General features: G+C 35.3%; 3 protein-coding genes across 3 annotated transcripts; all 3 read left to right on the plus strand.

The window, feature by feature from the left end:
• The first annotated feature begins 2,095 nt into the window (after positions 1–2,095).
• Positions 2,096–4,061, plus strand: LOC145123657 (tropinone reductase-like 3). The gene is made up of 6 exons (XM_079058861.1): positions 2,096–2,321; positions 2,803–2,919; positions 3,069–3,203; positions 3,348–3,473; positions 3,561–3,662; positions 3,795–4,061. Exons 1-6 carry the CDS (start codon positions 2,184–2,186, stop codon positions 3,942–3,944), a joined length of 768 nt encoding a protein of 255 aa, XP_078914987.1. The 5' UTR covers positions 2,096–2,183; the 3' UTR covers positions 3,945–4,061.
• A 12,485-nt stretch (positions 4,062–16,546) lies between these two features.
• On the plus strand, positions 16,547–28,536 carry LOC145126484 (protein FAR1-RELATED SEQUENCE 5-like). Its single transcript, XM_079061846.1, has 7 exons — positions 16,547–16,685; positions 17,342–17,434; positions 17,632–18,070; positions 18,145–18,406; positions 27,250–27,618; positions 27,700–27,819; positions 27,922–28,536. Exons 1-7 carry the CDS (start codon positions 16,547–16,549, stop codon positions 28,534–28,536), a joined length of 2,037 nt encoding a protein of 678 aa, XP_078917972.1.
• Positions 28,537–51,911: 23,375 nt separating this feature from the next.
• On the plus strand, positions 51,912–53,050 carry LOC145126485 (uncharacterized). Its single transcript, XM_079061847.1, has 3 exons — positions 51,912–51,935; positions 52,021–52,301; positions 52,492–53,050. Exons 1-3 carry the CDS (start codon positions 51,912–51,914, stop codon positions 53,048–53,050), a joined length of 864 nt encoding a protein of 287 aa, XP_078917973.1.
• The last annotated feature ends 19,039 nt before the right edge of the window (positions 53,051–72,089 follow it).

The following is a 72,089-nucleotide window of genomic DNA, read 5'->3' on the forward strand; positions in this document are numbered from 1 at the left end:
GGTCTTCCTACTATACACAAACATAATGGGCCGACATTGTGGCCGTAGACCCATGCACACAGTGTGGAGACTCACCTTGCACTGCTAAAGACCTGTTGATACTCCTCTGGCTGCTAACTGACAATTCCCTGAACTGCTGCTCCTTCGGCTCCCCGAGCTATCAATAACAAAATGACACTTAGCCCAAAATGTCCTCAAAGTCAACGGTAAAGCCAACGCTCCGAGTTGACCCAACTCGCCGAGTTGCTCCACCAACTCGCCGAGTCCCATAAATCAGAATTCTAAAATCGCGATTCAACTCGTCGAGTCACCCTTTGACTCACCGAGTTCCCTGGCTACTCATGGTCGCGATTTATCGAATCAACTCGTCGAGTCAGCCCTCAGACTCGCCGAATTCTAGCATGAACAGAAACGAGACAACTCACTGTGACTCGTCGAATCCCTCCCTGGACTCGTCGAGTCCCTCAGTCTGTTTGGGCCATCTTAACAGATTAAGCCCCTACACTTCAGATCCAAACCCCAAACTTTGTCAACATGCTGGAAATGACCTCATGAGGGTAAAGTTTCCAACTTTACCCACTCCTAATCCTTCTTAATGGGTTTAGCTAAAACCCTAGCTCCTTAAGACATAAATCTATGTCCCAAAACCCTTATTTCTCTAATCCAAAGCAGGGGAACCAAGATCTAGGCCCTAGTCTCCCAATAACCACGTAAAGTCTCTACCTTTTCATCTATGCATGGCCTTTTGAGGCTTAAAAGACCATAACAACTCCTTAAAGCTTGCATGGGGGTTTCTAATGTCATAAAGCTTGCACCTTTATGCCTTAACCACTCTTAGGGGTTCTAGATCTGAAAGGATCTTTGCTTGGGACGTCCTTGTCCCATATATCAAGCTCCATGGACCAAAAATCTCATAAAATGGACATAAAGAGATCTAAGAAACTATAAGTCAAGATGAAGACTTGATTACCAGAAAATGATGGAAATGAGATGGTGTTGCTGGATCTACAAACTTCTTCTTGAACCTTCAAGCCCCTTCTTCTTCTTCTAGTCTCCAAGAACACATAAAACACTCTAGGATGGCTCACACACTCTCAAAAGGCTCTAGGATTTCGTGGGTTAAATTCTGGACAATGGGGGCTGGGAATGGAACCAAGAGGAAGAGAATAAGATGCTTAAATAGGGTACCAAGTCCCGAATTTAGGGTTTCCTAAACCCTGACCAATTTGCCGAGTTGGTCCCCCAACTCGTCGAGTAGGTCACTTAACCCACGACCCAAAATATGCTCCTACTCGTTGAGTCATCCCACCTACTCGACGAGTTGCCTTCTGATTTGAGGTTTTCCTTTCCTTTCTAGGTCTTCTGAATTCGGAGTGTTACACCTAGGAAATCCTTTATTTTTAATGAAGTGTTTGAAATGTATTTCTTTTGGGTTTCCAATAGGTGTAATAAAGCTAAGATATTGTGGACTTCTTGGCTTCATAACCTGACTTTTGCTTATAAATTGTTGTAATGTTTTTTTCTAGCTTCTTGCTAGTTTTTTAATAAAATTTTCCGCCATTCAAAAAAAAATTAATATAATTAAAATAGTAAAATACCATTAAAAATGATTAAATTACTAATTTCTATAAAACATTGGGTAAGTCGGATATACCATGATTGTCAAAATCGCGATCCTGATCGTAGGATCTTACGATCCTACGTTCTTAGGTATGAAAAACGATCCGGATCGTAAACGGATCGTATTTGGTGTAGGATCGTAAGATCGTAGGATCGGGATCCGATCCGATCCTACCTTTCCTTGATTTTTTTTTTTTTTTTTTTTTGCAAATGAAATCATTTTACCACTTTATGTCTTTTACCCGTTTACCAAGTTACCGTTTATCATTTTATGTTGTGACTTATGACTAATATTTTGAAGTTTTTATAATTTTTTAACAAAAAATTGAATGTTTAAAATATTTTTCATGTATTAAAATTATAAATTAAAATTATGTTTCATTTTATAGGATCTTGATCCGGATCTTGTAAACAAAAAACGATTCTATGTAGGATCCGATCTTGGTTTGATTTCTCAATTTCTCAACGATTTAAAAAATATTAAATGTCTAAAACTGAAAGCGACAAAGAAGAAAGAAAAGAGAGATGCCAAACTAGAAAGAAGCAAAGCATCAACAACAACAATGGAGAAATCGAAGATCGGGAGAAGATTTGAAGGGAAAGTTGCCATAGTTACAGCTTCAACTCAAGGCATAGGCTTCAGTATTGCTGAACGACTCGGCCTTGAAGGAGCCTCTGTCGTCATCTCATCTCGGAGACAGGTTCGTCTCCACCTACTTCATACATCTTTCGCCCTAGTTTCGTTTCATGATTTTTTTGGCTCAAGTTTGCAGTCCTTTTAACTTTCATTTTTGATTTAGGTATATGTTCGACCTTATCCTATAAATTTTCAACATTTTGTTGATGATCTCGTTTTGGTTGCTTGAGAAAAAATACCCATGATAATTCGGGGTTTTCCATTGTGTTACTAATTTTGTTATTTCAATTTCTATGTGACGAAGTGAGTAGTTTCAAGTTTCAACCATATGAGTTACTAACTGGGCATGAAAATGATCAGGATTTCTTGATCTTATTCAATCTAATCGACTTTCATACACATATTCGAGTCAAAATTAAGCTTTTTTCAAGGTTTTTGAGCATTTTTCTACTTAAAAACACCAATCTCGTATTTTCAGACTTGTTTGATTTTGTTCATTTCACTGAGGGCTGAATTTGAGTTCAAAACTGATAATCAATTTTCAGAGAAACGTTGATGAGGCAGTAAAAAAGCTCAAAACACAAGGAATTGAAGCGCTGGGATTGGTATGCCATGTTTCTAATCCTCAACAAAGAAAGAATCTTATTCAACAGACACTTGAGGTGAGAACTGAGACTGATTATCTTTAACCAAGATCTCATTGAGATAATCATGTAAATCTAATTGTATATGATTGTTGCTACCATTTTCCTGTTACTTTCTCAAATATTTTTCAAGCATAAATTTATCTGACTTTAGTTTATTGACACAGAAATACGGGAAAATAGATGTAATCGTGTCGAATGCTGCTGCAAATCCATCCGTTGATGCCATTCTTGACACCCAAGAATCAACCCTTGACAAGCTTTGGGAAATCAATGTTAAAACCTCCATATTGCTTCTTCAGGTATAGTCCCTATTATATATATATATATATATATATATATATATATATATATATATATATATATATATATATATATATATAAAGAAAGAATTTATGTTATGACTCATAAGTCTTTCCTTTTATATCTTTCTCATGTTTTTACAGGATGCAGCCCCCCACTTAACAAAAAATTCTTCAATTGTTTTCATTTCTTCTATAAGTGCTTTTCAACCTCCATCTTCCATGGCTATGTATGGTGTCACAAAGACTGCGCTTCTTGGTCTTACCAAGGTATTATTAAACTACATATACATATTTCAGTATTCGTATTTTCTTTAAAAATATTTAATTTTTTTATTAATTGTTATTGTTGTGTAGGCGCTTGCAAGTGAGATGGCCCCACATACTCGTGTGAACTGTGTTGCACCGGGGACTGTGCCTACACACTTTGCTAGTTTCATCACCGATAATGATACCATTGTAATCCTCTTCTTCTTCTTTTTCTTCAAATATAATTATATCTGACATATAAAGATTAAAAAAGATGCATGCATTTTGAAGCTTAATTCATGTGTTTTGATGAAACTGATTTAAATTTGTTTGTGTTGTTAGAGAGACACCATTATGGAGAAGACACCACTCAAGAGGCTAGGGACGGTGGAAGACATGGCGGCAGCCACCGCTTTCTTGGCATCTGATGATGCTTTGTATATTACTGGTGAGACGATTGTGGTTGCAGGAGGAATGTCTTCAAGATTGTAATCCTCTTTTATTAAATAAATAGGTTTCTTTTTTCTAACTTTAAGTGTTTATGTTTTTTTTTTATTGTATGTTGTTAATTTGAAAAGTAAAGATATGATGCAGTCCCGACTTAGAACATATTTTGCTCTTGGCAATACTGAGATACTTGGCTAAATACCTTAGGTCAAAATAAGTGAGGAGTATCTACCAAATAAAGCTGGTCAATCCTTTGGAAGCATGGTTTGTTGTTATTTATGTCTGGGAAATCCCATGGATAGATTTTGTGATGCACTTCAAAAGAACAAACTTCACATTAGGCATACATTTTTCTTGTACAACCTATCACAACCATAAGGAAAGGCACCCTTCCAGTGTTACAAGAGATTTTCCCATGAATAGAACTAGGGATGAGCATATGGACCGGGGGACCGGCCGGAACCGGTACCGGAACCGGTCGTGCCAGGACCGGGACGATATTCTTGTGGATTTTTGGAACCCTGAACCGGTAGAACCGGCAAAAACCGGAACTGTATTTTGCTATTTCTCGAGGACCGGTTCCTACATTGAAGACACGACAAGAACCGGTAGAATCGGCGGTCCGGTGTGGTTCTAATTTTCCACCAAGTTCGGTTCCCGGGCCGGTTCTAGCCGGGTCGGTTCCTTTGCTCATCTCTAAATAGAACCATCTCATTAAACCATTATATCTACAAATACAAAACTAGGAGACCGAGAATTACATGGGCCGTATACATAATAACATAAAATTAATACGTTGGTCTATAAATAACAAATACACATTTAAATTAACATTCCTTTCGCATTTTGAACATCGGGTTGTACTTAGGACGTTCAAATTGGAAAGGAAACCAATAAATAAAGGAGAGAGAAACCATTTGGTGAAGATGTCTACAAACCGATGAGAAAATGAGACATGGAAAAGTCGTATCTAACCCATTTTTACCTTGTCCTGAACCAAATCTATATTGATCTCGATATGCTTGGTTTGGTGGTGTTGACCTGAATTGGAAGAAAGTACACAACACTGACATTATAACAATAAATAATGGTGGCATGACATGTAGGTTATTGAAGTTTCACAAAGCACATTTTGAATCCAAGATGTTTCTGCGATTGCATTTGCAACTTTGTGTATTTGACTTCAACACTCGATCAGGAAATGGTTCCTTATCTTTTAAGAGGTTATGTTCGAGAAAGACACAATTTTTGGAGGTAGAGCATTTTATGGTGGGGCAACTAACTCATCAATATCTGAATATGCGGTAAGACATGTGGCTAGCTGCTCAAACAACCGAAGACGTTATCAATATCCATGTATATAACTGAACATTCACTTGAGAGCCATCGGATGAGGTTCTCGAGGATAGTGCATAAACATACATATTTGTTGAACTTCATATGTGAGATTTGGTCAAGTAAAAGATAGGTATTGTAATCTGCCATTAAGATAGGTATTGTAATGCGCCATTAAGGCTTCAGTAAAGAATTGAATCAATAGTAAAGAATTGAATCAACAACTCGGGGGCTTAGCCATTAAGTTTGGCTAACATGTTTGCAGCGGTCCAAGCAGGCTTGTACTTCAACATTGTTGTTCGATCTAAATATATATAGCATACTTTTGTTAGGAGATAAACATGCATATTTGATATTTTATGACGATAATGTCAAGAAAGTAGTTCTGATCGCCTACATCGCCTACATCGGGGAAAATTGGTGGCGAAAATACCAATAACCGATCTAATAACCGGTCTTATAGGACTATCTAATGAAGCCTTCAGAACAATGTTGTCAATATACAAGATAAGATATGCAATATGAGCACCCTATCTGTATATGAAAAGTGAAGAATCACATCTGTTGTTAGAAAAATCAAGACAAGATTATTGGTGATTTGATATCATCAATATTATTTAAGTGTAATAGGATTAAATTTGTTGACCAAAAGTGATCTTGACAAATATTGAACAAGTTAGGATAGTGCTGAGTGCACACTTGTTTAAGTTTTCAAGATTCAAAGTACATTGTTATTTAGGGGCGAAGCCCCTGAATGAATGGGGGTCCGGGGACAGCGCCCCTTGAAGCGGGGTCCAAGGGGCGGCAGCCCCTCGCGGGGTCCAAGGGGGCAGAGCCTCTGGCTCGGGTCGAGCATCAGCAATCCTATTTTTAGAAAAGATGACTCATTTTGACCCTTATCCAAAAACTCATTTTTATGACAGTTTGGTGACAGTTGAAACAGTCTTCTGACAGTTTTCAGACAATGATCTTATACCTGTTTTTTGGTCATTTCTAGTACATCTTCAAGAACATTTTCACCCACATTCTCTTAATTCAAAAATCTTTGAATTTTATCCATATGAGTATTCGATCTGTACCATCGAAATACTTCAATTTGAAAGTGTTTCACGACTTTCAGAGAATCCAAGCAATTCATTTACCAACAAAGATAAATGAGCAAAACAATGAAACCATGCTCGAAGGCCATTTGAGGCCGTATAAAGATCGATGTAGAAGACTAATATGATAATGCACAAAGGGATCTTAAAACCCGAGAGGTTGCCATATATAGACGGTCTCTTAAAGACGACTGTGAAGAAATGCATAATTCACATTCTGCAGATGAATTGACCAATTGTTGAGATAACAAGACGAAGAATAATCTGCATAGCAACATGTTTTACCACCAGGCTAAATGTCTCATCACAATCAATAGGGATGAGCATGAGTCGGTTTGGGTCGGTTTTTGGCTAAAACAAACCAAACCGTAGAAAGTCGATTTTTCGATTTTTAAACCCATATAGGTTCGGTTTTCGCATGGTTCAGTTTTTTGGTTTTCCGGGTTGGGTTTATGGGTTTTCGGTTTTAAACTGTGGGTTTATGAACTCCTGTTTTTTTTTTCTAGTTTTTGGGTTCAAACCCAATGAAAATAGTATTGTATCTACTTTAAATATACTAAAATAAAGAATACGGATTCTAGTATTCTAAAAACATAAAAGTGTTCAAAAGATCAAAGTTTAACACCATTAAGAGTTTGTTGAAAAATAACCATAAAGTACTAAAGGGATAAAGTCTAAAGTCTAAAACTAAAAGTTTAAAATATAATCAATAATATATATATATATATATATATATATATATATATATATATATATATATATATATATATATATATATATATATATGGGTCGGTTCGGTTTTTATGGGCGGTTTTATACGTCAAAACCGAACCAAACGTTATTTTTCGGTTTTTGTAAAATTCAAACCTAAACCGTCGGTTATTTCTTTGGTTTCGGTTATTTCGGTTTTTTTTTTCGATTTTTTGGTTTTCTATTCAGTTTTTGCTCATCCCTAACAATCAATTCCAGATCTTTGACTGCGACCATTTTCCATGAGTCATGCTTTATATTGAGCTAAAGAACCACCACATTATATTTTGTTTTTAAATAACCACGTGCAATTTATCACATTTGCATATGTGTGCCTAGTCATAAGAATCCATTTTTGATTGGCCATAAGAACTTTATATTCCTTTTTCATGACATTTAACTAGTTAGGATCGTGGAATGCCTGTAAGTAGTTACAATGTGTCATATACTTAGAATCAACGAGAGGAGATTTAGTTTTTGTATATCCGTTTTAAAATTCCACCATGAGATCTAGTGGTCATGGAATAGAAGAAGAGATGTGAGGATTTTGAGACGCTAGCGAAGGGATTTGGACAGCCGAGTGATTTAATGGTGTCGTTGTTGACACAGTAGCAAGCATTATCGACCTGACATCAGAAGTTGAGGGAGTGACAATTGAGGAGTGAGGTAGTAGCTGAAGGAATTTCTGATATGACAAGAAAGCAGGGCGGACTGGGTGCCGAAGTGGTGCTAGCCGAGATGGGTGACGTAACAAAGGACATGGCATTTAGAGAAACCTCTATTGATGAGACATTAGATGTTGATATGGTTTTATGGAAGCAGATACGAGTGAATTTTATGGAGGACGATGAAGAAAACAGTTTGCAAATGAGTTTGAGTCATCGATTGTTTCAAGAAAATTGTAGGAGGGTGGATTGTTTGGTGTGATGGAACCAAATGTGAAAGTTGTTTCATCAAATATGATATGTTATGAGATGATTATTTTGTTGGTGGCTAGGTCGAGTCATTTATATCCTCGATGGTTGGAGGGATATCTAAGAAAGTTACATGGTGTAGTTCTTGGAGTAAGTTTATGAGAAGTGATAGTGTGTGGGTAACATAGACATCCAAACACACCTAAGTGAGTTGTTTTTGAAAGATTTTATGGTAAGGAGTGTCGTTTTGAAGAGCGGAAAAGGGTAGTATATGAGAAGATGGCCTAACATATGTAGTGCTTCGACCAAATGTGTGTGTGATGAGGGGGGGGGGGGGGGGGGGAGGGGTAAATGAGCCTGAAAAAGAAGAGGTCAAACTGTATTATTGATAGTATCGAATTTCCCATTTTGTTAGGAGGCCCGAGGACATGAGAATCAGATGTAAATGTCATTAGATACACAAAGTTGATGGAATTGGGCATTGTTGAATTCCCTACCGTTCCCGGCTGGTGCATTTGTTTTTCACTCATTGTATGATGATAATTAATTTATTTCTATATATAATAAAAAAATTAATTTTTGACATATCCTTTAAAGTGGAGAAATTTAGAAAAGTCGTTTAATTTCATACACAATGGATATACCAAATGATATGGTAAAAATGATCAAGAAAAATCACATAGTATTTCGTATGCAGTGAATATACCCAAAGGAATTATTGGGTAGCTCGGTAAACACAATTTTCAGCCACTACTTCTAACAAATAAAATAATGCCTAAGGGCTAACCCTCAACCATGCGAAAAAAATGTTGAGCAGACATCCTATTACCCATAACACTAGAAGGTCAATCAAGAAAAAAGACCAAAATCGTTAGCACCAAGTTTTTCATCGTCCAAGCACCATTACATTACACCATAATTCTGGAATGTTCTGATACACCAGCTCTCTCAACTCTCTCTGGGCCGTTACATTTACCTCCCATGGCATTATGAAATTTACTACACAAACTGGAGTAACATAGAACCACCAGGCATCCTAACACAGTTTCCAACAAACAAGAACCAAAGTGACATACCAAAAAGTACCCAAACCATATATATGTACACACGTCAAATGTAGTTGACAAGTTGTTGCCGGTAGTTGGACTAAAACAACAATATTTCTTTTTATGTACCAAAAAGATATTCATAATTAAAGTTTTTTTTATTTTTTTATTTATTTTTATTTTTTTTATTAAAAATGGTTACACTTGCCCACTGAGGATATATATGGTGGTTTGTGAAGGACCTTTATTTGGAGATATCCAATGACAGCTCTCTTCTTTACCAATTAAGTTTGGTGGTATGGGGCTATACTCCGAAATGAAATATTGGTTCATCCAATGATTTTATGGCTTTAATTAGGACCCAATTTTGGGTGTTACAAGGCTACATCTTATAGTTATAGGACAATGAAATACATGGTATTGATTCTAAGTATTTTTGTGTTTTGGATTATATTCGTGACACGATTTAGAGCCTTGACTTTTGCAGTGTCATTAACAAGAACACCATCCGTAAAGGCCAACATGTATTAGTGAGTGAGTTTTTTTAGTCAAATTGACAGGGACATCAAAACACACTTCAACATGACCGACTGACCATTAGATGAAAAAAAGTTTTTTTAGTGTCTACAAGCAACACATTCTCAAGATTTTTTCTTCTAGCTACCCCATATGTATTTTAGGCTAACATATGTCACCAATATCCTTATGTATGAACTAATGATTTCATTATTTCCGGTTGATGAGATATGCCTTGTTTGTTGCAAGGCATGTGGAATTCTTTGTGAGCATGTCCTACATTGTAGTAGCTCCCATGTTGCAAGGCAAGGTTGTTTATAGCCCCCAATATTTAGATGTGTTTCGTTAAGAAAGAAGCATATGTGAATTTTTAACTGACCCGTTGGAAAGAAGATCACCAGTCAGACCGGATGATGTTTTGGTTTTTGGATGGACAAAAAGGAAACACACATGTATGGATTTAATAGGTTTCCCTCTTGCATAATAGAGGAACAAAGGATTGACAACAAGACATACTCCTTTAAACCCCGTCTTGTGCAAAGTGACTAAACACGAGAAAATATCTATGGATAATCATGTTTGTATCATTCATATTTGATACTTTCAGTTTCATTGGAAGCTGTGGAGGTACTCAACATAGTCAAACATGCCATGTATAGTAATATTATGACCTTAATATCTATGGATGTAGTTTTTTAAAATATCTATGGATATAGTTTTTAAAAGTATTAGGGTTAGCGGTGTACCTTGTTATCCATTTTCCATCCATTTCGATGTAAACAATTTTATTCTTTAAAGACAAAACTTCAAAAATGGTCCCTGTGGTTTTCGAAAATATCAAGTTTAGTCCCTAAGTTCAAAAAACTTCACAGATGGTCCCTATGGTTTCAAAACTTTTAACAAATAGTCCTTTTCGTTAACTCCATTAGATTTTGGCCGTTAAGTGAAGGGTATTTCTGTCATTTCACTGCCATAGGGACCATTTATGAAGTTTTGTCTTATTTTAATAAAAACAATAATTATTTAATATTAAAGGTCTCTCTCTCTCTCTCTCTCTCTCTCTCTCTCGGAAAAACATCCCTTTTAGACTACCCCACCCTATTCTTCAATTCTTTACCAACAGCCTCCGTTCCCTTATGTCTATGTATATCATAGAACCTGGAAAAATTGTTTGATTTCAACATATTAATAATCGAGAACATCTTGTCTTTATCTTGGAATTGGAGCTGGAAAAACCATTTCAGAGAAGTGAGAAATCACAACAATTTGTGCCTCTTATAGACAAAAGGGGAATAGGTATCTATCTTCGTTCCTTCAACAGATTGGGAAGGGGAAACGAATGGAAGCATGAATCGAAGGGCTCCGGTGGTGGTTGACCAAATCGCTAGGAGAGGTGGGGAGATCGATCTTCGACGACCTTCTGTGGGTTTAATTTGCGTCATTGCCGGTTGAGAACCAAGTGAACATGTCTCCGTATTCATCTGATCGGGTAATGAAAGAGAGATTGTGGGAGGTTAAAGGTTGCTTAACTCGATGGAAGGAAGCACTTTTGGTGCTTGACTGGACCGAAGAAGGAAAGGGGAACAGAAGCAGCGGGGCTGCTGGTGGTCTCGGTGGGTGCAGCGCGGGGCTGCTCAAGCAGCTTCTCGACTACTTGCTTCTGCTCCGACAATGGATCACCAAGAGAAAGAGGAAGGTTGGTCTGAGAGGATCAAGGAAGCAGCAACAAGTCAGGTGCAGGAGATGCGAAGGAGGCTGTTGCCTTCTTAACTGTCGGAAAACTGCACCTCCGGTGGAGATTTATTAACTGAATCTGAAGAAAAGAGGAAGGGTGAAATAGATCTGCATAATGCTTTTAGGGGTGTTCTTGGCAGCTTCATCAGCGGAGAGAGAGAGAGAGAGAGAGAGAGAGAGAGAGAGAGAGCCTTTAATATTAAATAATTATTGTTTTTATTAAAATAAGGCAAAACTTCATAAATGGTCCCTGTGGTAGTGAAAAGACAGAAATGTCCTTCACTTAACGGCCAAAAGCTAACGGAGTTAACGAAAAGGACTATTTGTTAAAAGTTTTGAAACCACAAGGACCATCTGTGAGGTTTTTTGAACTTAGGGACTAAACTTGATATTTTCAAAAACCACAGGGACCATTTTTGAAGTTTTGTCTTCTTTAAATTTCTTACAAATAAACAAAAAATTCTACTAAAATTTGTTTTAATTAAAACTAAAATTAAGAAACCACTTAAAAACTGTCATGACGACATGTTGCCAACATAACCTTTTTAGAATCCCTATCAATGCAAAAAGAGTGACAAAATTTCTAGTCAAACTTGTGCCCGACGACAAGTAGTGGTGAGAAGTAAATTTTCTAAATTGTTTCGGAAAACCTTTGTGAACGAAACGTGGCCGTAAGACCACTGGTCCAAATGACACTGTCAGGTCCAGACGGTGAGCAACCCCGGTGGTCGCCCATGACCCATGTCTCTAAGAGGCTCAAAATTCCTAGAATATATGGTATATATATATAGAGAGAGAAAAATCAACTTATCTAAAAATGCTAGAAAAAATATTTTTCTTTAAATTAGTTGTTTTTGTAATGTTGTGGCAATATTTTTGCTTTTTAATATTAATATTGAATTTTATAACGGTTTGTCTATTTTTAACTTTAGAGGCCCATTTTTTCTTTTCGCACTGGGCCCACTATATCTTTGGACCGGTCCTGGACACTGTGTTGAGGTCCATATTAGATCTTGAAGTGAAATGTTGCTTCCACATTGAGACTTCCGAAAAAATGGATGCTAAAATCGACAACCTAGAATACAATGTCCGATAATGGCGATGAAGAAAAGATGGATGAAGCATTATATGTTTAGTCTTAAATTAAGTCTGATGTAAGAAATTAGACGATGAATAATTAATTTTATGAATGTTTAGGAGATTATTAGAGGCTTAAGCTCATGTTTTATTCATTTTAGCCCATCTACACTATTGATTTTGTTGTGACCTGTGAGAATCAAATACATAAATACTCTCATTTAACTTCTGAAAAATCTTAAAACCATCCTTTGAACATAATGCGATGTTTCACTTAAAAATGTATACTATTAATCACTTTAAAAAGTTGGCAGGAGATTGCCTAAACCAACAATACATAACTGAATCTATAATATATAAGACTAGTGTCCGCGACCACCATCTGATGGTCCATCCTGTGTTGGCCAAAAAGCAGGCGACGCGTGTCTATTTTGAGTTCGCCCATAAACTTGTGGGAGTGACATTGATTCACTTTCTGCTGGCATCACAGATTCACTGGTCTTCCGGAAAATTCTTGTTGCATGAACCGAATAGAGATCTTGATGTACAAATAAAAGAAGAAGACAAAGAGTTCGCATCAACATGGACAACATGGTGACTGTTTTTCAGCTAGAAATAGTAGAACAAAAAAACTCTTATACAAGATAGACAGAGAACTAGAGATTGATTCTTGCTTAGTACGGATCAGACTTGGACATTTATATACATGCCCGACCATATTTTGCACCCAAAAAGTTAAATTTCATGGCCAAATGGATATCATTGCAGCGCTGCAAATCAATCCTTTTTATGTCCTTACCAAAAATAATTTATCTTTTTAAGTTTAAGTTTTCACGTTATTTCCTTGTGATTTGAGGACAAAAGATATGTCTATTAACGATTATATTTTATGTATTTATTAAAATTAATTTGTATTCATGTAGTTTCCTTATATATATATATATATATATATATATATATATATATATATATATATATATATATATATATATATATATATATATATATATATATATATATATATATATATATATATATATATATATATATATATATATATAGAGGTGAGTTCAATTGAGAAAATAAAAAAGGTTGAGAATGGGGGAATCATTCTCAGCCACTCATTTAATCTAAGCATAAAAAGACACGGTGACAAACTTGTAAATATGATAATAACCTTTAATCTCAAATACGTAACTGTATAAAAATAGATAATAGTTGAAACCCATTTCTAATCGATCGTTCATCATCCAAATTTCTCCTCCAGCCTTCAACAATCATCCAGATTTCTTCAATTAAACCATCATCAACATCATCCAGTGTTAATCAATCATAGATCTTCGTCAATAACATGTTTATCAACACGATTCAACAGTTAACAAAAAAAATTTGTTTTTGGTTCTTTTAATTCAACCTTCAATTCTGCTTGAATACGATCAGATCTTCAACATCTACGATTAATTATACTCCCAACGTCATTAGATCAACATCATCGATAATTAACAAAAAATCCACTTCATACCATTCATTCAACATCGATTATCAAATAAAACTTCAAAATTGAGGTTAGAAAAAGATCAAATCGTTTTTTTTGAAAAATTTCATATAATTCTCTATCAATCTACTATTTTATAAGATTTAAATAGTAAAAGTATCATGTTTTTAACATTTTAAAAAAAGTTAAATTGTATGCACTCCAACTGTTTGATGAAATGCATAAACTAAATTACCACGTTATATTCATATATGAATATGTTTTCTCACCTGAATCAATATATGATTATTAAAACAAAAAAACAAATATGCAAGTCTGTATGTTATTCATATGTGAATAACATATGAAAATTATATATATTTGTGAAAATACCTTGTAATATTCATATGTGAATATACTGTGTAATATTCATAAGTGAATATATCATCTAATATTCACAAGTGAATATACTATGTAATATTCACATGTGATATACCATGTAATACTATGTAATATCCAGATATGAAAATATTATCTAATATTCATAAGTGAATATACCATCTAATATTCACAAGTGAATATACTATGTAATATTCACAAGTGAATGCATCGTCTAATATTTAAATATGAATATACTATGTTTATTATATGCTATATTAATATATGAATGATACTTAAATTGTAAAAAAAATTAATCATAGTTTTTATTCATAAGTGAATAACGAATGTACTGTAGTAAAAACATGATTCATTTTTATTCACTTATGAATCATGTAATACTATGTAATATTCAGATATGAAAATATTATCTAATATTCATAAGTGAATATACAATCTAATATTCACAAGTGAATATACTATGTAATATTCACAAGTAAATGCATCGTCTAATATTTAAATATGAATATACTATGTTTATTATATGCTATATTCATATATGAATGATACTTAAATTGTAAAAAAAATTAATCATAGTTTTTATTCATAAGTGAATAACGAATGTACTGTAGTAAAAACATGATTTATTTTTAGTCACTTATGAATAACGATAGCTGAAAATATAAAAAAAAAATTATTTTATCTTAAAACTATATCAATATGGATGTCTATTTGTAGAGAATAAAAAATCATGAATTTTGGTATATTTAAAATCATTTTTCGATAAAAATAGCTTCTTAAAAATTAAAAAAAAAAAACGAAAAAACTATGTTTTGTATATATTAAGGTAATGCTTAGCATAGTTTAAGGAAACATGTTTTGTTGGAAAACACATGTCTATTCCTTTCCCATTTCCGCTGGTACGACGGAGGCTTTTGCGGCAAAAATAAATGAGTGGCTGAGAATGATTCCCCCATTCTCAACCTTTTTTTTTTTCTCAATTGAACCCTCCTCTCTCTCTCTCTCTCTCTCTCTCTATATATATATATATATATATATATATATATATATATATATATATATATATATAGGAGTAGGATCAAATGAGAACATCAAAAATGTTGAGAACGCGAGAACAAAGTATATTCATGTGTGATTCCATGTATTCATTTGTGGAGAAATGATAAATTTTTACGCCTTTAATTTCAATTGAAGAGAAAAAACATATTCATGTTGATTGTGCGCAAAAATTTATCATTTCTCTACAAATGAATACATGGAATCACAAATGAATATACTTGTTCTCGCGTTCTCAACCTTTTAGGTGTTCTCATTTGATCATTTATATATATATATATATATATATATATATACATATATATATATATATATATATATGTATATATATATATATATATATATATATATATATATATATATATATAGTCAAGATCAAATAAGAAGGAAATTTTTGGTAGGAAGGTAAGAAGATTTTTTCTACATATTTTTTTTGCGAACAAACAAAATGAATAATTAGATGATTCATTTGTAAGATGATTCACAAGAAAAAATTCTCAAAAAACATCTCGATGATTCATTTATACAATGATTTTGTTGTTATTCACTAAAATTGTCATAAAAGTGAATTTTTTCTTAATTACTTAAAAATGAATCATAAAGATTATTTTTTGGGAATTTTTTCTTGTGAATCATCTTACAAATGAATCATCTAGTGATTCATTTATTTTGTTCGTCAAAAAAATATGTAGAAAAAAAACTTCTTACCTTCCTACCAAAAAAAAATTCTTACCGGATCTATATATATATATATATATATATATATATATATATATATATATATATATATATATATATATATATATATATATATATATATATAGGGGATGGTTCCCTTAAGATTACTAAAAAATTAGAGATTGTGAGATTAAATATCAGCCAATGGAACTTAACGTCAACTGTTAAATGATTAAGGGGTATAACAGTAAACTTCAAATTAATGTTCAGAAAGCGGACACCTTCCTTCTCTAAAAATCATCATATCGCTAAATCATCGATTTCAGTATCAGTCACGTAATCATATCATCCAATCTTCAACAATTATTCAATATAATAAAAAGATCCTATTTTTATTGAATCTGTTATCAAATTAATCGCAATCTTCAAATCGAAAAAAACGATCGAAACAGAGCATCAGTTCATATCCTCATAAATACGAGATACAATCCTCAAATCGAAGAAAAAAGCACCTCGCAATCATAAACAAAGCATTTGAAAATTGAATCAAAATCAATTTTCATAAATGATGTCGAATCCAAAAGAATTTGACAAGTCGATCACAACTGATACTATTATAGCTGAAATCAATTCATCTCATAATGGCGAACAAATCAATTCAATTTCTTTCACTTCTGAAGAACTTCAAAATACGATTCGTATTGAAGGTACAACTAATTCGATTTAATACTCCATATTACATTACAGTTTCTACACTTCATTCTGATTATTTTATTATACAATATAAATTATGAAAAATCATATATGATTATACAATACAATATGTGATTTAATCATATAAGGATGAATAATCATATATGACTGTTCATATCTATGATTAATCATATGTATTTATAGTTTGTAATTATGATTTATCATATATGTTTTTAAATTGAAATCTATATTAATATTATATTTGGACGAATAATCATATATGATTATATATCATAAAATATGATTAATCATATATTACAAACTAGAAATACATATGATTAATCACACATGATTAAACAATATCAAGTATGATTATTTATAAATTAATACGTATAATCATTTATGATTACACAGTATATTATATGATCAATCATATAATACAATGTACAAATACATATGATTTAACATCTAATAATATATTAATATCTAAAATCATATATGATTTTTTATACTAAAATATAAATACATATCGTTAATCACATATGATTATTACAACATAAAATTATATAATAACATATTTGCCATTCCCTTCTTTTATCAAGTGAAAGTTCCAATTCAACAAATGAATCATATTACAGTAACATAATTGAAGAATCTGAATATAAACCAGATGTCCCTACAGAATTTGTACCAGTTGTAAACAGTGTTTTCAAATCACTAAATTTGGCAGTAAAAATGTATACGGATTATGCAGAAATGGCAGGTTTTCATACAAGACTGAGTAGCCAATCAAAATAAAATAGCCAAATAATAAAAGAAAAATATGTTAGGGTGTCAAGGATAAACCAAAACCTTGTGATACGTTGGCTACAAGTTCTGTCAAGAGGAAACCAAATTCAAACAAGATAATTACTGGGTGTACAACAAAGATTATATTTGAAAATGTTTATGGAACAACAGATTACAAAGTTAAGAAATTCTTTGAAATGCACAACCACCCACTGGAAAGTATTGAGGAAAGACCTTATACGAAAAAAGCAAGAAAGATGTCATATTCTGAAAAAGAGTTTGTAGTACGTGCATCAAAAGCTAAAATTGGTCCCACAATGGCTCACAAAATACGAGCAGTTTTGAAAGGAGGATATGAATATGTAGGGGCGAATGTAACAGACTACAAAAACTTGAGGAGAGGAGTAAATAGAATCTTATGTTACAAGGATGCTCAAATAATGATAAACAAAATGAATGATCGTAGAGATCATTACCCAAATTATTCATTTGAGTTCCTACGTGATGGAGATCTGTTGGCTGCTATGTTTTGGGCAGATGAAAGAGAAAAGGCTTTTTATGCAGAGTTTGGAGAAGTTATATCTTTTTATGCAACTTTTAGAACAAACAAGTAAGTTAATGTTTATAAATTCAAACATACTATTAATCAAATATGATTGTACTAAACACATTTTCTTTATATAGGTATAAAATGGTATTTGTTCCATTCACAACAGTTGACCACCACAAGAAATCAGTTACTGTTGGTGCTGGGTTGCTGAGTAGAGAGACAATTGAGTCGTATGAATGGCTGCTTAAAGCTTTTCTTAGAGCTCATGAAGGGAAAGCACCAAAAATTGTTCTAACTGATCAAGATGCAGCAATAAAACAAGCAGTGGAATCTGTCTTACCAAATTCAAGACACAGACTATGCATGTGGCACATAATGATAAAACTGCAAGCAAAGGTATAATAAAAATACATTATATAATCATATATGATTATATAGTATTATGACAGATGATTCATATATGACTTATCAGATATCATACTATATAACCATATATGATTAATCATATATGATTAACTATTCTAATAATATGAATTATCAGATACCATACTTACTATATAAACATATATGATTACATACTATGTAATCATATATGATATATGATTAACCATATATGATTAATCATACATATATGATATATGATTAATCATATATGATTTTATAATCATATATAATCATATATGATTACAGTACATATATGATATATGATTAATCATATATGATTAATCATACATGATATATCTGATAGGATTTATGTAAAACAAATAAACTAGAAAAACAATTCCTAAGTTCACATGCAACCTACTTTGGATCTATGTTTTAACTATTGAACATATAACTTTGAATTGCAAACAAGAACCCTAGAAGAGAGAGGCTAATTTCGAAATTAACAAACTAGGGTTTAAGAGTTACATACCTTTCAATTGTTATAGCAAACAATTGATAATCCTCTTGATCTTCTTGGAAGCTTAGCACCACAAATGCAATGCCTCTAATGGAATCACACCTAAGAACTAGCAAGAAGGAAACTTGGAGGAGAGAGGATGGAGAGAGTATGCAATTTCGGCCCTAGGGTTTCTTCCAAAGAATCAGTGACCTCAAATGTGAGCCAGGAGGCTCCTTAAATAGCTGAGGGATCTAGGGTTTAGGGAAAACCCTAGTTATCCTTTGCTTAGGGCCTAAGCAAAACCCAAGGGCCTTATCTGGACCCCTTGGACGAAATCTCTAGGGTTTCCCCTATGAATTTTGTCCACCTCCTTCCAAGGGGGGTTCTGGATCCTTCCACTCAACTATTAGTTAATTGCAAACTAGTCCCTGCACTTTATAATTAATTCTTTTAACCCCAAAATTAATTCTGATTAATTTCTGGCTAACTATTAATTAAACATAATGATTTCTAATTAATATATTAATCTTTTAACATATTAATAAATCATTTATATATATTAATTTTTTAATCTTATAAATTAATATCTCTCCTTTCATAATTTCCTTGTCCAGTTGCTAGGTTGAGGGCAACCCAAAAGGACTGTGCTTCTATCAATTCAAGTACATACCAATTATAGTTATGGGCTTAGACACCTAATCCAACAGTCTCCCACTTGGATAAGTCTGTAACTATAATTGCTAGTATGCCTTCTAAATTTGACCAGCAAATTGTAGCTTCCAAAAGTTGCTGCCGAATTCTGACCCAGTCAATTACGTGTCCTAAGATAAGTGATCATATAATCCTTCGTTCTGCATGATATCCCCAGACATAAGACATGGAACGTAATCAATCTCTTTGTCCAGAATCTATGTTTCCCGATTCCTGATTTGTGATGATGTAGGACTTCTAATTGAACACATCAATTTAGTCCTGGCTGGGCCCAGCACATAAGTCAACACCAAATCATCGAGGGGCCCACATATATCGCTTTTCCGGTTAGGGCAAAAGGAACGAATAAACGTTGACTCATATGCTTGTACCTTTTACTCATCAAATTATACATGACAATAAGTTTTATAACACCAAGTTACTGATGCGTTTTCATATCACCAATGCATAACCGACTTGTAAATTACAACTCATATATCTTCGTTTCAAGATTATAATATATTATCGTCTCAGTATTACTTGTGATGAATTCCATGAAGTGATACTCTGAGCGAGGGTTTATCCAATACTCAAATCTCAATTTCTGAGTACTCATGAACGTTGCAACAATTCTATTGCCATGTCTATCCTTAGACAATCTGCAATCCAATTCACGACAGTCTTAATTCACTACTTACTTCCAAAAGTACGAGCGACTGTGGAGTTTGAATAATCTTATTACTCAGGAAGTAAAACATGCAAAATATGAAACACAATAATAAACAATTGACAAAAGACAGTAACCAAACTTATAAACAATACTTTATTATTTAATCACCAAAAGTCAATTACATTTATTTTGTTACAAGTTTCAGAACAAAACTAATCTAACTACTAAAACTAATATGATTTTTCAGTCCTATGCTCCGAGCATGCTGAATATGCTTAGCCCTACTCAGACCCTTTGTGAGGGGATCTACTGGGTTATCTTCAGATGACACCCTCTTTACTACAAGATGGCCTTCTTCTACTCTATGTCTGATGAAATGGTACTTTCTGTCGATATGTCTGGTTTTACCATGATCTCTCGGTTCCTTTGTCAAGGCAACCGCTCCTTCATTATCGCAGAACAGTTCCATAGGCTCCTGGATGGTTGGAACAACTCCGAGATCTCCGATGAAGTTCCTCAACCAAGCTGCTTCTTTCGACGCTTCACTCGCTGCTATGTACTCTGATTCACAAGTAGAATCAGCCACCGTATCTTGCTTGGAACTCTTCCAAGTAACTGCTCCTCCATTCAGTAAAAATACCCAGCCTGACTGTGAACGGAAGTTATCTCTATCCGTCTGAAAGCTGGCATCACTGTAACCATCTACTCTCAAAGTATCATTGCCACCAAGTACAAGGACCCAGTCCTTCGTCCTTCGCAAATACTTGAGTATATTCTTTACTGCTATTAAATGAGCTCTACCTGGGTTTCCCTGATAGCGACTGACCATGCTCAAAGCAAAAGCCACATCAGGGTGAGTACATGTCATAGCGTACATGATCGATCCGACAGCGGAAGCATAAGGTACATGACTCATGTCATCTATTTCCTCATCTGTACTCGGGCATTGAGTCTTACTTAATTTGGTATTGCTCTGGATAGGTAGCTCTCCCTTCTTGGAATTTTCCATACTAAACCTCTTTAGTACCTTATCCAAGTATGTGCTCTGACTAAGTCCAATTAGTCTCTTCTTTCTATCTCTCAATATTCTAATCCCAAGAATATAGGCAGCTTCTCCAAGGTCTTTCATGGCAAAACACTTTCCAAGCCAAGACTTAACTTCTTTCAAGGTTGGAACGTCGTTACCAATGAGTAATATGTCATCGACATATAACACCAGAAAAGTTACTATACTCCCACTAGCCTTGATATACACACAAAACTCATCTTCACTTCTAGAGAAACCAAACTCTTTGACTTTCTCATGGAAGCAAAGATTCCAGCTGCGAGATGCTTGTTTCAATCCATAAATGGATTTCTCAAGCTTGCACACTCTATTGGGAAACTTTGCATCAACAAAACCCTCTGGCTGATTCATGTAAACATCCTCAGCCAACTTCCCGTTAAGGAAAGCAGTCTTGACATCCATCTGCCAGATTTCATAGTCATGAAAGGCAGCTATGGCGAGCAATATCCTAATAGATTTAATCTTAGCTACTGGCGAAAAGGTCTCATCATAGTCAACCCCTGGGGTTTGAGTGAAACCTTTTGCACCCAGTCGAGCCTTGAATGTATGCACATTCCCATCCATATATGTCTTCTTCTTGAAGATCCATTTGCACCCAACTGTCTTGCGACCTGGTGCACTATCAACCAAATTCCAAACTTGGTTGTCATACATGGACTTAATCTCGCTGTCCATTGCCTCTTTCCACTTGGAAGCCTCTGGGCCTGCCATTGCTTCCTTATAAGTGACTGGTTCATCTGAGTTTACCAGTGTTCTGTCACTTATGAATGTGTCACCATCTGAAGTAATATGAAAACCATACAACTCAGGTGGCACACTCACCCTAGTGGACCTTCGAAAAGGTAATGAGTTATCAACTGGTTCAACAGGAACTGTTTCCTCTGGTTGAGTGCTAGTGTCATCTAAAGTTCCTTCATTGGCTAACTCTTGAATTTCTTCAAGTTCAATGGTGCTCCCACTGTCCTCTTTGAATATGAGCTCCCTTTCTAGAAAGACTCCTCTTCGTGCTACAAAGACCACGTTTTCACTATGCCTGTAGAACAAATATCCAAAAGACTGCTTTGGGTAACCAATGAAAACACATTTCTCACTTCTAGCTGCTAGCTTGTCGTGAGTCTCTCGTCTTACGAAAGCTTCACAACCCCAGACTTTAATATGTGCCAACGAGGGAACTTTCCCCGTCCACATTTCGTGAGGTGTTTTGGCAACCTTCTTTGTAGGGACAAGATTGAGGATGTGGGCGGCTGTCTCTAAGGCATACCCCCAGAAGTGAATAGGAAGCGAAGCACGACTCATCATAGAACAAACCATGTCTAACAAGGTCCGATTACGCCTCTCAGCTACACCATTTAATTGTGGTGTCCTAGGAGGAGTCAATTGTGAGACTATCCCACATTCTTTCAGATAGTCGTTAAACTCGATACTAAGATACTCCCCGCCTCTATCGGATCTAAGTATCTTTATCTTCCTGCCCAATTGATTTTCGACCTCATGCTTAAACTCTTTGAACTTTTCAAAGGTTTCTGACTTATGCTTGATCAAGTAGATATAACCATATCTGCTATAATCGTCAGTGAAAGTCACATAGAATCGATTAGCATCTCTTGTAGTTGATCTGAAGGGCCCACACACATCTGTGTGTATGAGATCCAACAGACCTTCACCTCTTTCACAAGACCCTGTGAATGGTGATTTTGTCATCTTTCCCAAAAGACAAGATTCACACATATCATCTGATTTTAGGTCAAATGATTCCAACACTCCATCCTTTTGGAGTTGGGCTATGCGTTTCTTGTTAATGTGTCCAAGACGACAATGCCACAAGCATGCCTTGTCTATACTATTAGACAAGTCAATATTAAGTACACTATTTCCTAAGCTATCAACACAAGTCACTCTTTCATACACACCATCACAAGGTAAAGCTTCAAACATAAAAACACCATTCTTATAAACAGAAATTGAACCATTCAAATCATTAAAAGAATATTTAAAACCTTGTCTGAACAATGCATGAAATGAAATAATGTTTCTCGTCATCTCAGACGAATAGCAACAATTTATCAAATCTAATCTAACATCATTACTAAGCAAAAGCTGATAAACTCCGATCTTGGTTGCTGGTGAAGACTTTCTGTTTCCCATGATCAAGTTTATCCTTCCTCGCTCTATCTCCTCACTTTCCTTTAGCCCCTGCATATCAGAACAGATATGAAAACCACATCCTGTATCAAGGACCCATGAACGAGAAGATAATGAGTTATTAGCAGAAATAGTGTAAATACCTGCCGAAGATGGCTTTACTTTGCCATCCTTGATATCCTGCAGATATTGTGGGCAAGATCTCTTCCAATGCCCCTTTTGATTGCAGTAAAAGCAAACGGCCTCTTTTGGATCAGAAACATGGGGAGTGGAACCATTGGGCTTAGCCTTTGGGCCATTGCTAGATAACCCAGCTTGAGCCTTGCTTTTCCAGTTTTGCTTGGGAGGACCTTTCCTCTTTTTCCCCTTTCCCTGTCCAATAGCCAAGACAGGGGCACTTGCAGGTGTGGAGGGTATACTTTTACCCTTCATCCCTGCTTCAGCTGTCTGCAACAAGTTGTGCAATTGGGCCAGAGTCTGCTCAGTGTTGTTCAAATGGTAAGTTAGAATAACCTGACCATAACAATCAGGAAGTAAGTTCAAGACCATGTCAATGGCCAATTCCTCATCAAAGTGAATGTTGAGCTTGACCAAACGCTTTATGTAGCGTTGCATTCTTTGCACATGTGACACAACCGACTCCCCTTCTTTCATCTTGCAAGCCATGAGTGACTTGACTACTTCAAACTTTTCTTGACGAGCTCGCTTATGGTAATTTTCCATAAGGTCCTTGTTCATCTCAAAAGGCCAGTAGTCCTCATAGTACCTCTGCAATTCTGGGGACATAGTTGCCACCATGATGCATGCCACTTTGGTAGCATCATCGTAATGTTTCTTATAGGCAGCATATTCTTCAGGAGTAGCTTCAGACTCATCAAGCTCTTTGAGCTCCTTTTCAAGAACATATTCTTTGTTCTCAAAACGAAGCGCCATCTTGATGTTACGCATCCAATCGTTATAGTTAGAGCCATCCATAACGACTTTGGAGTAGATATTGAGCAAAGAGAAGTTTTGGTTGGAGGAGGATGAAGTAGAAGTGTTTCCAGGAGTAGACATCTGAAAAGAAAGAAAGTTTTAGTTAGATTTCAAGATACCTTAATATAATAACCCAAAGATAAAATATCAAGGTTAGGATCCAACTATGAAGATTCACAACTTAGAAATGGGATGCCGAGATCCAAGTGTAAATTTCATAAAGGTAGGTGAATGACGATTCACCAATTCCACCATTAGACGAAACAAACGAAGTGAAATTCCTAATTCTTTTGAGATACATTGAAACTATTCAATGGCATGTTTTAATCTCAGATTATGCTCTTCTATTTGTCACTGGGATGCCGAGGATCACAAACAAGATGTGAATAACCATGCAAATGTGCTTGGTAACCTCATTGTCTTTATCATTAACTATTGATGTGCTGGTAAACCACACACGCTCCATCAAAATGACAATTATGAGATACCCATTACTACTCTTTATTAGTGCCTTTTAGTGTGCTGGTTAACCACACACGCTCCACTAACGACCAATAAAGCATAATGTGCAATTTCATGGATTAGCATACTTTTCACATTTTTCCTAAAGTAACTAGAGTTGGGATTTTGAAAAATAATGTTCTAGTACTTTCTTTAATAGCATTATACTTTTAATGAGAAGTAGTTGTCCTATCAAATCCGTTCTGCTAACGACCCTCCACTAATCAAGGGAGCGGTGGGTGAGAGTGGACACCCATTCAACTACCATTTTATAGGCAGTTTCCTTATACCCCCCTTATAGACTAGCTTCGTGAATGAGGCATACTAGCGATTTGACTGACCATATTCTTATACATATATAATATTAAACATTTAATCATAATACATATATAAGGTATGTTTTAAACCTTTTAAAACTTTAAGGTTTATATAAATTTCGAAAATTAACCTATTAATTTAAATTTAAAATAAACCAAATTACTAGATTTAATGTTTATCTATTAATTAACTTTTAATCAATTTATTAAATCTTGTAAGGATTATCTAATCAAATTAATCAATTAATTTAATCCTAATCCTTATCCCTCTAAATTTCGAAAATTAGGGTAAGGATAATTATCCAATTAATCTAATTAAGCAACAATTATCCAAAACAAGAAACCCTAAAATTACTAGCATATTTCAAAATTTACAAGGGAGGAGGCTAGGGTTTTCAAAACCCTAACCCTAATTTCGATTAGGGTTCTTTGGAGGCTAGGGTTTTCGAAAACCCTTTGATCCAAAACCCTAAAATCGAAAATTTTGGCCTTTAGGGTTTAATGGCTATAAACCCTAATTTGCAATTCAACAATTATAGCAATTCAATTTAAAACAAACAATGGCTCTGATACCACTGATGGGATTTAGGTAAAACAAATAAACTAGAAAAACAATTCCTAAGTTCACATGCAACCTACTTTGGATCTATGTTTTAACTATTGAACATATAACTTTGAATTGCAAACAAGAACCCTAAAGGAGAGAGGCTAATTTCGAAATTAACAAACTAGGGTTTAAGAGTTACATACCTTTCAATTGTTATAGCAAACAATTGATAATCCTCTTGATCTTGATCTTGATCTTATTGGAAGCTTAGCACCACAAATGCAATGCCTCTAATAGAATCACACCCAAGAACTAGCAAGAAGGAAACTTGGAGGAGAGAGGATGGAGAGAGTATGTAATTTCGGCCCTAGGGTTTCTTCCAAAGAATCAGTGACCTCAAATGTGAGCCAGGAGGCTCCTTAAATAGCTGAGGGATCTAGGGTTTAGGGAAAACCCTAGTTATCCTTTGCTTAGGGCCTAAGCAAAACCCAAGGGCCTTATCTAGACCCCTTGGACGAAATCTCTAGGGTTTCCCCTATGAATTTCGTCCACCTCCTTCCAAGGGGGGTTCTGGATCCTTCCACTCAACTATTAGTTAATTGCAAACTAGTCCCTGCACTTTATAATTAATTCTTTTAACCCCAAAATTAATTCTGATTAATTTCTGGCTAACTATTAATTAAACGTAATGATTTCTAATTAATATATTAATCTTTTAACATATTAATAAATCATTTATATATATTAATTTATTAATCTTATAAATTAATATCTCTCCTTTCATAATTTCCTTGTCCAGTTGCTAGGTTGAGGGCAACCCAAAAGGACTGTGCTTCTATCAATTCAAGTACATACCAATTATAGTTATGGACTTAGACACCTAATCCAACAATATCCTACATTACAGTAATCATATATGATTACTCATATATCATATATGATTAATCATATATGATTACAGTACATATATGATATATGATTAATCATACATATATGATATATGATTAATCATATATGGTATATGATTAATCATATATGATTATATAATCATATATGATTATCATATATGATTAATCATATATAATCATATATGATTAATCATATATGATTACAGTACATATATGATATATGATTAATCATATATGATTAATCATATATGATTAATCATACATGATATATCCTACATTACAGTAATCGTATATGATTAATCATATATGATTACCCATATATCATATATGATTAATCATATATGGTTACAGTACATATATGATATATGATTAATCATACATGATATATCCTACATTACACTAATCATATATGATTACTGTAATGTAGGATTAATCATATATCATATATGTAATGTAATCATATATGATTAATCATATATGATATATCCAAATAGGTATATAATTTATACTTATATAAGCAAAGTTGTTCATTCATAGGTTACTGACGATTTATTTAAAAACAAAGACTTCAAGAAAAGATTTAACAAGCCTGTTTGGAACATGCATATCAAACCTGATGAATTTGAAAAGAAGTGGGATTTGATTATTAATGAATTCAATCTGGAAGATAAAAGATGGTTCAATGATATGTTTGAATTACGTGACAAATGGATACCTGCATACTTCAGTGACACAAGAATGTCTGGATTGATGAAAACCACTTCAAGATCAGAAAGCATGAATTCCTTCTTCAACACTTACTCTCAATCTGGAAATTTACTTTTACATTTCATGATGAACTATGACAAAGCAATTCAAAAACAAAGAAATACACAACAGGAGCTTGATCATCAAACAAAGAAGGCGGTATATAAATTTATTTCACCACTACCAATAGAAAAACATGCTGCAAAAGTTTATACAAGTACATTGTTTTATGAAGTACAGAAAGAAATCTATAAAGGTTCCTGGTACTGCCAATACGAACATCTTGGAACAAAAAATGGATGGGAGTTATACAAAGTGGAACAACTGAACAAAAACAGTGATTTAAAAACAGAATTTGAGGTAATATATTCTTATTTTAAATTTTGTTGAATCAGCACATAATATAAAAAAATATTCAGTTATGATTATAAAACACTTAATGCTTTAACCGCTTTTGAACAGGTAGAAATAAAACTTCCAACCAATGATGTAAAATGTACTTGTGAACACTTCAACCGCTTTGGGACTTTGTGCAGACATGCATTCAACATACTCATGAAATATGGAATTAAGGAGACACCTGAACAGTACGTTGAGAATCGTTGGAGAAAGGATGTGATATCAAGGGATTATAATTTTGGTAGACATGTATATGATACAGGAGACAGTGAAATTAACAGATCTGTCAATCAAGCATACTACAACTTTGAAGCATGTTTGGAATACGTAAGAAAAAATAAAGAAAAAATGGATTTGTTTGTTAAGAAAACAGAAAGTTTGCTGAAGGAATATGAAAACGATCCTACAAATGAATTGCAGAAGAATAGGACAGATGTTGAAGAGGTAGAAAAGCTTATGGGCATATCTATTCCAAAAGACATTGACATTAATGTTCCAAATGTTCAAAGCAATAAAGGATGCGGAAAGAAAAGTAGAATTCAAAGTGCATCAGAAATAGCGTATAAAAATTCAAACAAGCAAACAAGAAGATGCTCAGGATGTGGAGAAAGGGCTCCTCATAACTTGCGGACATGCCCAATCAAACTTGCAGCAGAACAATCATCAAAAGCTACATAGATATTTAGTGCTTTAATCAGTAATGAATAAGTCATAATTTTTTTTTCAAAATAATATACTTTTTGTTTAGTACACTTTACTCTTTTTATAAAACAAAATTTACTATGATTTTGTCTACTGGATTTAATCTACTTTGATAATTCTTTCTTTGATTTGATAATATATTCATTCATGATTAAAATTTTATTAAATGTTACTACAAGCATTTAAGATTACATGTAACTATTATTCAATACATGTAATCATTACACATAACCATATACAATATTCATCTGTATAATCATAAAATATTATGTAATACTACTTCATTTGTTTTGTTTAATCATAAGTGATTAAAAATATGATTACACATAAAAAACATCTAACCATTACATATAACCATATACAACAACATCGTTCCTAATAAAATATACAACACTGCTCATAAAAAATCTAAAGATAACAATATTCATCATAATAGAATAACATCAAACATGATAAAATCTTCAATAACAAACAATTTCACAAGTCTCAAATATCACGTTCCCCATTTTCCAAGATTCTTGTTCTTCATATTCCTAGCTAGATTTTCATACAGATTGTAGCTGACTCCAAGAACTCTTCCACCATTACTTAGAAAGATTATCTCCATTGAACATAACAAATCTTTGCTACATATCTGATGTAGAGAAATGTTGTTCATTAAAAAGAAATATTCTTTAAATGAACAACATTCCTCTACTTCAAAGACATCTAGTAAAGATCTGATATGTTCAATGAAGATAAACTTTTTAAGTAATGATGGAAGAGGCGTTCTTGGAGTCAGCTACAATCTGTATGAAAATCTAGCTACAAATAAAAGAACAAGAATCTTGAAAAAATAAGGAACATGTTATTAGATATAGCAAAATTAGCACCAGGCTACCCCCTTTATACAAACATAATCACTTATCAAAAATACAATATATGTTTGTACAAATCAGTTTTCATTTATAAAGAAAAGATTCTTCAATACAAACACTAAAAAACAAAAATAAAATCTTACAAAGATAAGATTCTGCATGGTGATGTATTCCATGCAGTAAAGATAAGCTCACTTATCAAGAAAAAGATATAATAAATTATAATGTGTTGTACAACAAATATAATCATTTATGATTACAAAAACATAAAAAAAATAATCGATACAATCACTAATGATTACATATAAGCAACATATAATCAATACTAAAAACATAAATTACATATAAAAATATAACATAATCACTTATGATTAACATTCAATAACATAATTCACACAAACAAACTTACATAATAAAATCCACCAAAATACATATTGGCTTGTTTTCTATCACCATGTTTTCCATCATCATAAAAACAAACATTCTTCACAATATCCATAACATACACAACATAAACAAACTTGTTCTTATAACATCATCAATAAGAAAATATTCAATCAAAAAAAATTTGACAGCCTTCTTTCTATATTCCATTGAGCATCATATGAATGCTTACCACGAATCTTTTGATCAACTTTTTGATACTCATATGCAGCTTTCAACACATCATCACGTTTTGTATTAATCTCAGAAGTTAAAATTGCTGCTGCATATTTCATTCTCAACTTTTCCAGAATTTTTTCTTGAGAATCACCTTCTTTTGGAAGACCACATTTCCATTTAGAACCTTTTTCTCCAAAATAACTCTCCACATGTCTCACAGCAAAAACTCCACAATCCACTTTGTTATAAACTGTCCTCCATGGCATTGTCAATCTTACTGGAGTAAGATTTTTATCAGCCATTTCATTTGCTTTAACATGATCGATCTCTTTTAGATACTTCAAAAAACACTTTTTCTGAAAATCATATATGATTTCAAGTCAGAAAAATATAAGTATAATAATTATAAAACATATCATATATGATTTCAAATCTAAAGAATAAATATCATTTGAAACTTACAAGAGGTTTAAAAACTGCACCATACTTATCATCGAAATCAACATCATCTGCACCATTATCGATAACCTCAAAAGCACGTTTCTTCATATTCATAACAATAAGATATATGTGCTTATGCCTCAAAATCGGGAAAAATACCTAACATCAACATGTATAATATTTATAAATAAAATATTAATATATATATATATATATATATATATATATATATATATATATAAATGTATAAAAAAATAAATATACCATATCAACATCCTTCAAAACCTTCAAGTCTCTATCACCAGAAACACTGCGAGAGAAGCTGTCCTTGAAAACTTTATATTTTGCAGTTTCATTCAAATGAGTATATTCAAATGACAAAGTCTGTAATATAAGAAAATCATAAATGATTATATAATAACATGTAAATATTTAATAAAAAAAATTATTAATGATTATCAACATATGAAAAGCAAAGAATAAAATAAAAACTTACAGTGTCAGAATTCATGAACAATCTGAGTGGAGAATTAACAACATGTCTGAATTTCTCTTGATGATTTAGTATATGAGACCATGAATCAAGAACACTAACATGCAAATGGGTTTTTTTAAAAAGACTTTCATAATTAGCTCTAAAACCAATAACATATGTTTCCATAAGCAATACAATATCCCTGTATATATTTAATTAAATGTTATTTAAAATAAAAAATTATAATTATAAAAATAAAAAATTATATTAAAAAAATTACCCTGGATTTCCTTGAAGATTGAAAAGCCATTCACAAACAACATTTTCTACTTGTGTCAAACTAGGTTTAAAATCAATTAACCTTTCCTTAAATGGTGACTTATAAACATAAGAAAACTTGATTTGTCTCTTTCCTTTGATATCCACTACTGATGTTGCTTCTTCATTTATATCTTTAGGTTTGCCAGAAACAGGTTTTGATGGTCCTTCTAATGTACCCAAAGGGGGTGCAAAAGAAACTGGACTAGCATCAATAACATCAACATTTGGAATAACACGCTCTGGACCAACACTTGGTTTTCTCAAAATAACTCTATCCTTAATCTTTTTCTTTGTCATCCGTTCAGAAGAAATTTGACTTTGAGATGACTTCTTGGAACCTTCAGAATCTTGACTAAATCCAAGACTAAAACTTGGAACAATATCATTTTTCAATGATCGAGTCTCATTTGAATCCTTGTTTTTATTTGAACAATCTTCAACATTTTCTGCCCAATAAAATTATAAAAATCATATATGAATAAACAATAATTATAAACACAATTATATATGAATAAACAATAATTATAAACAAATTACCTCCATCTTTATTTTTATGATCATCCTCACCCAAATTTACAGTCCCTAAATTATTAAAATCATAAATGAATCATCTATATAACATATTTATATATATTTTACATATTAAAAATACATAAATAAATACTTACCATCATCAATACCAGTCAAATTCAAATTCACATCATCTTGAACTAGTTTCTGATTTAAACAACCATCAGTACCTATAAAATTCAAATATAAAAAATTAAAATCATATATGATTAAAGTATATATAATAATAAAATATGCATACCTTGATCCAAAGTTTTAAGAAAACTTTCAACAACTGGATCGCAAATAAATTGACTAAAAGATACACCTTCCTGACTATCAATTAGACTCACACTCTTAGTAACATTTTCGACAACAGAATTTAAATTCATGGCCTCTTCTTTATCACATCCACTTCCATTTCCTTGTTCATCATCTTCATCATCATCACCTTTACCTTCAACATGATTTTTACCAATATTGCCCTCATGTGGACCACTTCCATCCCCCTGACCACCAGAACATTTCCCTTGATCATAATCTCCAACATTTTCATCATCATTAAGAAAATCATTCTCATAATCTTCATCATTAACTTGAACAAAACAAGGTGTTTATATCGGTTCTTTATATTTTTGTGAAACATAATTGAAATCAAAACTTTCTGTGCTTAAATCTTCAACAGGAAATAATAATTTCCAATTTTTCAAATTTTGACTTTGAGGAAACTTCAACACTCCCTCATCTATCTTTACAACAAGATCCTTTTTCAAATCCTCCATCTTCTGATACATACATGAAATTTTACTTTCATACACCTACATAAGAAAAAAGATACTTACAACTAAAATACTTAAACATAAAAAGTCATAAATGAATAAACTAATTAAATCATAAATGAATAAAACTATAGAATTACCTCCACATCACTAACTTTATTAACATCAAAATCTTCTTCATCCTCATCACATAAATCCTCTTCACCATCAGATTCAACGTCATCACCACCAGATTCCTCCTCATTATACTCAGATTCTTGAAATTCTTCTTCAACATATGCTTCATTAACATGTCCACATCCAAATCCTCCACTCTCTTGTAAAATATCCTCAAGAAACCTTATCTTCTCTGACGTCCAATAAAAAATAGTTGGACGTTTACGTGTGACTTGCAAATGATCAAACTTGAAAGTATCCACATACAACAACTATAAAAAACATATATAACATCATATATGATTTTGATGTGTAATATATAATTAAACAAAAATTATACTACATAATCATATGTCATTATATGTAATAAAATCATATATGATTTATTAAAAAAATAAACATATTTTTACAACTAAAAAGAACAATAAATATCAAAAACTAACTCACGTACCATAAGGTATGCTGCTGGTCCATAAAAGAAAGAAGATTCTTTCTCTGGGTTGTAAACCTTTTTCGTCCTTACCAAACAATCCATAATGTAATCGCACCAGTCAATGCTACTTAAATCAGTATCTCTTCTGATTAAATACAATGGATTCAGATTACATTTACCCATGCTTGTAGACTCACAGAAAGTATTAATAAAAAGAACCAAAAAATTGATTTTGAAGTTGTCATCCGCAGCACTAGTTTGAACAAGTTCATTCTTTAGTTGTTTCAATCTCAATTTATCAATATTTTCATACTGTTTCTTCCACTCAAACATACAGCTCTCTTCATTATTCTCCGAAATGTAATCCATGTTTGAAAGTAATGAGCCACCAGATGGTAATCCTAACATCTCTTGAACAAATTTACTATAAACACTAACTTCACAATTATCAAACTCCACCTTCAAAGATTCAAAATTAAAATGATCAAGAACATAATAAACAATCTTCAACGGTACGTCAATCATCTTCATCCCTAACAAACTCCCAAATCCCATATCCCTAACACAATCCTTCTGTTCTCCACTTAAACCTTGAATAACACCCAACAATGACCCGGGTGAACATCTATTCTTCAATGAAGGAAATTCTTTTATAACAGCAGCTTTTTTATCTTTCTTCAAAACTTTAGTTTCTCTCTTTGGTTTCTTTGAAGATCCAGGACGACTCTGAAAATCTGAATCATCTTCATCAGATAGTTCACGTTTCTTACTTACAGTTTTGACCTAAACCCTCATCTTCACTTTTGGTTGTTCAATAACTGTTTTTTTGGATGTCTTTGAACGTGTTTGCGACACCTCATTCGCCTTTTCTCTTTTGGAAGATGACCGTGTCTTCCTTGAGCTATCTACATTCCCTTTTTTAACTACAATTTTCATTAGAAACATAGTGTTAGTAAAAAATAAAACATACATTTATCATTACTATTCACTAATGATTATAAACAGATGTATAAAATCATTTATGATTAGAACAATAAATAAAAATACAACTAAATGTTATATACAATCCACTTAAAAGAACCACAAAATCAGTTATGATTACAAAAATAAATTTATATTCATGTTTGATACATAAAAATACATTTATCATTACTATTTACCAATGATTATAAACAAACGTACAAAATCATCTATGATTAGAAGTAGAAATAAACATATAACTAAATGTTATGTTCAATACACTGGAAAAATCAAAAAATCAGTTATGATTACAACAAATAACTTCAAACATTAAGTTATATGTTTATTTCTACTTCTAATCATATATGATTTTTTTTGAACTGTACCTTCGGAAATAACAGCACTTCTACCGCATTCGATATTTTTTTGATTTTTGAATTTTTTTCGAACATAGTTTCTTTTGAAATCCTTATCTGTGAAAATATAAACAAAAACTTACATCAAAAACCACCACAAACAAACATAATAAAAAACATATCAACTCTAAACGAGACAATCATCAAAATCAAGTTAAAATGACGAAAAACCTACTGAATCAAAACAAAAAAACACCATTATCAACATAAAACGACAGTTAACTAATTAATAAAAACATACATTATCAATAAAATGAAAAATAACTCGCATTCTAATCTTTCATTTCGATTAACGAAGATGCGACTTCGTTTATATTTTCTCTTGAAGACATTTACTGATTTCTCAATAACAGGTAAGAAACGAAAACTAGGGCAAAATTCGATAAAGAAAGAAAAAGAGGGTTTCCTGAGAGTTCGAAATGAGACTTTGATCGAGAAAGAAAAGAAAACAATAGGCGGTTACAGTATCGTAGCCTGCAAAATTCATATCAATCTTGTAAAATTACAACAATAGCCCCACAATCGTAAATTAACAGCGTTAGTTTAATAAGTTACCAATATAATTACAAATATGTCACCGCATAGTTTCAGAAACAAACATAAGCACATCAAACGGTTATACACATATCTCACAATCTCTAATTTTTTTTTTATCTCAAAGGAACCAACATCTATATATATATATATATATATATATATATATATATATATATATATATATATATATATATATATATATATGGGTTAGGGAATATGTATGTACCTAAGCTTATATACAGAACCCTCAAAACTATGCAATTTTGATCCATTTATATCTAAACTAATCATGATATTTTGTTTACTATTCTTCCTTAATCACGTGAATTACTAAAACGATTAAATTTATGTTCTTTTTCTTCATTGTATCTAACAACATAAAGCATTAAAAGTTCATTACCATGTATGAGTCTTACCAAATTTTAAATCAAAAGTAATAGAATAAAGATAAAATAAGAACATACAAATAAATCAATTAAGGTTTTCATAAATCATTGGATATAGTTTTTTCAATTAAAGGAGGAAACATTTGAGTTATATTCATTAAAAAACTATTGGTGTTTTATGTTCTCTATAAACTTCGATGAATTTTTACAATAAAAAGATATGTAAATGATAGTTTTAATTCCATAATTTAACTTCGTTCAATGGTATTCTATTAAAACAAAATTAAGACAAAATGAAATGGGAATTGTTTTGTTTAAAACTATCTTGTTTAAAATGTTTTATACCAAAGCGAGGTACGTAACAGCCACATATTCATTTTTCCTATATATATATATATATATATATATATATATATATATATATATATATATATATATATATATATATATATAGGTTGTAAATGGTTGTGATGTGTAAACACTATCACTTGGTAGGTTGCAAAAGCTACGTCGACACGTTTCTTGGATGGACAACCCGGTTCAACACAATCGTAGTAGAACCTTCTGAATGTATCATCTATGAATATGTAACATCTCTGGTTAGCCCCATCAAATGGAAGTTGTGGAAGAGGATCGTTGGGAGGCTGGATAGGATGGGCCATTGGCACCGGTGGTAGTGGATCGACAAATGGCGGCGGTTGAATATTTCCATTATTAGGAGGAGGAGGAGGAGGAGGAGGTGAAAAGAAGCCTGTTTCACCAGCGTACACTTGAGCAGTTATGGGTATATTATGGTTCAGCAACCAGGAAAGTACGAAGGCATGAATTCTAAAATAATAATAAAAAAAACAACTGGTTATATCTAGCTACTTAATTAAGTGTAATAGTAGTAATTTATAATGTGTTAAAATCAGATATGAGATATATACTTATGAGATATGTGAATTATTAATGTCAGCAACCATCTCAGATTATTGAAAGAATTTGAATGCAGATTGATTGTATTCTCTCGCAACCATAAATTGGTGAACAATTCGAGGACGGAGGAACCCTAACAAAATGAATCATAAAAATCGTGAACACTTATTACTCTTCATAAATAAAAAGTAGATGTAAAAATTTCACGTACGTATAATTGGTTATCTGCCATGATGATGCTGATCGAGTGTAACAAGAAAAAGTCATTCGTTGCAAATCCAAATGAAGGGTTTATATATTTGAGATTGTTAATGATTAAGGTTTAGGCCCAAGCCCTTTAGGGTTTAGCCATTATCTTTAGGTATTTTCTATATATTTTTATGTAATTGTCTTTTGAGAATCAATCAATCCATTATCTAACATGGTATCAGAGCTCTAGGTTAAAACCCTGCTGCTGACCACAACCCACGACCACCGCCTTCCACCTCCGTCGACCTTCTCTAATAGTCGTCGGGGGTGCCTTCATTATGTTCCATATTTTTCTTTTTCTTCTCTTTTCCGCCTAAATAATAAAATAGCCATCGACATCAAACTAGAGCTCTTTCATCGGTTTCTTACACTGCCTCATCTACTTCTATATCCTCCTCAGATGACCCCTGCCTCTGAGCTTTCTGCCTCCTCCTTGGCTGACCACTTCTTCAGATATGTTTTCCGATTCAGCCCCTTCTGATGTTGTTGTTGCCTCCTTCTAATGGCACCTTTTTCGCCGGACAGCCTCTGATCTGTAATCGTTTCTTTCTTTATCAGCATTGTAGTTGCCGATCTCGCCGGAATTGACTCTGTCCACCGCAACTCGAGCCCTCTTTCTTTCTCGCTGTCTTTCTCCGGACTCCTCTGCCGCTGATTGCATGATCATCGTCGCTTCTTCTCCAGACTCCTCTTTTTCTACAACGAAATCACCTATGGCTGTCGCTTCTTCTCCGACGAGCAGTCAATGTTAGCCGCCATTGTTAGAGCTCTACCACGCCGATGCCGCTATCTTCATCTAGTTTTTATGTTTTCTTTTTATTTTTTATTTTTCTAGTTTAATCGTCTCCACCCGATCAAACTGTGGGGGGATGTTAATGATTAAGGTTTAGGCCCAAGCCCTTTAGGGTTTAGCCATTATCTTTAGGCATTTTCTCTATATTCTTATGTAGTTTTTTTTAGAATCAATCAATCGATTATCTAACATAGATGTAAAGAAAAAAATAGATGGGTGTTTCTGATTAAATCCTTGAATGGGAGTTTCACTAGATATCAGTACTTAGGATTCATAAAGAAGAAGATGTGCTTTAATAATCTATAACAAAAAATGAAGTGGAAGAGAGTGTTACAGTTCATAACAAAACAAACAATTAAAATATCTTGAACTGGAAAGAGAGGTTCTTACCGATACAGTATGTGTTTCAAGATGAAACTAACAAAAGATTGCAGTCGTTGAACGCTGAAAGAAGGAACAACAAATGGGTTATTGTTCTTTGAAAATTTTCATTTGTTTTTTACTTTTTTTTATGTTTCTCAGCTTGAAACGATTATGAAGAAGTGGAAAAATCTTACCAGTTATATGTCTATCTCTTCCAAAGATCGACAAATTAATCAACACTTCATGGCTTCTTTCGACTAGTGAATTCCGTGTGCCACTTAGTGTTTCTCCGACTAAGTGGAAGTTCCCGAAAAATATGGAGCGAAGAGGAATAATCTAGAAGATGCAAAACGATGTTAGAACAACTTGGAAGACTTTGGAGCGATCTAGAACACACTAGATCATACAGGAATGATTTGCTTCCTTGAGTCGTTGGTATATCTAGATCGTCGAAGTTAACCTGACTTAGTCGGAGAAACACTAAGTGACACACGGAATTGACTAGTCAAAGGAGTCGTCCCATGAAGAGTTAACAACCTTCAACCGACCTGACTCCTCTGTATAATGAATACCCAACTTCTTGGCTTCCTGTTCTGCGACGAAACTATGTGTTGCTCCCGAATCTACTAGCGCCTTAGTGTTCCTTGCATTTACTTTAGCTTCGACGAACATGAGAGATCCTCCTTTTCTTTTGTTCCCATTAATTGATTTTATACCATCCTGTTATCGAGTTTAGGAGACACATTGAGCTCATTTGTGCTTCTTCTTCTTCCTATTGCAACACCATCGCATAGAAGGTCTTTTTCTTCGGACAATCTCGGATCAAGTGAGGACCAACACACATGTAACACTTGACCACCTTTCGTTCTCCTTTTTTATTTTTTCATTCGATTGGTTTTCCTTTTGTATTCGAGGGTTGGGGTGTGTCTTGATTTGGTTGTGGTTCTGACGTAGATTGATCTCCCCTACTATTTTTCTTAACTACGGTTTCTCTTCGAAATTCCATTAGATTTCTGCCACGACAATAGCTTCGTCGATGTCTCTAACATTTCTCCTCTTGAGCTCATTATAAGCCCAAGATTGTAGTCCATCCATGAAATAGAAAAGTTTGTGTTTCTCCTGTATGTCGGGTAACTCTAGCATCAAGCTCGTGAACTCGACTATGTAGTCTCGGGTGGATCCAATATGCTTTATCCCACGAAGCTTCTTCACCGTTCTGTCTTCGACATTATGTGGGCATAATTTTCTCTTAAGTTTCCTCTTGAATTCTTTACATGTGTCTATGGTGTATAAGCCTTTTTCAATATCTTTGTGCTTCCTTCTCCACCATAGAGCTTCACTTTCGCATAGATAAAGGACGACATTATCTACCTTCGTCTTGTCGTCCTTCACTTGACTAGCATTGAAGTAGCATTACATCGACCAAAAGAATTCTTCAAGTTCTTTAGGGTCGTGTTTACCTCCATACTTCAATGGTTGGGTGCTTCCGTGTGCGGCAAAGTTCTCGCAACGGCTCCTCTAGAGATTGCTGCCTTGCATAAACTTACTTTGTCTTGTAATGTAGCTACCTTCTCACGGAACTCGTTCCACAAGGTGTTTATAAGTCCAAGGACTTCTTCCTTGATGACATCGATGGTCTCCTTCAACCCATCGCTCGTGTCACTTATCTCTGCAACGAACTGATCGACGATATCCTTCCACTCAAGGATCTCATCTACGTTAATCTCCACCGTTGTAAGCTTGTTCTCTAATCTTGCCAAGGCATCTACCGACTGGTCCCTATTCTTAGACTTCCTTCCATTCTCCTCGATGAGAGGGGGAAAGTTGACTACTTCACTTGCTCCTTGCATCGTTTTGGTCTCTTTCTTGGTCAAAATCTTGGCTCTGATACCACGTGTCATGGGACGACTCTTTTGACTAGTCAATTTTATATGCCACTTAATGTTTCTCCGACTAAGTTACGCTAACTTCGACGATCTAGTTGTACTAACGACTCAAGGAAGCAAGAGAAACGATAAGGAACACTTTTACGTAAGAAATAAAGGTTCTATTATAGAACTCAATTAGTTTACAAGGCAACTTCTCGATTGTTTACTACAAATCGATCCACCCCTATTTATAGGGTCCTTACACCTCCTCAAATGAAAGTGTCTAGATCCCGAACTTTCTTGACTATTCTAGATCTTTCCTACATGATCTTTATATTTATAAGGTTCTAAAATATACCGTATTAGTCTACGACGTCCTAGAGATTTCTAGAACGTTCCTATATTATCCAAGCCATTCATGTATGATCTAGCGTGTTCTAGATCGCTCCAAAATCTTCCAAGTTGTTCTAGCATCGTTTTGCATCTTCTGGATTATTCCTGGTCGCTCCATATTTTTTCTAGGGACTTCCATAATTCTCTAGCATCTTCGAGGGGTGCGTAGTGTGTTTTCGATCTCTCCGGAAACTCATCGAGTATTATCTATCGTTCCAACATTCTCTACACGATCTTGGAAACTTCGTGGAACAATCCTTAAACAAATGCCTCTTTGTCCAACAATCGCATTAAAGTGAGTTTTTTTTTCTTATTTATAACAAAAAATAATTCATTTTTTTTTATATATTTATCATACTCACGATATATATATATATATATATATATATATATATATATATATATATATATATATATATATATATATATATATATATATATATATATACTAGATGTGTACCCACGCAAAGCGGCGGCGATAAATAGCTCTTTTGGAAAATACTTTTCTTACGAGGAAATATTTATTAGATTTTATTATTAGTTATTATGTAAAACAATTACCACTTTTAAATAAAATGATTGTGTTTAGACCTTATATTTATATTGCATGTTTATACATTTAATATAGATTAATTAATACCAGTGTCTTTTTTGTAAACAACACAAAATTAGTATTTGTTTCCATTTTAACAAATTTAAATTAATTTATACATGAATTTAATACTTTAAAATTATCATTTTGTTCCAAATTAATTTTCTTAATAACTTTCCTTAATTCAAGTCTTCAAATTTTTGGTAAGTATTAATGATGTTTATGCAAAATTGATTTGTACAAAAAACTTTGTAATTATACCTCTTAAAATTCAAGATATGAATAATGTGTTATATATATATATATATATATATATATATATATATATATATATATATATATATATATATAAGTATAAAATCGAATGAACACAATTTCAAAAGATTAGTGAACTATAGCTTAAAAAAAGTTTAGTTACCTAAAATAGCTAAAAGAAGTAAGTTCGATAACCTTAGATAACAAAAAAAAATTACAATTACATTAGCCTATTATTTCCCGACATGGTGACTAATTTGGCAAGATTTTAAAAGTTAAGTGAACTTTTAAAACTTAAAACTAGTTAAGTGACCAAATAAGAACAAAACTAAAAGTTAAGTGGCTAAATATGACCTAAACCCTAGAATAAATAAAAATAAAAGTATATAAATGATGTGGAATTGTGGGTATTTCCTAAAGTTGTTTGGTATGGGCCGAAACATCATCGAGAGCGCCTGGCACATTTTTCGACGTCATGGCCATGCTAGGAATAGGAATACTGCCCCATGGCCACGCCTCGTGGCAAATTGTTGAGATGGTAACACCGGACAACGCGAAAGGAAAGAAGAAAACCCTCTTTTTTTTCTTTTCTTATTTCCCATCTTTATTTTAAGAGTAAATTACACGCATCGTCCATTGTGCATGTGTTAAAAGACATGTTACTTACACGCTTCATCCCTCCGTACATAAAAAACATTTTGCCCCTACTTATCTATTTTATTTATTTATTAATTATTAATTATTAATCTATTAAAAGAAATTGTTTAATTTAACATAAGGTCCTTTAACCATTTTTACCATTGTCATTGACCAACACCACCACCACCACTGTCGTCGACCACCAACTCTAATACTCCGACGACTCTGGACTAGAAAGGAAGAAATCCATCTTTTTCTCTCTCTCTACTCCGTTTTTTCCAACGAATCTGGACTGAAAAGGAAGAATAAATCGACGAACCATGGTCGGAAATAGGATAAGGATTCGTCACCACTCATCATCGATAGGGTGGTCGAATGGTTGGAGAAGAAGAAGATATGGATAGACCCAAACCCTAATTGCCGTCATCGCCATTTAATATGTCAAAACCCAAACCCAAGATTGCCCATGTATCCCTTCATCTTTTATGACGTGGATATGGAAGAGTCACAGTCACCACCATCACACACACACACACACACACATATATATATATATATATATATATATATATATATATATATATATATACTAGCTCATATCTAAGTTTTCCAATGGCTGTGGCGATAGTTCGGATTTCAGGCGGCGTTAGGTTTCTGCGCATATCTATGGTGGCGATGGCAGCTCACAACACAAATGGTTTAAAGCATATAAGTGGCCATAGAGGCTCTGCGAAGTCACCTTCTCTCTGGCGAGGCAGCGACTTCGATCGTCACTGGAAATGGCTTCAACGTTGCGTGTTGGGATGTAAGTAAGGGTGAAGGAGTTGGTCGGAGATGGTGATAGATTGGGAAAGAAGGATCATCGGAGGGTGGAGACGTGATGTTGGCCGGTAAATGGCCGACAAGTTGGATCTCGTGTTTACCAAATCATTATGAGTATTTATACGTATTAATAAATAATCCCGCAATCTATCATTTCTTCAATATTTTATTGAATGAGAAAATGAATTTTCTTTTAACATGTTGTTGTGTAAAAAAAGTTTACTATAAATTCTTTTCCCAAAAAATGAGTTTATAATAAATTAGTTTTTCTTATAAAGCTTCTAGAATTATTTTTTTATAAAATCATGTAATTTATTTTTAAAATTATCCAAAAATGACGTTTAAAATTAAAAGGAAAAAAAATGACATGAAAATTATTTTGATGAGGTGGTTGTTTGGTAACAATTTCCTAAAAAAATGGTGTGTCGTGGAAAGTTGCATGACATGAGGTGATAAAAAAAATTGTATGGAGGAAAAAAAAACGGAACACTCAACTTTTCGTTTGTGGACATTCCCGGTTATTGTTGATGGAGCATTTGGAATTGTTCTAGACTTATAGTTGCAGAGTTGATTGCTATTCTATTAGTTGTGTATATCATTTGTGATGTTTTAGATGTCGTTTGTTTTTTCAAAGCGAAAATGTCTGAAGTCTACGGACCACCTCTGCAACCCCTGTAGCAGAAGAGGGGGACCAAACGGCTGCAACATGTAATAAAAAATTTGTTTGTTTTTTAACCTCTGCAGACTGCTGCAATAAGTTAAAATAAAGTGTGAAGAGGTTTGAAGCAGAGGGTCATGTGTTGCGCCACGCAACAAACACATACACAACAGTTTTTAAGTTAGAAGTCTCTGAAAAACAAACAGCTGCGAAGGACCAAGTGTCACGCGTGTGCTGCGCGACGCAACAATTGTTGGGTCAAAAATATGGTTTATACTTTGCTTTTCTAAGCATTTATTGTTTTTATTATTTGGGCAAAAAATAGTATAAGATTAATTGTAGCTTGGACCGAGCATTGGATTATTTGTATTTTGGGCTTGACCTTAGGTCCATATATATATATATATATATATATATATATATATATATATATATATATATATATATATATATATATAGGGTGAGGAGTGCATGTGAATGATGAACATTAGAGGAGCTTAAGTGTGTGCATATGAAGGTGTTCTAGAGAGAGAAACTAGAGAGAAGAACAAGTGTGTGTTAGTGTGTGTGAATCTCATGTAAAGGATCATCATTCTATTCATTAATACATTGAGATTCATATTATTCTTCTTCTCCTTCTCTTCTATTTGATTTGACATCATCCGTTTGATTGGGATTCCGCACCATCAAACGGATCTGATTGATACACAAGCATTTTAGGGACATACAATTGGTATCAGAGTTTGGATTGTATCACTAATCTTTGTCAGATCTGGAGCCGATTTGATCTTATTTTGGAAAGATTCTTGCGTTTTTGGATAGAATCTGAAAATTAGGGGGGGTTTGTTCTTCGCGTTTTTCATAAAAACGAGTTTTTGATCGAGTTTTGGAGCAAAAATAGTGAAAAACGTCGTTTTTTTCGCGATCTGAAGCTGTGTTTACGGTCTTTGAAGGGTTTACGGTCCGAGGTTTACGGTCGCCAGAGTTTACGGTCGCCGGAGTTTGCGGCCTCGGCTCGGAATTCGGCTCGGTGAACGGCTAGGAAAGCCGGCTCAGCAGCAGCAAGCTTCGCATCAGCGCTTTAATAAAAAAGGAAACGGATTTAGGGGGTGCCGGGGATCGAACCCGGGACCTCTAGTTCCTAATCTCAACGTGTTAGCCAACTCAACTACCTGATTCCTTGTTTCACTCCTTCGAAACTTAATTCAAAACAAGTCCTTCTCGGTTCCATCTTTCGAAATTTGACACTTTTAACCCAAAAACTCAATTTCTTTTAGTTTTAAATTCCTTTTTCATTCAAAATATATAAAAAATAAATAAATAAATAAAATAAAATAATAATAATAATAATAATAATAATAATAATAATAATAATAATAATAATAATAATAATAAATTTTAGTTTTAAAGTTTGACTTTTATTTTTGATTTTTTTACTTAAAATTTTTACTTTGACTTTTAAAGTTTGAACTTTGGCTTTAAACTTTGATTTTCTCGTTTAACTTTTAAAATTTCAAATTTAGCTTTTCGGTTTGACTTTTAAGTTTGACTTTTCAACTTTGACTTTTGAGTTTGAGTTTTTAAATTTGACTTTTAAGGTTGACTTTTGAGGTTTATAGTCAAAGGACATTTTTAAATTTAAGTTTGACTTTTAAGCTTGACTCTTTAAATTTGACTTTTAATGGTTTTTGAGGTCTACAAGGGAATTAAAGACATGAAAGAGAGTCGTCGGGATATGTTAAGACAAAATTTCAACATGTTCGATTATATCCCTGGAGAAACCCTGGAAGCTCAGTTGAAGCGATTTACTACACTTACTTCTGAGATGAGTATAGCTGAGATTTTCTTGAATAAATCTGAGATAAACAAAAAGCTGCTGAATGCACTTCCGAAATCGTGGGATATGAACGTGGCTGTCATCAAGAAGACAAAAGATCTCAATCGTCTTAGTCTTGCTGCTATAATTGAAGAACTTGATGCTTTGAAGTGTGGAAAAACAATGAGTTCCGCAAACCTTCCGGTCAATGAAGTTTCTTGTTCTCAATCATGTGAAGTTTCATGTTCTCAATCATGTGAAGCTACGATTAAACTTCTTCGTGAACATAATGATTTATTAAAAAGAGAAGTTGAGGACCTGAGATATGAAGGTTATCAACTCAGGAAAGGACAGAAACCCCTAAAGGCCCAGTTAGAAACAAAAATAAAGGACTTTAGGAAGCTTCAGGAAGAATTCAGCAACAAGTGTGAAAATTATGACTATATTAAGAGACAACTTGATGTTGTAACCGAAGAACTTGACGCTTTGAAAATTAAGTGTGGAAAAACAGATGTTAGTTTCAAAAATTATACTGCGTCAAGTAAGACAGTCGAGTCCTTATTTGAAACCCAATTAAAGTTCAAAGATAATCAAAACAAGGGTCTAGGGTATGATAGTGTTCCTCCACCTTCCAATCATAACTACACATCCATCCCTACGACACAGGAAGAAATTGACAGGGAGGCACATCTTCAATATGGCAAACCAGCTGGATTTGTGTCAGGAGGTATTCAGGTTGAAAATACTAATGTTTCTACTTCATGTGCATGTAAAGTAGCAGAAGATGAGAACAAGGAGAAAACCATTGAACAAACCAACATCTCCTTGAACTCTGAATCTGTTGCTTCGAACTCAGCTGTTTCTGATCGACCTGCTGTTGAGAAATACAGGCCACCAATTCCAGCGAAACAGAGTGCCTCCTATAATTGTGCTTGTGGGAACAATAAGAGACAAGGTAAGGACACGCCACCAGGGACAGGAAGAAACAATTTCCCAGTGAAGAAAAAGACTTGTTTTCACTCTGGAACACCTGGTCACATTGCCCGAAACTGTCCAAATCGCGCATACGTTCCCTACTATGCACAAGGCTGGTAGAACGCGCCAAGAGGGAGATACTTCAAAAGAAACCCCTCAAGGTCACGTTCAGACCATGGTGACTGGAACGCGCAGAAGGCCAAGAATCAAACCCACAAGGCCAATAATCCGAATCCCAAGAACAAGAAGGGAATGCAGGCCAAGAAGCCAAATCTAAGAGATGCTCCCGTGAAGCCAAAATCAAAGTCATCTCAACGGCCGACATCAAGATCAAAAGCAAGTACTGAGCCACCCATCAGATCGAAAAAGAATGGGTTAAACCCAACTACAAATGGGTTCCAAAGGCTCACTCTCCCAAATCAACTAATGACTCTAATATTTCTTCATTATCTGTTTGTGATAAGCATGACATGTCATGGGAGAGAGTACCGTGCGTTAATGACAAAGGTCGACCCAGTTTCAAAATGGACTAGGTTCCAAAGACCAACTAATCCCGCTCTGTGTCGGAGCAGCTATGGAGGCATATCATCAGACTTCGGTTTGTTGGTAGTGGCTGTTCCAGGCACATGATAGGAGGCATCTCTCAACTGTACAACACTCAAAACATTGTTTGAGAGTATGTGTCCTTTGCGGGAAGGGAATAAAGGAAGAGATCACTCATGGGGTTAGTGCTTAATGACATGAAGAATTTTCGGATCTGTTCTGAGATTACGCGTGCTGTTCTCAGACCTTCTGGATGCAAATTCAATCGGTGACTTACGGTTTGAGTTTTCTTCTCTATACTCCTGAGTTTTTCTTAAGCTGATTCGCTTTAAAGACTAATTTTTGTTTTAGGATAGTTTAAATTTGCGCATTTACTTTCGTTTCTCTCATATGCACAAATTTAGGGGGAGAAATAAAAACAAAACAAAAATTTTAAAATTTTAAAAAATCCAAAAACATTAGAAAATCAGAAAATCAAAAAAATATGTTGGTTATGAAATGTGCTTGAGGGAGATGTTTTGGGAAGTGATATAATCATATGATAGCAGACAATTTGAATCTGTGTAAGGGACTGAATCTGAATTGTCTAGGCTCTGTGTTCGATGCGCTGGTAGGCACGAAAGATTAAAATGGACTTGACTAGGCATTAATGAACTTAAGGAATCTAGAGACTTGAAAAATCTTGACCTAGATAGATCCATTTAGCCTGACAATACGACGCTCAGATAGGTTGAGCAGGGAGATATACATGATAATCCACCGGTCACATTAAATTAATCCGTATCTAGAACTGTGGTTTAACTCTTCCTCGATGTACGGACTTTGTCCTTAATTCCGGTATTGATGGGGCGACTGGGGAATTCCGATAAAGTAGGTCTGTAGAAAATTATTTTCTTGCTTTCTTTCTGTTAGTCATATGTTGCCTCCTCTGCGTGATTGAAATGCATCCGACCTGGACTGCAACATATGCAATTCTATTTCTCTGCATCTTCTATCTATGCAATTCTTCTTGTCTGTTAGACATATGCTGTCTCCTTTGCGTGTTTGAAATACATCCGACGTGCGTTCAAAGCCAAATTCTGAAGAAAATCCCAACTGCTCAAGATGAAGTCATTCATTAAAGATTCATATGTTCATCTTGAAGTCATGAAGATATCAAAGAGTAAAGCTGAAGCCAAAGCTCCCAATGAAGATTAACAAGAAAGCCAGCTATTTTTTAGGGGGAGCTTGTTGGGTCATTTAAGAAAAGAAAAGAAAGCTATAAACCAAGGGGGAGATTGTTGGGTCAAAAATATGGTTTATACTTTGCTTTTCTAAGCATTTATTGTTTTTATTATTTGGGCCAAAAATAGTATAGGATTAATTGTAGCTTGGACCGAGCATTGGATTATTTGTATTTTGGGCTTGGCCTTAGGTCCATATATATATATATATATATATATATATATATATATATATATATATATATATATATATATATATATATATATATATATATATATATATATATATAGGGTGAGGAGTGCATGTGAAGGATGAACATTAGAGGAGCTTAAGTGTGTGCATATGAAGGTGTTCTAGAGAGAGAAACTAGAGAGAAGAACAAGTGTGTGTTAGTGTGTGTGAATCTCATGTAAATGATCATCATTCTATTCATTAATACATTGAGATTCATATTATTCTTCTTCTCCTTCTCTTCTATTTGATTTGACATCATCCGTTTGATTGGGATTCCACACCATCAAACGGATCTGATTGATACACAAGCATTTTAGGGACTTACAACAATAAGTTGTCAGAAGTAGTTTTTTTTAGAAAAAACAAGCAGGACCTTAGTTTACGCCACATGTTTGTGTTTTTGCCGGTTTTAAGGGGATCAATTCTTTTAAGGCTTACAAATATCCCTTTTGAGCATGCAACTCGATATCATATATGGTTAAGACATCTTGCTGATTTTCAGACATTTTTCTTTGTTTTTGTTAATCTGTGCTGATTTTCGGGTTGGGTTTGGGGATTGTAAAAACATTAAAAAACCACAAAAATAACTACAGAAAAATCTAGAAGACAACTTGGAAACATTATTAGATAACAAACTTGGTTTCAAAAATGTTTTTAACAGGATAGAAAAAAAAAACATCAGCACCATTCCATAATTATTAAATAATAAAACCCCACCGCCTCTATTTTCCAGAAGGAAAAAAAAGTCCACTACCCTGTGTCCTCAAACTATGTATACCTTCATATTTCAATCTTCACATTTTCACCGATGCATAGGCGTCGTTTCTTTGAATCGGATCTAACTAAAAACAAAAAAAGAAAAAATATATATAACATTTTCAAAATAAATAAATAAATAAAGAAAACACTAATAAATAACAAAACGCAATGTGTCAAGATATATACATACCATCTTGTTCTTTTGCATCAATTTCTTCTTTGACAAAACGATGAGTGCGTGTTTTATGCAAATCTCTCACGATATAATTAAAAATGTATCTTTTTAGCCTGTCAAAAGCAAAAAATCACACTCACACATAACAATTAAAAATAAAATTCAAATGACTTGCATCATAAATCATCAATAATATAATTCAAATGACTCACATCAACAAGAAAACTCTTGATGAACCGGAGATCATGCCTGGAAAGTTAAAAACTTCAATTCCTGATTGATTCACACTCGAGGGTTGCTGATTTGTGGTTGTAATAGTTAAGGTGTTACCCTGATAATTATGTAAAAAAAATATAAGAAATAGAGTAAATAACATTTTTGGTCCCGAAACGTTTTCTTTAGCAATTTTGATCTTTATTTTAGGTCCGTGTAACGCTTTTGGTCCCGAGTATAGCTGATTTTTCCAATTTTGGTAAAAAAAAATATAGCTTACACACAAATAAGGACCAAATTGCAAGGGAAAACTTTTTTGCCACCAAAATTGAAAAGCGGCTATGCTCAGGGACGAAAATGTAATTTATCTAAGAAATATGAAACTTTAGAAACACAAACTCCATAATACATAACTAAGAAAAACTAGTTTCTTTTCTAAAAGATCACCTGAAAAGTGTTTTCTCTGAACGTTTTGAGCTTTTTATGACAGAAATAGGTCCAATAATCAATAGGACCTCTGCATTCGTTCTGCCACAACTCATTATATTCCTCCAATGATCCAACGAGTGCTATTAGATAGAAAAAGGAACATAAAATTAGATACCTTTTATGAAAACACAAAAGAAAAAGTCACTAAATTAAATAGCCAAAAAAGAGTACGTCTATGAACTTTCTTGGTTATTTAGGAACAAAATTAACATAAGATTCATAAACCAAGAAAGCACGATTAAACAAGATCCCAAATCCCTTCACCATGTCAAAAAGATTTAAAAAAAAATGAACATAAGATTCATAAACTAAAAAATAGTACGTCTATGAACTTTCTTGGTTATTTAGGAAAACACAAAAGAAAAAGTCACTAAATTAAATAGCCAAAAAAGAGTATGTCTATGACCTTTCTTGGTTATTTAGGAACAAAATGAACATAAGATTCATAAACCAAGAAAACACGATTAAACAAGATCCCAAATCCCTTCACCCTGTCAAAAAGATTTAAAAAAAAAAAAGAGTTAACATTCATACGTTGTTGTTCATCAATTTGTGCTTCCCTAGCAAACTTATCAGCAGATCTCACATCTCCTCAAATGATCAAGAATGTATCTTGTCAACCTGAAAAACAAAATCACGACTAATTACATAATCGACAAACAAATATGCTTAAAAAATAAATTTTAAATGACTCACAACAAAATCTCTTTCTTTAGTAACTTGATTGGTGTTCATTAACCGCAAAAGAAAAAAAATACCATAGTTTATGAGATTTGGAGTAAAACATAAATTTTGGACAATATGCAAGAAATACCAATACCGTTTCATAATTATAAAATTGTACTTTGTTTTTTCACCTTATCGAAGCATGCATTGTATTATAAAAAATAATTTAGGTGACATAGTTAAAAATCCCCTAGTTTAATATTGCTTAATTACTTGTTTGTACACAATAAGTTGTCTTAAATAATAAAAGTTTGATGCTATGCTACGACTAAAAGAAAATTCCTGATATGGATAGTTTTTTATATAAAAATATAGACTTCAAAACTTTTTCCCATATTTACACATCACTTTCGATAAAAACATATTGATTTGTGTCATAATATTTTGAAGTAAAATGCTCTAACAATGCAATAATAAGGAAAAAAAAAAAACGAAGTACAATTTCTTGCACTTTGCCCTGTAATTTTTTAACGATTTCTAAGGTTCAGATTTGTCTGATTCATGCTAGATAAGTTAATGAAATATTATATTATACATCTCCACTCCTAGTAATATTACTAGGAACCATCAACTTAGTTTCATAAAAAAAAAATAGGGATTTAATCACAATGTACAAACCCAAAAATTTAACAGCATATAGAAAACCATAAATAGATTCGATTTTTGGTCAATACAGAGTATAGGAATCAACCAAACAGTCAATAAACCTCTTCACAAAGCTATAATCATAAAAAATTCGAAGCTTGATACGAGATTTTACCTTAAATCGCAAAGAACTCCACAATTTCCTTTACTCTCTCTCTCTCTCTCTCTCTCTCTCTCTCTCTCTCTCCCTCCCTCCCTCCCTCCCTCTCTCTCTCTCTCTCTCCCGATATCTAGGGTTTTTGTTTGAAATTTTAATGCTGAAATCTTTTTTAAATCAAAGTTTGGACGAACCTAACCCCATGTTATGTACGATCCGATTTCTCGCGAGATAAGCATCTTTCAAACTTCAAACAAAAGTAATACAAAAGTTGATCATTAAAAACTTATAAAAAATAACCTTCCGTTTGAATTTATCAAAGTATGTTATTGTGTGAAACCCATAATTTATAAAATTTCTCCATCTACCCTTATTTTGTCATTTTGTTGTTTTTTTTTATTTTGTTTTGTTTTTTTGTTGTCTTTTTATTTTATCATTTTGTTGTTTTTATTTTTTTATTTTGTTGTTTTTTTATTATTATTATTTAATAAAAAAAATTTCATCAACACAATTTTTTTTTAAAAAAAATCATTTTAATAGTCAAAGCATCTTCATCTTTTCATCGATGGTTTTCATGACTTTTAATAATATATTTTTATATGAAAAATAAAACTCCTTTTAACAGTCAAAACATCTTCATACCATATATAATTAATTTTTATTTTGTCATTTTGTCTCTATCTGTAACAATAAAAAAAATTCATTTTTCAATTTTTAATAATCACAAACCAAACGAGATATACAGTAAGGGAATCTTGCTTTATTATATTTCGACTCTTAAAATTTACATTTTCAACCCTTCAACTTTTATGATATATTCATTTTCTTTGCATGTTATTCAATCGTTTGTCTTTAATAATAAAGAAATTGGTTTGATGTTTTGTTTTCTTCTATTATTATGTATATATAATACGATCGATCGATCGATTGAAACCATTCAAAATTTCATATCTCATATATCTACGTAAACATATCTACAACGGTTGAATCATATGACGGATTTTCAGACTAATCAGGTTTTTTTTTCTTTTTGGATAGTTATAGTATACTAATACTTTGACACAATTATCATACTGAGCATGTATGTATTTTATTTGTCAGGTGTTTAGCACACGTGAAAATCTGAAGGAGTGGGTTAACAATGTGGCACGAATTCTGGGATATGTGGTCATTACAAAAAGATCAAAAACGAAAGCAAGTGGTGGCTATGTTTCAAGAATCATTTTAGTTTGTGATCGGAGTGGTGTCTATAAAGGTACAGATACATCAGAAATATGGGGCAAAAAAAACTATCCCTTTGAATTTGTCGGAATTTATTATAAGACAGATGATTTTTGGACCTTGAAAGTTATAAATGGTGAACATAACCATGACCCTGCAATGTATATGGAGGGTCATGCATTTGCAAGACGGCTGACTAAGATGAGCGTCGTATGGTGGAAGACATGACAGATAATGATGTTCGACAACGTATAATTCTTTCGGCCTTGAAGAGTCAAAATGAACACAATGTAAGTACAATAGAAACCATTTATAATGCACGAGAAAAATATTGATCACAAATGTGTGCAGGTCAAAGCGAAACGCAAGTTGTATTCAAAATTTTGCAGTTAAAAGGAGATGGATACTGTGGATTCCAAGTGAATTTCAACCATATGTGTCACACATACAAAATGTGGAAGGAGATGGACACTGTGGATTCCGAGCAATAGCTGTTGCTCTTGGTTTTAGTGAAGACTATTGGTATCAAATTCGAACTGACTTATACGGAGAGTTATTGATGCGTATTAATGATTATAGAGTGGTTTTTGAAAATGACATAAATACCATTAGTAAAGCGTTGAATTTCTATGAAACACTCGCGATTCAAAAATATTGGATGATTATGCCTAACACTAGTATTTTAATTGCTAATAAGTATGGTGTTATTGTTCATTTCTTAAGCAAAGACAAATCTTCAACGTCTTTCCCACATTGGAGTGGTCCACAAGATTTCCCAAATCATCCAATTATAAATATCGCCCTCTTTAATGGTTGCCATTATATTAAGGTTGATTTACAAGAGGGTCGTCCAATGGCTACTGTTTCTTGGTTGTGGAACATGCACAAATCAGCACATTGTACTGGATGACAAACATTGTATCACACTCGATTGTCAACTTACGTTCGACCATATAGACAATTCATTAATCGTCGTACTGAAAGAGTTAACGTATCGGATAATTCATGAAATGTAAATTTTAATTTGTTTAATAATAACACTGTATGTTTATGTTGTATCATGCTCGATTGTTATTATTATTGTTATCATTATTATTGTTATTATTTTTAAATTAATTAATTAATTAATAATAATAATAATAATAATAATAATAATAATAATAATTATTATTATTATAATAATAAATGTAAAAAACAAAAAAATAATTATAATTATTATTAATTAATAATAATAGTAATAATTATAATTATAATAATTAATGTAGAAAAAAAAAGACAACAAAATGACAAAAAATTGACAAAAGACAAAAAAGGGGGTAGAAATTGGAATTTGGGGGTACGTACAAAAAACCTCTTCTTCAAGAGTTTTCTTGTTTACGTGAGTCATTTGAAATATATTATTGATGATTCATGGTGCAAGTCATTTGAATTTTATTTTAGTTGTTATATATAAGCGTGTGATTTTTGTTTTTGACTGGCTAAAAAGATACATTTTTAATTACATGGCAAGGGATTTGTATAAAACACTCCCCGGTTGTCTTGTCAAAGAAGAAGAAATTGACGCAAAAGAAAAAGATGAAAAAGATTATATATATATATATATATATATATATATATATATATATATATATATATATATATATATATATATAATTGTGTGTTTGAAATCTTATGTACTCACCAGGTTTACCAACCTGACCCACTCACTTTATTTTATCACAGGTGGTTATATGAAATATACATTATGCTGAGAGATTCAAGGAGTATTAGGCCACTAGTTTATTTAATGTAAGACTTGTAATATTTCGTTATGCTTATGTTTCTATATTGACGATTATATCCCAACGTTTTAATATAAATAAAATACATTTCTTTGGAAATGCTTTGATAATATCATTATCATGTTTTCTGGGAACAAATTCCGCAATACTATTTTTCAAAAAGGATACTCTGATTTTTAAATAAGCATAAACAAATCGGTCTTTTCTGGCCGTGAAAATGAGGATGTTATAGTTGGTATCAGAGCATTAGTTTAAGCGAACTAGGAATTTTAGGAAATTGTAGACTTAAACTTAGAAATGCTAAGCGATGATCGTGAGGAGTGTGTCTATTATATTTTAGGTAGTATACCTGAATAGACACGGGCAATAGCTTATTTAGGGAATAAGCCTAAATTGCTTTTATGTGCTAATGATTTATGCTATAAGATGCCTTGTATGCTCTATGTGTTGGGTTTTGATCACTATAACACTCCTATGGTGCACATACAACCCTAAATGCTTTGGATCTATGTTTTCTCTATTTATACATGCATTTTGTTTTTCTAAAGCATTCACCCTAGCTAGCATACAATTGAAGCTATATAATAAAACTTAGTTTGGATGCTTACCTCTTGAGTAGGGTAGAGTTATTGACCTTTGAAAGCTTGAGCACCCCAAGTGTGATGCCTCTATGTCACACCCCCAAACCGAAACGGCGGAAACGTTCGGGGGTGGATGACGTCATATGTAGTATCACAACAATTGCATCATAGTAATCAAAGTAAACACAACCATTACATTGAATATATAAAAAGTATTTACATCTGTTTGATTCGTATTCATATACACCAAAAGTATAACAAAATATAAAGACGTGACTCTATATGCTTCGTCTTCTCAAAAGTCTGCTGAGGTACCTGTCTGCTGATTTCCTGAGAATACAAGCGATTTTGAAAAGAGAGTATCAGCATAAAGGCTGGTGAGTTCATAAGCATGTTTTTGTGATGAAAACATGTTAATGAATCAGTGAAAATGTTTATATGTTTCCAAGAAAATCCAATATTTACTAATGTATGAGTTTGTTACAGTGATCTATAATTATGAAAACCCTGGCTATCACCAGTATGTATAGAATGTTCTGTTGGAAAACCCTGGTTACTACCAGTATGTATAGTAGTTTCATTAATTAAAATAAAACCATGTATTTTATCCCCTGGAATCCTCCAGTATAATGTATAGTAGTTCTATTAATCAAAATAAAACTAATGAAGAAGGAAATCCCGTAAACGATAAGTTAGTTTATACTATTGTGAGTTGTATAACCATGCTTGATATGAATGATAACCTCTACGACGTTCTTCAGGCGTCGGACGGTATGATATTTGTCACCCCAGGCATGTCTGCCTAACTGTAGCTAGCAGTTTAGGTGTGGGATTGTCAGTCCCAAATAGATCTATTCACAAATCTCATGCTCTCCCTCCAGGAGACTCTGATTATACTAGAAGATAGGATTTAACATGTATCTCGAAAGGTACAAATGAAGAGTTGTCTCACAATCCTGTATTAACTAGTTTACATATAGTTCTGTATTGTTCTTTTGTGATTAAATCAGTTTGTATACTTTATAGAGTAATAGTTATACTTAAATACTATTTGGTAATAAATCCTTGTTACCAGAGAGATAAAAATGAATATCATAAACTAAGTCTGTCATAGTTTATATGTTTAACTGGTGGGATGTCAAGTCCACCAAGAAAATTACACCATTTGTTTGCAAATAAAACGTATTAACGTAATATAATTGTAAAAGGGGGTATCGATCCTCGGGGAAATGGTTGTATTCAATCACCAATGCAATCTAAAAGAACTATTGTAAATAAACTAACTAACTACAATTAAACTAAATGGGGGGTTGTTATGATTGCTTGAAAACTAAAAGACTTGAATAACTAAAAACTTGCAATTAAGCAAGAAAGTGAGATGCTCAAATATTAGAGAGAATTGGTAAACCAAGGCAATTCAACACAATGAACATTTGTGTGTTTATCATTAGGATTTAACATGAAGCTTATCATTCATCCCAAATTGGTTATAGCAATCATAAAGCATGATATGCCAAGATTTCTCATAGGTAGTATGGAGGTTGGGGAAGCCCACAACACACCTTCTTAATCAAAATCAAAGATCCAATTGAAGCAATTGAACCCAAGAAGTTGATTAGCCTTAAGAATGAAGAAATCCCCAATTCCTAGAGGATGTCAATGCTTACACATCCATAAAGGAGTTATGGTTCATAAGCTAGAGATGATTTATACCATCATAAAACCCTTGTTCTAAGTAAATTCAATGATTCAATGCTAAACCAAAGAAATAAACCAACAATTGCTTATTAAAGTACCAAGCTCATGATCAAAGCACTAAACAAGCATATGAAATATGAACTAGAATCATAGACATAAGATAAATGATAAATAAGCATAAATCCTTTAAAAACCCACAAACAATCAGAGGTTTTAGCCAAGGTCTACCAAAATAGAGAGTTTAGCCACTCATGGCAATAGAACAACAATCACAAAAGTCTAATTGCATAAAGAAACTACCAAATAACTTGGAAAGATGAAAAGAAATGAGTCTTCAGCTTCAAAATCGCCTTCTCCTGGTCTCCAATGGTGTCAAATCGAAGTTATGATCAAAGCACTTCATCCAAGCCTTTATCTTTTTAAGCCCAAATCTCCTTTGGTGGATGCGCCAAGCCCAATAATGCATCGAAAAGCCCAATAAGCCCAACTCCAGTCAAACCACAACCGCAATGAGCTCCAAAACCCTGCAAAATTCCTCATGAAAAATAAAAAGTCCCCGATACGATCCATGATAAAGAAAATAAAGAATATACAATGCAATACTAATAAAAAGACCTAAAAATCTACAATAAACTAATAGAAAAAAAAAGAAATAAAATAAGCTATCAAATCACCCCAAGCTTAAACCTAACTTGTCCTCAAGTTAGAACAAGACTAAAATGAGCTCGGGATGAGGTAAACTAAAAAGGAAAAAGAAAGGTACCATAGAACTTGGTCAACATCAGTCAACATGGTCAGAATTAGTCCTTCATGGACCCTACGCATATTCAAAATGTTCCCCGCTTTAGATCCATAAACCATATTCTCAACCACTTGATGTGCGAATAGATCACAGCTGGATGTAGTCGCGGTGTGCAAGATAAAGGAAACAGATATGCGCCCAGTGGGGGCACTTTAAATCACCAATGTAGACCATAGTGCACGAAGGAAAGGCGCCTCTTCACACACTATGATTCCTACATTTGTCAGGCTAAAGTGTTTAATACGAAATAGGGTTTTTGCAGCACGGCCTCCGGGAAAACATCCGGTTTCATAGGCTTCTCCCTTATACTATCCTTTACAGTCTACCGTCTCATCGTCAAGGCCTTTTCTCACCAAAAATCAAAAATAGAATAAAATAATAAAAATTCTACTTAACCTAAATCTAAACCTAACAGCTTAAATCTTCAATATTGAACTTTTGTTATTTGGTCTTCAGCCTCCTTGTTGTTTGATCTTCAGTCTTCTTAAAGCTTCAATTTTTTTTTGAACTAAAGCCTTGAACTTGGATTCTTGTTCTTCTTTTTGTGTTGCTCTTTTTCTTCATTTTTTTCTTCTTTGTTTTTGTTGCTTTTCTTTAATCTTCTTCATTGTTTCTTTTTGTCTTCACTTTTTCAATTTCTTCATTTTTTTGTGTTTTCTTCTTGGAAGGTTTAAGGAATTTCACCATGCAACATAGGATGGGGGCTAACGTGAACATCTAATGATCATTAACAATGTGCCAAGATCAACTAAAAAGGGTGGGATATGACTCAAAAATGGGTGTTACCGAAAAAACTTATTCCCAAAAGATGTGAATTGGGGAACCCACTTCAAAGTTCATCAAGCACCTCAATGCAAGGTGTGGTAAACAAAATCTATCTAACTATATACTCTAGACCCCTAGAAAAATGATGACCTATCTTAAAAAGGTGGTGAGAATCTAACTAAGTAAGGCTCGGACGAGACTCGGGAGTACTAAGGGGTACTACCCCCAAAACCAAGATGCGAGTCTTCAATGTCTTCAAAATATCTTACCGGGCTAATCTTTGCTCGCACACATTGATTTGACCAACCACATCCCTCCGCACCTTGACCCAATCAAGCTACCTGCATCTGACCCCCACACAAGCGGTCTCAAAGTGGTCTGTGAGGCTCAAAACGTGTCCCATTTATCAAATACAAGGAATTATATATCAAGACCCGGGACCAATCTATGATTCAATACTTATGACTCGGCACTATGGTACCTGTAGGGATGAGAAGACAAGAGAGAACAAAAATGCATTAACTTAAACTAGAATGCATCTAAAAAGTATGAAAATTGGATGACCAAAAATGCATGAACAAAAATGCAATATTTTTGAATTTTTTTATGCAATTTTTATGAATGACCTAAATGACTTACTCTAAATGCAACTATATACAACCTAAATGCAATCAAAAATAAAATATAAGAATACCTCACCCCAAGCTTAAAATTAAGCATTGTCCTCAATGCTTAGGATGAGAGTAAGGAAGGATCGTACCAGGATCAAGGTGGAGGAGGCCGGCGAGAACGGTACGGAAGCAACACATAGGTCGTACAATGATGTGTGGGTGGAGTTCTTGGCCACCTAAATACACATGGATGAAAGCTTGGTCGCGCAAAGGAAGCATATGAAATGGCTAGAAATTTTCTTATGAAGTGGCATATTTGCGCGGGTACCCTCGCAAACTTTGCGCGGGTGGGGGGCAGTCTCGCAAGCTTTGCGCGGGTACCCTCGCAAACTTTGCGCGGGTGGGGAGCAGCTGTGCGCATACATCAGAATGCAACTCATGTGGGGGTAATTTGGAGCTCGGAAATTGCACGGCTGGGGTTGGGTCGCGCAACGTTTGCGCGGGTACCCGCGCAAGTTGCAGATTTTGACATTTTTTTGCAATTTTTCGCTCCACAAGCTCCGATTTTCTTCCATACTTTACCAAGATCATTGCTAAACCTCAAGATGCTTATTTTTGACAAACTTCAAGCCTTAAAACATCAAAAATTCAAGCGGATATTATTTATTTACAATGCATTTATTTAACGTCTTTGCCAAGACATAGTCCCGCTTCCGTCAACCTTCGTAAATCGGAGTTTCCAATGTTACGTTGTCAAATTATTCCGTGTCAAAGCCTTCATAAAATGGTTTCAAACGGTGCCCATTCACTTTGAATATTTGATTTGTTTCCAAACTCTTAATTTCAACCGCACCGTGATTAAACACTTTTATAACAATAAAAGGTCCGTGCCATCGAGATCGCAATTTTCCCGGGAATATCTTTAAGCGTGAATGATAAAGAAGAACTTCTTGACCCGGAATAAAGTGTTTTGGGGTTATGTGCTTGTCATGAAATTCCTTTTTCTTCTCTTTGCATCTTTTGAACCTTTTAATTATCTTCTTTTTGACCACTTCCATCAATGGAGGATTCAATCTTCTTTGAGCCTCTCTCTTAGGCTTGCAATCATCTTCCATGAGAATCTTGTGTGTACATACATTAGGGCTTATACCGTTTATTGGCTCAATCACATCAACCCAGTACAATGGAGAAACGTTGCTAGGGTACCTCATTGCTTCAAAGATGTTGAAGTGAATGGTCTCTCCATCAAACTCCATAGTAATTTTCCCTTTATGGACATCAATGATCGTGTGAGCGGTATTCATGAAAGGTCTTCCAAGGAGGATCATAGATGATTTGGAAGGAGTCTTCTCTTCAAGATCAATGACATAAAAATCCACAGGAAAAACAAGGTGATTAACTTGTACTAACACATCCTCCAACACTCCTCTTGGAGACACACTTGACTTGTCCGCTAATTGAATGATTACTCCGGTTTCTTCCAAAGGTCCAATATTAAGAGATTGAAAAACCGAGTATGGCATCACATTGATCGCGGCTCCAAGGTCTAACATGGCACTTTCGACATGCAAATCACCAATGGTACAAGGGATAGCAAATATTCCTGGATCCTTGCATTTGGGAGGTAACTTCTTTTGGATAACCGCAGACACGTTTGCATTGACTTGAATTTTTTCAGCCTTGAATTTCCTCTTCTTGGTGCACAAATCCTTGAGAAATTTTGAATAACTTGGAATGTTGATTTGGACCTTGCAGAAAGTTTCAAATAATTCATTTTCTTCCTCTATCTTCTTGGAAAAGGCTAACCGGGAAGGGAAGGGTGGTGGTATGACCAATGGCTTGATAGGCTTGTTGGAATATTTGGGTTGCTCAATGGTTGGAACAACCGGTTCCTTTGGAGGAACTACCACTTTCGAAGGTTCAACAACAATAAACTCATCTTCTTCTTCTCTTGAAACTCTTTTGAGGTTGCTTTCTCCAAGTGTTTTCCCACTTTTCAAGGTGATTGCACTCACATTGGGATTCTTCTCGGTTTGAGATGGAAATCTACCCCTTTGTTCCATCTTGTTGAGAGCGGTGGCCAAGTCTCTAATTTATGCTTGAATGTTGGAGAAGGTGTTCTTGGTCTCTTGTTGAAATTGGGTTTGGCTTTGAGCAAGAGAAGTAACAAGTTCTTGAAGACTCACTTGATGGTTACTATTTTATTGGCCTTGTTGATGAGGTTGTTGGTAATGTGGAGGGGTATAAGATGTTTGTGGATATGGAGGTTTTTGGGAAGGATATTGTGGATATTGAGGTCTCGTCATAACATTTGGTGGGTTTTGTTTTGGTGGGTATGGGTTGTTTGGGTTATTCCTCCAATTTGGGTTATAGGTGTTTTGAAATCCCATGGGTCTTGGTTGACCTTGATATCCTACCATTGCATTAACATCCTCCGGTTCACTACCAAGTGTGGGACACTTATCCATATAGTGTCCCGTCATTGCACAAATATCACACACCATTAATTGTTGACTACTTCCCACCACCATTTGACTTAACACATTAGTCAAATCTAAGAGCTTTGATTCCAAGTGTTGGGTGTGGCTAACTTCACCAACCACTTGTGGAGAATTTCTCTTCATTTCATTTCGGGTCCCAAAGTTCCTTTGATTTTGAGAAATGGTTCCAAAAAGTGATCTTATCTCTTGAGGTGTCTTGTTGAAGATGTCACCACCACTTGAAGCATCAATCATACTTCGATCTTTTTCATTCATACCCTCATAAAATTGTTGAAGAAGTAGTTATTCGGGTATGTTGTGTTGAGGACAACTTGTACACAAATTGTTGAATCGCTCCCAAAAATCATGAAAAGTCTCATTCTCCCCTTGACGAATCCCCAAAATGTCACTTCTTTGACTTGATATCCGGGAGGTGGGATAGAACTTGCTATTGAAGGCTTTGAGTAACTCTTCCCATGTGTGAATAGATCCTAGTGGTAAGTTGAATAATCGCTCTCTAGCTTTATCTTCCAAGGTGAGCGGGAAGGCGGTTAGCTTGAAATCATCCAATTTCACATGTTCGGGCAACATGCTAACACATATCATATGAAAGGACTTCAAATGATTTTGAGGATCTTCTCTTACCAACCCATGGAACTTGGTAAGTTGATGTATGAAACTTGACTTCAATTCAATCCCTCGACGCTTTGCGGGATAAACAATACCAAGGGGTATGTGAGTAACATCCGTCTCCATCATTTGTCTAAGTGTCAACTCTTGAGGGGGGTTGGGTGGATTGGGGTTATTGGGATATTGTTGCATGTAATTGGGAGGTTTTTTTTGGTAAGGTGGGTATGGGTATGGTTGGTGATTATACATTTGTGGTGGATAAGGTTGGTAGTTAGGGTATTGGTTGTAGGGAAGTTGTTGTTGGGGGTACATTGGGTTTTGGTACATTGGAGGTTGTTGGTAAGTGGGTTGATTTGGGTAATGTACTTGTTGTTGAACTTGAAAAGCATTGGTTTGAGGTTGGTTGTTTTGGTGGAATTGTTGGTTTTGTGGTTGTGGTGGTTGATAATTGGGTTGGTTTTGAGGAGGGGCTTGATTCCAAGGTGGCATATCAACGAGAGGTTCTTGTTGTTGTTGTCTTGGTTGTTGAGGTGGGGTATTGGCATCTTGATTCTTTGGGTTTGGGTTGGGATTGTGAGGTGGAGTGTGATTCATGGCTATGTAGTTTTCAAACGGAATGTCTTCAAAGGATTGACCAACAATTGGAGAACTCGGTTCGGTGTCGGTATCACTTAAGTATGAACTTGATCTTCTATGTTGATTAATGGAGAAGAGGAAGAAGCTTGAACGAGTTGTTGTTGCTTTGCTTGTTTGGCTAACTTTTTCAACCTTTTTGCTTCTTTTTCAATTTTCGGATTGTAGAGTAGTTCACCGGTTCTTGTAGACCTAGGCATAAAAAATCAAATAACAATAACCAATTTCCCCGGCAACGGCGCCAAAACTTGGTGGGATGTCAAGTCCACCAAGCAAATTACACCCTTTGTTTGCAAATAAAACGTAATATAATGGTAAAAAGGGGTATCGATCCTCGGGGAAATGGTTGTATTCAATCACCAATGCAATCTAAAAGAACTATTGTAAATAAACTAACTAACTACAATTAAACTAAAGGGGGGTTGTTATGATTGCTTGAAAACTAAAAGAATTGAATAACTAAAAACTTGCAATTAAGCAAGAAAGTGAGATGCTCAAATATTAGAGAGAATTGGTAAACCAAGACAATTCAACACAATGAACATTTGTGTGTTTATCATTAGGATTTAACATGAAGCTTATCATTCATCCCAAATTGGTTATAGCAATCATGAAGCGTGATATGCCAAGATTTCTCATAGGTAGTATGGAGGTTCGGGAAGCCCACAACACACCTTCTTAATCAAAATGTAACGACCATAAAGCTCGAACCAATTTAAAACATTTTATTTCATTTCAAAACCATTAAGTTCATACATCTTGTTTTCAAAATAGTTTAAACATCAGAGTATCCCCAGAACCATATCACATAAATCATAAAACATGAGGAGCGGTACGATCACGCCTTCGCCTTGCCACGATCTCCTGAAGTACCTGAAACAATAAACTGAAACTGTAAGCCCGAAAGCTTAGTGAGTTCCCCCAAAGTACCCATACGCACATAAACATACATACAGCAAAAACAACATGCTATGGGTCCAATCAACCTTCCGGTTGGAATACCCCTGGCCCTCAACCTTCGAGTTGGAATGCCAACATACTACGAGCCCAATCATCCTACCGGGATGGAATACTCACGGCCCACAACCATCGGGTTGGAATGCCCATACACCTATACATACTACTACAACTACTATGGGTCCAATCATCTCGCAAGATGGAATACCCCAGGCCCCTCAAATCTACTATGAGTCCAATCATCCTACCTGGATGGAATACTCCTGGCCCACAGCCATCGGGTTGGAATGCCCCACCTCCTATCATACAATAACAACTACCATGGGCCCAATCATCCCTCAGGATAGAATACCCCAGGCCCCTCAACCATCGGGTTGGAATGCCAACCTACTATGAGTCCAATCATCCTATCTGGATGGAATACTCCTGGCCCACAACCATCGGGTTGGAATGCCCCTATACTAGCAACATGTATACATAACAGGCAACCACATAACATTCTACAGAATCAACATACTAGGGCCCTATCATCCAACCAGGATGGAATACCCTCTGCTACGGCTCAACATGTATATCCCACGGGTAACCTCCTACCAGCGTACATAAGGCAAGACCAACTACAGGTCTATACTCATAACCACTACCCAACTACCAGGGTGCTGATCCAACAGAACTAGCCATCACTTAACTATCCTATCCTCTAGGATACTAAGCTAACAAAGCATATCCTCATATCATTATCCTATCTACCAGGATACTAGCAAGCATATCATCACAAAACATAACAAGCTCTAAATAACAAATCAAAGGGCCCGCCTTGCTGCCTTAGACCCTTGAGTACAGTGAGGATAAATCACCTGAAACGAAGAACCGAACCACGAAAGTACACACCCGAAGCACTGCTCCAAACTCCAACACCTATTGCCATCAATAGACCATTGACATAAATAACCAATTTACCATAATACCCTCGGGGTCAAAGTCAAAGTCAAAGTCCTGGCCAAAGTCATCCTTCCTTACTGACTCTACTCGCCGAGTCAACCCGTTGACTCGTCGAGTCCTTATACTCTGAAAACTCTTAGAACACAACTCAACTCGCCGAGTCACCCCAAGACTCGTCGAGTCCAACGATCTCCGAGTCCCATCCTACTCAACTCACAGAGTCACCTCCCGACTCACTGCTTCGAGATTTAACCAGAAGAGATTGGGGTTCTATGACCAGACTCGCCGAGTCCAAGAACAAACTTGCCGAGTCCAAGGCAATCTTCAACAGACTCGCCGCGTTGTTCTTCCAACTCGCCGAGTCCATGCTCATGTTCATACAACTCGCCGAGTACACCCATGTGACTCGCCGAGTCTCTCCAGTTCTCAATCCATACAGTGGCTTTTCGAGCCATGCAGGGGCTCCAATCCATAGATCCACTCTTCTACGGTCTAACCCTCACATAAAGTAGCAAACTTTACGTGAAACCAAGGAGCTATAGGCCCAAAACACTCTAGGGCTAGGGTTTATGACAAAGGGGCATCACCAACAACTCATTGACATAAGCTTTAGGACATTCTGGACCATTACAAGCCTACATCTGAGGTAGCAACCTTAGATCTAAACTCCAACCTTGAAATAACTCTCAATCATACCAAAAATGCCCCAAATCTCATACATAAGATAGATCTAATTGCAATAGAGCCAAAACAGTAGCTTATTACCTCAAGGACGACCTCCCACTGAAGAATAGTCTAAATCTCTGCAAATCCCCTTGATCCAAGCTTCTTGATCTTCAAGATCTCTTCACCAAAACCACTTATCTAGGTTCCAATTTGCTTCCAAGGGCTCTCACTCACGATTTAGGGTTTCTGGATCTCAAAAGGGTAGTAAAGAGGCTGAGGGAGGAATATAATGTTCTTTATATAGGGCACAACCCCCGGGATTAGGGTTTTTTCTCTCTTCAGCACCAACTCGTCGAGTCCCGCGCCGACTCGGCGAGTTGGCCACTTAAACCGCGACAGAATCCCGCTCCGACTCGGCGAGTAAGCAGGCCTACTCGTCGAGTCCCTTTCCTTAATTTACACTTTAAGCCCTTCAATAATACTTTTGGAATTTGGGATGTTACAACTCTCCCCCACTTAAATTAGGCTTCGTCCTCGAAGCCTACTGCAGTATACGCTTCAGAACAAACCCCTTGTACTGCAGACTCTGATTTCTTAATTAACTCAGGTTCTTGCAAACCCTACTACTGCATCTCTCTTACAATGATTTCTTCTCGCGTGTCATCCTTGCCACTACTCCAAGCCGACCATCGGCCTTTCAACTCAATAACACCACATATCAACCACGTATCACCCGATGATACTATCCCTTCATATCAGGGACGCACTTCCGCGCCCTGCGAACGCTAGATACCACAATCACCCACTGAGCTCTGCTGAGACACTAATCCATCTTCCTTCGCCCAAAATTGGCAATAACCCGGATAACTTGCAACCTGAAACGAATCCTGTTCTCCCTATGAATCTATCCCTTACGCGCTGACAAGATAGTGCATCCTTCAGCTCCCATAATCAACTAACTATAACGTGAACCACTCGTACCTAGCCCAATCAGTCTCGGGCTGGAATACCAGGCACGCCTATAACAGGTCCAGACATCCCTGGGATGGTATACCCTCGCATCCTCATGTATGTTTGGCCCAATAAACCCTCGGGTTGGAATACCAAACACACCAGGTCCAATCAATCATAGGGTCCGGTCATCCTCATGATGGAATACCCTAGATTGGAATACCTCCACATACATAACTCAAACCTACAACCATACTCGGAACCAAGGACCTTGTCCTTGCGTCACCCTTGAACCCCTCGATTCGACACATCTGAGTGTAACCCACTCACATCTCCTTATCGCGATCTCTAGGTCCTCGACCTTCGACTGGAATATCCTCACACAGTCCTCAGCACCGGTCCAGACTTCTCCCAAGTCTGTTAACCTGCTATCTCACCTTCCTCTGACCAAATCTCCAATCTGGAACTACTATCCTCCTCCTCTTCCAAGGAGACTGAAAACATGATTATGCGTCATCCAACACTGCCACAGCGACAGAACCTCACTATACATCACCCCTTAGCGGCGCACACCACTAACTCATAACATGCATACGTACTCAGAGACTGATCACATAACCAGCAATCCAAACATAGCCTGCCGCATTTCCTCAACATTTCCACCATTCGGGGATAATCCCACTAGCCGCTATCGCGTAGCAGCATCCTCACTACTTGCTCAAAGATCCACGATACATGCAAAGTCCTTACTATAACTGAACCGCCTCGATGCACCACTCCAATAACCAACATTCAAACCGCGTCAGGCAACCTTCTACAACCAGCGGCTCACCCGAGAATTTCCAATTCTCCCCCACTTAGAGCACTAGCTACTATTCACAGGCGGCGAAGCTGGCATGCCGCTCAAACGAACCTAACTAATACACCGATCTTCAAGGAACCTGAGTTCCTGCTGAAAGTTTCAAATTTCCCGAATCATGACCTTCCTTTCTCACGAATTCATCATCGGATACTATCCCTCTAAAAACCCTCAATACCAATTCTTCACTAATACATACAACACTTAATATCTCATGCAAGAAACAATATCTCATAACCATAACATAAACAAGATAAGGCAGGAAAAACATACCGGCTGACACCTCTGGCGCTGACCTGATCTCCTCGGTCACCAGCTGATAAGCACGCCCTGGAGCCTTCGGAGGCTCTGCTCGACCCTGAATCCCATCAGTAAGTCTCAAAGTGGCTGGCGCCGGGGCCTGCACTGACCTGGCAGCCAACAGAGGGCACTGGGCCTTCATATGGCCCACCTGATCATAATGATAACAAAGTCGGACTCCTGCAGGTGGAGCCGACTGACTGCAATCCCTGGCTATGTGGCCCTCCTTGCCACACTTGTGGCACCCCGAAGAAGAACGAAAACTTCCCTCGTGCACCTTGTCGCACTTACCTCAAGTGCGACTCCTCTGACCTCCCTGACGATAATCAGCGGCCCTCAACCGCTTCGGTACAGGCTGCGACTGCATCGGGGCCTGCCTCTGCTCTCTCAACTGGAGCTCAATCTCTAACTCGCGCCGCCTAGCGGCCTCTTGCAACTCCAACAAGGTACTACACCTCTGCATGGATACGAACTGCCTGATATTCGTCTTGAGCATGCTCAGATATCGGGTCATCTGAGCCTGTTAGGACGCAAACTCAGGGCAAAACATCGCCCTCTCCGTAAACATCTTGGTGATCTTCGTCACCGACTCAGAGTCCTGCTTCAGCTCCAAAAACTCCTGAGCCAATCTCTCCCGCTCCACCCGCGGAACATAACGAGTACTGAACATGTCTCGGAACTGATCCCAAGTAACTGTGGCCCTCTGCGCATCAGAATACGATCCCGTGGTCAACCTCCACCAATCCTTCGCTCCGAGCCTTAACAGGTTCAGAGCACACCTCACCCTCTGATCAGCAGGGCATGAACATGTGAAGAAACATCCCTCCACGTCTGACAACCACCTCATAGCAACAATCAGATCCTGAACTCCATCAAAAGTAGGGGGCTTCGTATTGTTGAAATCCCGATACTGAAAGCCCCGACTGGCTCCTCCCCCTGCCGCTGCCACAGCCGCTGCGGCTGCCGCAGCCGTTGTCTCTGCAAGAGCTGCATAGCGCTCATCAAAATACTCAACCATGGTGGTCTTGATCGACCCAAACAGTTCCGGTAACTCGGCCCGGAACATAGCAGCAACCTCCTCATGCAGGATCTCCCGAATCCTAGCATCCAACTCGTCCGTCCTCATCTGAGCAATAACCTCGGGTGGTGCTGATCCATCCTGACCACCCTCTCCTGATCCCGAACCCGAACCGGATCCTGACTCGAATCGTCTCGCATCCGCCATACTGCAATACACCAACAAGATCCTCAGATACCTCGCATAACCTCCGAGAACTAACCTCTAACCAACAACCTAGGGGTTGTGACTTCCTTGACACGCGTATGGGTCCTGTGCTTTCAGTAGTACGGGCCCATACTACCTTCCACACCTACCCATATTTGTCTCAAGTATCACCACAACGCCCTAAGCACAAACATTCATAACAAGCACTCATTCCTCACTCCTAGAGGAATACTAAAAATCTCATATCAAGAAAACCCTAGGCTAGCAGGCATCACAATCAGGCAACTCTATCATGCAATTCCTGAAGATCCCTAGCCTAGTACTAGCATGTTGTTCTATCATATCACATAAACAAATAACTTGTATGGTATTTTGGGGTTACTTACTGGCTCCAGCTGATCGTACCCTCTACGTCCTCCTTTACTCATTTTGAAAACCATTTGGAAACCTCTTTTTGAAAATCTCTCCTTGATTTGAAACTGGATTCACACGAATGTTCCTCGAATTCACTCAAACCAAGGCTCTGATACCAACTTTTAACAACCATAAAGCTCGAACCAATTTAAAACATTTTATTTCATTTCAAAACCATTAAGTTCATACATCTTGTTTTCAAAATAGTTTAAACATCAGAGTATCCCCAGAACCATATCACATAAATCATAAAACATGAGGAGCGGTACGATCACGCCTTCGCCTTGCCACGATCTCCTGAAGTACCTGAAACAATAAACTGCAACTGTAAGCCCGAAAGCTTAGTGAGTTCCCCCAAAGTACCCATACGTACATAAACATACATACAGCAAAAACAACATGCTATGGGTCCAATCAACCTTCCGGTTGGAATACCCCTGGCCCTCAACCTTCGGGTTGGAATGCCAACATACTACGAGCCCAATCATCCTACCGGGATGGAATACTCTCGGCCCACAACCATCGGGTTGGAATTCCCATACACCTATACATACTACTACAACTACTATGGGTCCAATCATCTCGCAAGATGGAATACCCCAGGCCCCTACACCATCGGGTTGGAATGCCAATCTACTATGAGTCCAATCATCCTACCTGGATGGAATACTCCTGGCCCACAGCCATCGGGTTGGAATGCCCCACCTCCTATCATACAATAACAACTACCATGGGCCCAATCATCCCTCAGGATAGAATACCCCAGGCCCCTCAACCATCGGGTTGGAATGCCAACCTACTATGAGTCCAATCATCCTATCTGGATGGAATACTCCTGGCCCACAACCATCGGGTTGGAATGCCCCTATACTAGCAACATGTATACATAACAGGCAACCACATAACATTCTACAGAATCAACATACTAGGGCCCTATCATCCAACCAGGATGGAATACCCTCTGCTACGGCTCAACATGTATATCCCACGGGTAACCTCCTACCAGCGTACATAAGGCAAGACCAACTACAGGTCTATACTCATAACCACTACCCAACTACCAGGGTGCTGATCCAACAGAACTAGCCATCACTTAACTATCCTATCCTCTAGGATACTAAGCTAACAAAGCATATACTCATATAATTATCCTATCTACCAGGATACTAGCAAGCATATCATCACAAAACATAACAAGCTCTAAACAACAATTCAAAGGGCCGGCCTTGCTGCCTTAGACCCTTGAGTACAGTGAGGATAACTCACCTAAAACGAAGAACCGAACCACGAAAGTACACACCCGAAGCACTGCTCCAAACTCCAACACCTATTTCCATCAATGGACCATTGACATAAATAACCAATTTACCATAATACCCTCGGGGTCAAAGTCAAAGTCAAAGTCCTGGCCAAAGTCATCCTTCCTGACTGACTCTACTCGCCGAGTCAACCCGTTGACTCGTCGAGTCCTTATACTCTGAAAACTCTTAGAACACGACTCAACTCGCCGAGTCACCCCAAGACTCGTCGAGTCCAACGATCTCCGAGTCCCATCCTACTCAACTCACAGAGTCACCTCCCGACTCACTGCTTCGAGGTTTAACCAGAAGACATTGGGGTTCTGCGACCAGACTCGCCGAGTCCAAGAACAGACTCGCCGAGTCCAAGGCAATCTTCAACAGACTCACCGCGTTGTTCTTCCAACTCGCCAAGTCCATGCTCATGTTCATACAACTCGCCGAGTACACCCATGTGACTCGCCGATTCTCTCCAGTTCTCAATCCATACAGTGGCTTTTCGAGCCATGCAGGGGCTCCAATCCATAGATCCACTCTTCTACGGTCTAACCCTCACATAAAGTAGCAAACTTTACGTGAAACCAAGGAGCTATAGGCCCAAAACACTCTAGGGCTAGGGTTTATGACAAAGGGGCATCACCAACAACTCATTGACATAAGCTTTATGACATTCTGGACCATTACAAGCCTACATCTGAGGTAGCAACCTTAGATCTAAACTCCAACCTTGAAATAACTCTCAATCATACCAAAAATGCCCCAAATCTCATACATAAGATAGATCTAATTGCAATAGAGCCAAAACAGTAGCTTATTACCTCAAGGACGACCTCCCACTGAAGAATAGTCTAAATCTCTGCAAATCCCCTTGATCCAAGCTTCTTGATCTTCAAGATCTCTTCACCAAAACCACTTATCTAGGTTCCAATTTGCTTCCAAGGGCTCTCACTCACGATTTAGGGTTTCTGGATCTCAAAAGGGTAGTAAAGAGGCTGAGGGAGGAATATAATGTTCTTTATATAGGGCACAACCCTCGGGATTAGGGTTTTTTCTCTCTTCAACACCAACTCGTCAAGTCCCGCGCCGACTCGGCGAGTTGGCCACTTAAACCGCGATAGAATCTCGCTCCGACTCGGCAAGTAAGCAGGCCTACTCGTTGAGTCCCTTTCCTTAATTTACACTTTAAGCCCTTCAATAATACTTTTGGAATTTGGGATGTTACACAAAATCAAAGATCTAATTGAAGAAATTGAACCCAAGAAGTTGATTAGCCTTAAGAATGAAGAAATTCCCAATTCCTAGAGGATGTCAATGCTTAAACATCCATAAAGGAGTTATGATTCATAAGCTAGAGATGATTTCTACCATCATAAAGCCCTTGTTCTAAGTAAATTCAATGATTCAATGCTAAACCAAAGAAATAAACCAACAATTGCTTATTAAAGTACCAAGCTCATGATCAAAGCACTAAACAAGCATAGGAAATACGAACTAGAATCATAGACATAAGATAAATGATAAATAAGCATAAATCCTTCAAAAACCCACAAACATTCAGAGGTTTTAGCCAAGGTCTACCAAAATAGAGAGTTTAGCCACTCGTGGAAATAGAACAACAATCACAAAAGTCTAATTGCATAAAGAAACTACCAAATAACTTGGAAATATGAAAAGAAATGAGTATTGAGCTTCAAAATCGCCTTCTCCTGGTCTCCAATGGTGTCAAATCAAAGTTATGATCAAAGCACTTCATCCAAGCCTTTATCTTTTTAAGCCCAAATCTCCTTTGGTGGATGCGCCAAGCCCAATACTGCATCGAAAAGCCCACTAAGCCCAACTCCAGTCAAACCACAACCGCAATGAGCTCCAAAACCCTGCAAAATTCCTCATGCAAAATAAAAAGTCCCCGATACGATCCATGATGAAGAAAATAAAGAATATACAATGCAATACTAATAAAAAGAGCTAAAAATCTAAAATAAATTAATAGAAAAAAAAAAGAAATAAAATAAGCTATCATTAACAATGTATAAGCTCTGAATTTGTAAAACTGTATATCGAAAACCCCAAACTATACCTATTATAGTTTGCATGAATATTATGTATTTGGTTCATGAATTGATCTGAAAACTATGCAATTTGGCAGTAAGTTGAAAACGTTCCTTATGCTCAGCATATTACAAAAGGGATAAATATCTAAATATTTTATAAAATGTGAAAAACGCATGGCTGTATCAATTGCATCAGTTTTAATCGTGTTGGAATCCTTTTGTATAAATTCACAAAAATCATTTGTGTTTGGCTTGTACTCTCCCCCTGAAAATATTAAAAACAGTAAAAGCATAGGGGTATGAAC

Source organism: Lactuca virosa, chromosome 7 (genome assembly GCF_052849685.1).
Source record: "Lactuca virosa cultivar CGN04683 chromosome 7, Lactuca_virosa_CGN04683_v6, whole genome shotgun sequence".
In the NCBI taxonomy this organism is placed as follows: Eukaryota; Viridiplantae; Streptophyta; class Magnoliopsida; order Asterales; family Asteraceae; genus Lactuca; species Lactuca virosa.

Excerpts from the sequence above, each read along its gene's own strand:
- LOC145123657 (XM_079058861.1), top strand. The coding sequence starts at position 2,184 with ATGGAGAAATCGAAGATCGGGAGAAGATTTGAAGGGAAAGTTGCCATA. Across the intron at positions 2,322-2,802 it reads TCATCTCATCTCGGAGACAG|AGAAACGTTGATGAGGCAGT; the intron begins GTTCGTCTCCAC and ends ATCAATTTTCAG. Across the intron at positions 3,663-3,794 it reads TCACCGATAATGATACCATT|AGAGACACCATTATGGAGAA; the intron begins GTAATCCTCTTC and ends TTGTGTTGTTAG.
- LOC145126484 (XM_079061846.1), top strand. The coding sequence starts at position 16,547 with ATGTCGAATCCAAAAGAATTTGACAAGTCGATCACAACTGATACTATT. Across the intron at positions 17,435-17,631 it reads GGATTATGCAGAAATGGCAG|ATTACAAAGTTAAGAAATTC; the intron begins GTTTTCATACAA and ends ATGGAACAACAG. Across the intron at positions 27,619-27,699 it reads ATCATCAAACAAAGAAGGCG|AAAGAAATCTATAAAGGTTC; the intron begins GTATATAAATTT and ends TATGAAGTACAG.
- LOC145126485 (XM_079061847.1), top strand. The coding sequence starts at position 51,912 with ATGACGGATTTTCAGACTAATCAG. Across the intron at positions 51,936-52,020 it reads CGGATTTTCAGACTAATCAG|GTGTTTAGCACACGTGAAAA; the intron begins GTTTTTTTTTCT and ends TTTATTTGTCAG. Across the intron at positions 52,302-52,491 it reads CATAACCATGACCCTGCAAT|GTCAAAGCGAAACGCAAGTT; the intron begins GTATATGGAGGG and ends AAATGTGTGCAG.